The 72,089-nt window shown below is 39.0% G+C and overlaps 1 protein-coding gene across 1 annotated transcript; it reads left to right on the top strand.

Annotated features, from left to right (window-relative positions):
- Nucleotides 1-27,661: 27,661 nt before the first annotated feature.
- Rgs13 (regulator of G protein signaling 13) lies at nucleotides 27,662-52,333 on the top strand. Its single transcript, XM_075987430.1, has 6 exons — nucleotides 27,662-27,795; nucleotides 28,949-29,017; nucleotides 33,698-33,760; nucleotides 36,527-36,588; nucleotides 50,077-50,243; nucleotides 51,462-52,333. The coding sequence occupies exons 3-6, from the start codon at nucleotides 33,702-33,704 to the stop codon at nucleotides 51,642-51,644; spliced, it is 471 nt and encodes a 156-aa protein (XP_075843545.1). The 5' UTR covers nucleotides 27,662-27,795; nucleotides 28,949-29,017; nucleotides 33,698-33,701; the 3' UTR covers nucleotides 51,645-52,333.
- Nucleotides 52,334-72,089: the final 19,756 nt, after the last annotated feature.

The raw sequence follows: 72,089 nt of genomic DNA, 5'->3' as shown, positions 1-72,089 counted from the left end.
CCCCTCCTCCCACCCTTATCCCCCTCCTCCCACTCCTCTCCCCCTCCCTCTCCAGTCCAAAGAGCAGTCAGGGTTCCCTGCCCTGTGGTAAGTCCTAGGTCCTCCCCCCTCTGTCCATATCTAGGAAGGTGAACATCCAAACTGGCTAGGCTCCCACAAAGCCAGCACATTGCGTAGGATCAAAACCCCATGCCATTGTCCTTGGCGTCTCATCAGCCCTCATTGTTCGCCATGTTCAGAGAGTCCAGTTTTAACCCATGCTTTTTTAGTCACAGTCCACCTGGCCTTGGTGAGCTCCCAGTAGATCAGCTCCACTGTCTCAGTGGGTGGGTGCACCCCTCGTGGTCCCGACTTCTTTGCTCATCTTCTCCCTCCTTCTGCTCCTCATTGGGACCTTGGGAGCTCAGTCCAGTGCTCCAGTGTGGGTCTCTGTCTCTATCTCCATCCATCACCAGATGAAGGTTCTATGATGATATGCAAGATATTCATCAGTATTGCTCTAGGATAGGGTCATTTCAGGTTCCCTATCCTCAGCTGCCCAAGGAACTAACTGGGGACCTTGGCTTGGGCTCCTGGGAGCCACTCTAGGTTCAAGTCTCTTGCCAACCCTAATGTGGCTCCTTTAACTAAGAATTGTGCTTCCGTGCTCCCCTATCCAACCTTCCTTTATCCCAATCCTCCTTTTTTCCCTAGTTCCCCCCATCCTCCCCTTCTCCCTTTTCTCTCCCCGTCTCCCCTTACCCCCATCCCACCCCACCCCCAAGATCCCAATTTTCTCCCCGGCAATTTTGTCTACTTCCCATAGCCAAGAGGATAACTATATGTTTTTCCTTTGGTTCACCTTCTTACTTAGCTTCTTTAGGATCACCAATTGTAGACTCCATGTCCCTTATTTATGGCTAGAAACCAATTATGAGTGAGTACATCCCATATTCATCTTTTTGGCTCTGGGTTACCTCACTCAGAATAGTGTTTTCTATTTCCATCCATTTGTCTGCAAAATTAAAGAAGTCATTGTTTTTTACCGCAGCGTAGTACTCTAATGTGTAGATATTCCACACTTTCTTCATCCATTCTTCCATTGAGGGGCATCTAGGTTGTTTCCAGGTTCTGGCTATTACAAATAATACTGCTATGAACATGGGTGAACAAATGCTCTTGTCATATGATAGGGCATCTCTTGGGAATATTCCCAGGAGTGGTATTGCTGGGTCCAGGGGTAGGTTGATCCCGAATTTCCTGAGAAACCGAAACACTGATTTCCAAAGTGGTTGCACAAGATTGCATTCCCACCAGCAATGGATGAGGGTACCCCTTCCTCCACAATCAGTCGCCCTCTTATACACAAAGGATATGGAAGCAGAGAGGGAAATCAGAGAAGCTTCACCTTTCACGATAGCCACAAACAGCATAAAATATCTTGGGGTAACTCTAACCAAGGAAGTGAAAGATCTATTTGACAAGAACTTTAAGGCATTGAAGAAAGAAATTGAGGAGTATACCAGAAAATGGAAGGACCTCCCTTGCTCTTGGATTGGGAGGATCAACATAGTAAAAATGGCAATTCTAACCAAAGGCAATTTATAGATTCGATGCAATCCCCATCAAGGTCCCATCAAAATTCTTCACAGATCTTGAGAGGACAATAATCAACTTTATATGGAAAAACAAAAAACCCAGGATAGCCAAAACAATCCTATACAATAAAGGATTGTCTGGAGGCATTACCATCCCTGACTTCAAACTCTATTACAGAGCTACAGTGATGAAAACAGTGTGGTACTGGCATAAAAACAGAGAAGTCGACCAATGGAATCATATAGAAGACCCGAATTTTAACCCACAAACCTATGAACACCTCATTTTTGATAAAGGAGCCAAAAGTATACAATGGAAGAAAGAAAGCATCTTCAACAAATGGTGCTGGCATAACTGGATGTCAACCTGTAGAAGAATGAAAATAGACCCATATCTATCACCATGCACAAAACTCAAGTCCAAATGGATTAAAGACCTCACTATCAGTCAGAACACATTGAACCTAATAGAAGAGAAAGTGGGAAGTACCCTACAACAGATGGGCACAGGAGATCGCTTCCTATGTGTAACCCCAACAGCACAGACATTAAGGGCAACATTGAATAAATGGGACCTACTAAAACTGAGAAGCTTCTGTAAAGCAAAGGACACTGTCACCAAGACAAAAAGGCAACCTACTGACTGGGAGAAGATCTTCACCAACCCCACAACAGACAAAGGTCTGATCTCCAAAATATATAGAGAACTCAGGAAACTAGACTTTAAAATGCTAATTAACCCAATTAAAAAATGGGGCACTGAACTGAACAGAGAATTCTCAGCAAAGGAAGTTCAAATGGCCAAAAGACACTTAAGGTCATGCTCAACCTCCTTAGCGATCAGGGAAATGCAAATCAAAACAACTTTGAGATATCATCTTACACCTGTCAGATTGGCTAAAATAAAAAAACTGCTTCAAAATATTACCTGCCCCACCTGGGCCTTCTCAATCTCTCTCTCTCTCTCTCTCTCTCTCTCTCTCTCTCTCTCTCTCTCTCTCTCTCTCTCTCTCTCCTTTCTCCCTCTATTATTAGCATATCATAGCCTGAGAAGTTTTCATAAACACCTGCCCTGATGTGCCTGCCCCTCTACTCAAGTGCCCACTATTATCAGTCACACCAAGACTGAACATGTCTACCTGTTCCTAAGTGTTCGTGTCCGATATTTCTTTCCTCTCATGACTCTCAAGTTCAAGCTGGAGGAATGGCAGGTTTGGTTTCTCTGCTGACCTAATTGCTCCAGTATCCACATCACACATTCAGCCCTGCCTTTAGGCTCTGGGCAGCATGACACCTAAATCAGATCAGAGAGGAGATGTGCCTCTTTATTGGCTATTTACTCACAAGATGTTGCAAGTCTGCTCATGTATATGCTTTGACCTTGAAACTGAATAACTGTTTTCATAATCACGAGAACAGTATACTGATTTAATTTACAGTTTATTAACCCCATGTGCCCTACCAAATACTAGTTCTCTGTAAATGACATCACTAATTTCTTATCTTCCTGCATGTGTTTATTGTCTACTGCATGCAGTTCTGTTGGTAATCTCTCTCCAGTTTCACTTATACTGCTCAGAGACATTTTGCTCCCAACAGCCAAACATCCTGGTTTTACATACTGACCACATTCAGTTCTCTGATGACCAAAATTCTGTGTTCTAAAGGTTGCACCTTGAGGTCTGTAGCTTGCAGCATTCAGCAGCCAGAGTCCCAGCCCCTTGTCGTGGGTTCCATAATATGCACTCCCTTCTCTTCCTATGTCTCTTCCTATTCCCCATTTTCAGTTGCTACAGCTCTTTTATTCAAAGCCAACTCTAACTCACAAAGCTCAGTTGAAGTTCTAGTTCATCAAGAATATTCTAGTGTTCACCAGTGGGTCATCTTTTCTTGGCAGCAGCTGCATCTGTCCTATAACATCAATATGCACCATCATTGTGTCTTGCCCGTCTCTAAACAGTCTGACAACTGTTCTTACACAACAAATATTTGACTTTAGCACAAATTCATGAATTAATATTTCTAGCCAAATATAGGAAACTTAGAAATATTTTCATAAGACAAATTATAAATTTTAGACCACAAATTAATGTGAATATCTATAGAAAAAGGAAGGAGTACCAAAAAAATCAGGAAGGATCAAATGCACATACTTGATGCCAAAAATGCAGAAAAATCTTGGTCTCCAACTTGCAGTCATTTTTCAATAAAAATTCTGTTCTGCTTTTGGCATATTTAGAAAATGAGCATTAAACAAACTAAAGATAAATTATAAAGAATTGGGTGTATACTGTATAATGTTAACAGATTTGGGTGATTTCCAGTTACCTTCTTCCTCAAGAGATTATAATGCTTATGAATAAATGTTGCTATGGCTTTCTTATATATTATAAACAAGATAGTTTCACTATGACCAAACTTTTACAAATTATGTTAGCTAATATTTTATTCAATATGTAAACATTTACATTTTTATTTTAACAAATTAATAGAAAGTAATTATCAGAATAAATAATAAAATGGCCAAGTTGGATTTCCATGATATCAGTCTTATAACAATACAGTTCTATGAACTAATCAACTTCAATGAATTTTGAGATCTATCTCATTTCTATAAAATACAGACTACATACAAAGAAATAGACCTAGATGACGTTTTCTGGTTTTCTATTTTTATTCCAAAGCCTCATTCTAAGCATTTGTAACTAAAACAATAAATCAATCCTGAATTCCACCAACAGCTGTGACCTCTGATCAATAGTCTAACATCTTTAAGTTTATTTCATCATTTATAATATACCATCATCATAATAATAATAAATTTAAACTTTCTTTGATATATTATAAAAATGTATTAAGTAACACATCTTACAAATAATGAAATTGTTTATAAAATTTAGTCATTTACTTTATGAACAGCTATAACCGCCAAAGAATGAAATCATGCAAGACGACTTGATTCAACTTGAAGTGACCACTCTGTCACTAAGATCAGATGACTTCCTCTAGCCATGGTTACTCATGAATGGCTAAGCCTGTTGCTGTAAATAAATGGGCACTAGGACGTTTCTTTAAAAACACATGTGGCTCAACATTAGACTTCTTCCGCTTTGTGGTCTCACATGTCTGACCACAGTGACTATTTTTAATCAGTAATTGTGCTTTTTAGTGACATCCAACTCCACACATCAGAGTCACTGTCCCTGTGGTGATGTAGGGATGTGTGACACTCTTCACTGTCATATCCTTTTCCTTCTGTTGTTTTTCTCCCATTTATGTTTCCAAAATGCATTTCTACTATGGTGATTTGGAACACACAGAACAGTGAGGTGGGCATAGGCTTCTCACTCCTTAAATCTACAAAAATAAAAATGAGGTAGTCGGCTGTCTTGGCATACCTTATTTAGCTAGTAAACATGGGATGTTTCCAAAGAAAGCTTCTGCAGTGATGATAAATTAACATTGTTTTCAACTCTAATTGAATGAAAGTATTAATACTAAACATCAGTTTTCATAGCCTTCTAGAATTCTAACAGAGTTGTGTCTCTGACAACATTGTGCACTGGATGTGTGCTCTCTGTCATTCAGTTGCTTACACAACTGGTGGAGAAAAAAAGCTCAAATTCAGATGAATATGGGTTCAGCTAGAGTGGCTAAAACACTTTTTGAATATCATATAATATCCCCAACCTGAAGTGAGACAAATCTAAGTTCAAATCCCAATCACACAAGTTCAAAGCCCTATGACTCTGAACAGCTGAATTATTTATATTACTGGGACAGACAGACCTTAGTAAGACTAGAGAGAAAATGAGGAGGAGAAGGAATGAGCACATTATCAATTAACACTAAGTACTAAACTGAAAAGCAGCCCAAGTTAAGGTAGAGCCAGTTGAGAAAAGGACCCTCTGATGGCATAAGAAACATTATAGTATCTATGAGAGTGTTTCTCAACCTTCCTAATGCTGTGACCTTTTAATGCAGTTCCTTGGGTTATGGTGACTCTCAATCATAAAATTATTTTCACTGCTACTTCATTACTGTAATTTTGTTACTGTTATGCAAGTATCTGTGTTTTCAGAGAGTCTTAGGCTACCCATGTAAAAGGGTCATTAGACTCTCAAAAAGGTCACGACCAATGGGTTGAGAACCTCTGACCTATGATCTATACTTCATAAGACAGTTTCTTACCCTTTTCCAAATATAAAACAAATATATGTAAACAGTCTTCAGTAGAAACTATGCAGTTTCACAGCAAATATGTGATTTTGGTATGAATTATTTTTCAAAAAATGACTAGGAGATTACACAATGGGTAGAGACATTTGCTGCTAAGCCTATGCTGTGAGTTCAACAGAGAACCAGCTCCCTCATGATGCCCTCTGGCCTCATCACACAGACCTTGGTAGGTCTGTATGCATGCACACGTACACATCAAATAAAGAAATATAAATAAAACTTTCAAATTAAGAAAGTCGTTCGGGTTCTTTTTCTAAGCCTAGTTAACTGGAACCTGAAGGACTTTGTGTGCTCAGATAATGATACTTCAGGTAGAATGAAGAGCAAGAAAAATCTATGCACTCAAGTTGATAGCAGAAGATGAATATTAGAAAATCAGTAGCATTTGGGGAATCCAGATGCTGAAGATGTGGCAAGTGGAATACTAAGTTCCCTCCCCATATCACTTACTTTTCACAAGGAGACCAATTTGAACATCACTCGTGTAAGGAAAACCTTCATCTTTCTATGTATTTAAGTAACTAGTACTAGAGATTACATGATAAACAAATGGCAACGGTGAGATTTTATCTCAGGTCTGCCAGACCCTATGCTCTTAACCAAAATGCTATGGGAAACAGCTCAATTTCAAACAATAAGACAAAGTGTAAATAAACCAATGCAAAATGTGAAATAAGATTTTAAATTTAGACCTCAGACTTAGATGCTTTTCCAACAGATCTACTAGCAGAAACCTAACTACTGCCGAAGGCCCAGTACCCAGTACCCAGTACCCAGTACCCTACTCCTGTACATTCCTTCTGCTGTAAGTATTGTTGACCAGGTTGTGCTCTCTGGAAGATGTCAGAAATGATATGCAACCATATGATACAACACACACACAGGTGTATACACAAGCCTGAACACGCGAGCTCATGCAAAGACATGAATAAATACAAGTGCACGTGCCCCCACATAGCTATACATACATGTGCATGCATAACTGCATACCAATGTATACACACATTCACTCATGCACACACACATAGATACACACACACACACACGCACACTCTCGCCTCTACAGCTGACACAACACCTACCACTGTTTCTCTACACCCTTACTGGAACAAAGAGAAAATCAGTGTTAATCTAACAAGTGAGAAAGAGATATAACTCATATTTTATCACAGCATAGAGGTCAGGAAGTCAGAAGACTTCAATGTCACAGTAATGATAACACAAAGCAAAAATCTAAATGACCATAATTTTTGCATTAGAGGCTGGTGGTTAGTTTGCATCCCCTCTGGGAAACCTAGAGAGCTGGAAACCCCATGCCCAACCTTGTGGCAAAGCATCCACACAGTCGCCGTCACCTCTAGCCTTGGTACGGGGACCACAGTTGTAATGTTCACACCAGAGACTCTGACTGCCACCTGCTGTAACTAGAGCCCACAGAACCAGGTTTTTCCCCGGAAACAGGTGCTGCTGACACCCTGGTACCTCTCACTGGAAGAAATTCGTATCCCTCTTTTTCATGTGACTGACTCCTGACTGACTAGTGACTGTCAGGCTTTATGCATTCGCCCATATATTAGCAAAAGGGGAGTCTGGAACATACTTGATTTTTAACTTACGTATTGTGAGAAACTAAAAATGCCTTTAAACCAAGTAAGAGTTGAAGTCAATGATAGACCATTCTGAAAACTTTTAACATTCACAGTAAATGCTAGATTAAATGAATTTCCTTAACTGAAACCCCACTTCATGTAAGTTCAGGAGTGGATTGGCAAAAGACATGGAAAATGGTGGGAAGAGCCGAGCCAGTTAACATCTCTTTCAAGCACCAAAAATTGCAACTTCTACCTGACTGTTACTTTCTCTACTTTCAAACTGCACCCCTCCATCCATCCATGTGGATCTTGGTTCTTCCCAACCTAGCCTCTGTGAGTAAGCACCATGGCCAGTGAATTCTGCCGATAGGATGAGCATCTTCGTTATTTAACGTTGACCAGCTGCGCTGCTTCGCTCGCTAAAGTCACAGTACAGGATTATAGTCCCTACTTCATGAAGTATGACAATAGCTATGCAGTGTTAATTCCATACCATAGCTCTAGAAGGTCAGGAATAAAACCACTTTCTCACAAGAGTATACCGCCCATCAACTACAATGGCATGCAGCGACACCTAGTGGAGAACAGGCATATTTTGAACTCTCGAGTTGATGGAGGTAAGCTATTTTCAATTCTTCCCTTCCCCTATAAATAAATATTCACGGTGTTTCCTTTCGTAAATTCTGGAAGACTTCGAAAGGAAACAAAATGTATACAATTTCTCTATATATTAAAAAATACAAACTCTCAGAAGAATATTCTCCAAGAAAAGTTACCTTTGAAGATGTTTATGAAAATAACTTTTCAAATAGTACATTAGCTAGTAATCACGATTGTAAAGGAACGACATAGGACTGGAAATGCAGCTCAGTTGGTAGCATGGTTGCCCAAAATACATAAAACTCTGGATTCCATATGCCACATCACATGCCTATGAAGGTGGAGTGTCGTGGAATAATCTTTTTGTACCCTGTAAAGATGTGTCTCTCCCAAAGCACCTTCTGATTGGTTTAATAAAGAGCTGAACAGCCAGTAGTTAGGCAGAAGAGGATAGGCAGGACTTCTAGGCAGAGATAGGAATTCTGGGAAGAAAAGAGGAGGGATTCACCAGCCAGATACAGTACTCAAGAGAGGTTCTGAGCCACTCAGCAGAACGTAGATTAATATAAAAGGGTTAATATAAGTTTTAAAGGTTAGCTGGGAAAACACCTAAGCTAAGGCCAAGATTTTATAATTAATATGACGTCTCCATGTCACTCTCTGGGAGCTGATAGCCCAATGAAAGTCCGACTACAGTAGACTATGCCTGTAATTCTAATACTGGGAGGTGAAGCCTTCAGGATCAGAAGTTCAAGGCTGTCCTCAGGTACATTGCGATAATAAGTCTAGCCTGAGAGTACATGAGACACTGTCAAATTTTTTAAGAGGTAGAAAATTTTCAAATTCAAAATAAATTTGTGCACTGAAACACACAGGCCCTCCAAGAATATAAGAAATAGAAGAGAACCATTTGCCAAAATTACTGGAGTATAATCCACAGATTTGTGGTCTTGGCTGTGTTACTCATTGACTGTGACCTTAATCAAATTATGTGACTTCTATGGGACTTTGTTTTATATCTTGTAACATTAAAAGGTTTAGGTTTAGATGACCTTTGAAAGAGCACTCACAAAAGATGGCAGATTTCGGTACCAGCTCCTGAACACTGTGATGCTCAATCCTGAGGTCACCACTAAGGGTAAAATACAAGCCATATTTTCCCATACCAGACTTTCTTTCAATCATAAGTTTGTCCCTAACAGTAAACTCACTTGTAATTGTAATCTTAAATGTGTCATAATTTCCTTGATTGTCAGATAAAATGGTTGCATTAGCTTTCAACATTCTTTCTATTTGCTTCACTAGTTGGGCTGTTAGCTACCACTAATAATTACCGCACATGAGAGGCTGAGATAGAACAGTCACATGTTCAAAACTGTCCTTGAAAAGAACTGGAAACCTAGACCCCAAAAGACAAACATCATATCTTCTCTCATGTGTGGATGTTAGCTTTAAATTTAGGTATTTGTGGTTCAATATTAATAAACATATTGGTTGGGAAAATATTAAGGGACCATGAGGTGGGGGATATCTTGCAAAAAAGGGGAAATTAAAGCATAGTATTATTCAGGGGAAAAGGAGAATAATGGGACAAAAAGAACTAAATGGGGTCGGGAGTAGGAGAACGGGGGGGGCAAATATGAGGAGGGATAACTAACACTAGAGACATTTTGAAAAAGCCATGGTTAAACTACTAATGTGTAAGCTTCCTAAAAATATTTCATAAATGTATATATAATGAGAATTTAAATGGAGTTTCCCTATAAAGGGACCAAAATTCCCCCCAACTAGACACCACACGCTAGCAAACAATAAGCCCAGTATCAGAATGAGTTTACATCCTTTTGGGGGTTTTGGCCAGTGGGGCCACATCGACCGGTAAACATTATAGGCTAATGCCATTACTCTCAGTTACCTCCCAGAACTTGAGGGGAGACCCTGCTGCTGAAGACACCACATACTTGGATCACAAACTCAGCAAAATGTAAGTGGGCTCTAAGCAAAAAGCGTCCATAGTGCTGGAAGGTGACAGGAACACGATTGGAGGGACAAAAGTGATCGTTATTCTCACCCAGCTGGGAACCCAGCCAGCTGCAATAATCACTCATCTGGCAAGAGGTGCCCACTGGCACACTAGTGACATAAAGTCTACCATAGATGTAAGGAACAGCAATGCAAATAGGATATCCATGTCTTTCTAATTGGTTTAGCTCACTCCAGGAGATGGAGCCCATAGTGGGCACCATTAACACTAACTATGGCTGGCCATAAGCCCTAGAAGAGAACCTACAATTATTTATTATTCTGATAAAATAGGCATAGTATTAAAATGACCCCTAACAACTTATTTCTGCACCCACATATTAGTACACCTTTCAACTCTCATCAAAGTTGCTTCTCCTTTGAGGTGATGACAGTTAACACAGAGACCCATAAACTGGTTCATAGGAAGAGAATAAGAGACTTCTAGTGTTCAACCCAAAATGGGAAGCCTATATCATAGCCCTCTCCGCAAGATGCAAGAAAAGTCATGGAAAAAGTAGTGGGAAGATTGTAAAACCCAGAGGCGGTAAAGGTTGTCAAGGAAACAGAGTTCTCTGGACTCGTGGCACATGTGAACTCATAGCACTCTGACCATATGCAAAAACCGTTGCAGGTTTTAGCCACAGAAAACCCCAACACAAAGGCGAGGTGGGGAGTATGAAGTCCTCTAGCAGAGGAACACTTGGTTGGCATTTACTAGCTCCTGGGAGAGGGAAAATCAGATTTTTACAAGGGTGTGACCTCTGGCAGGCCAGTCAGACTCCAGGGCAGTCCCCACACCTAAGATTATTTGGGCAGTGTAAATTGAACGTGGTGAGGAAAGATAAAGAAAGAACACAAAGTTGATTGGGCAGGGAGATGGGAAGGGGTTGAGTGTGGCCAAGATACAACGATAAAATAAAAAGCATTTCTTTTTGTTTTTTGTTTTTTTAATGGAAGGCCTGGGGCAATAGCTCCAAGGTTAAGAGCACTGACTGCTCTTTCAGAAGACCCAGGTTCAAATCCCAGTACTTCCTTATGGCAGCTAACAGCAATAGTTAACTGCAGTTTCAAGAGATCTGGTGCCCTCTCCTGGCCTCTGTAGATACTGCATACATGTGATGAACAGACATACATTCAAGAAAACACACTCACATATACACAATAAATAAATTTTAAAAAGAAGGGAAAAGGAAAAAAGAAAACGAAAAAGGAAATAAAAACAGAGACGAGAAGGACATCCCATTTGCACTGTTTGTTCCTTTTATCTTTGGTAGACTTCATCTGTCATGTCATCTGGAAATAGATTTGTGAATTCTATTACAAGTGAAGATAAGGGGATACAGGGCAGAGGTTGGGAGAGATGAATATTTTCAACTTTCCTCAAATCCCACAATACTTAGAATCTATTCAATTTTTCTAGTTTCTAAAGTATGTAAACTACATTTTCATAGAAATATGACCATTTATTTCCTACATTCAAGATATTCTCCTGGGATTATATTTAACATTTATTGGACCTGTAGATCTATAGCCATTATTTTTCCTGCCCTTGATATTAAAAGACACCGATCATTTTTCTGTATAATCTTTCCAAACTACTTCTCTACTAGCATTACATAGAAACAAGTGAGTTTGTTCTTTTAATCCTGCTCACTTTTTAAAAAACTACAGATACTTTTTCTTTCTTCTGTTTTGTTTTTGGCTTTTTTTTTGTTTGTTTGTTTCTGTGATGCAGCATCTCATGCAGCCCCGGCTATCAGCTATGAGCCTCTGATGCTTCCACTTCGGTTTCCCAAGCATTTTGTTTACAGGTGCGCACCATCATACCTTGTTTATTTGGCGCTATGAATCCAACCCAGGGCTTTGTGTTCAGCCAAGCAAGCACATCACCAGCTCAGCTGTATCCCCAGCCTCCATCTCATTGTTTGGTTTTATTGTGCTTTTACATTCACTACCTATTTGCTTCTAATTTCTAATCTATGGGATCTTATGTGCCATTTTATAACTCATGGTGGTCATATTCCTCATCGTTTTAGAGCTTTTATTACTTTTTAAATATAAGTATTTAGTGTTATAACATTTCCTGAAAACTACATTAAGAGCAAAACTTTGTGGCATGTATTTATATTTCAAGCGCTGGGAAACTAAAGCTGGAAGGAGATGAACTTGAGGACACACAAGGCTACAGACTGAGTTCAAAACCAGTGTAGACATGTCAGGCCCTCACTAAAATGAGCCACTTTAACTCCATTCTAGAATTTTTATTCCTAAAAGTTTAATAACGTTATTTACCTTTTAAGTGTCCTTGAGTCATTTTATTTTATCTTCTAAATATATGAAGAAGTTTTAAGGCATCTTTTAAAGATAGAATTCTTTTGGAAGAATAAGCTATCATGAGATCCTCCCTCATATTTTCTTTTTTTTCTTTTTTTTTAAATTTATTTATTTATTTTTTCATTGAGAAAAGAAAGAAAAAAAAACAAGTTTCCACCTCCCCCCAGCGTCCCATTTCCCTCCCCCTCCCCCCACCCTTCTCCCCCTCCTCCCACCCTTCTCCCCCTCCTCCCACTCCTCTCCCCCTCCATCTCCAGTCCAAAGAGCAGTCAGGGTTCCCTGCCCTGTGGTAAGTCCTAGGTCCTACCCCCTCTGTCCATATCTAGGAAGGTCAACATCCAAACTGGCTAGGCTGCCACAAAGCCAGCACATTGCATAGGATCAAAACCTTGTACCATTGTCCTTGGCTTCTCATCAGCCCTCATTGTTCGCCATGTTCAGAGAGTCCAGTTTTAACCCATGCTTTTTCAGTCACAGTCCAGCTGGCCTTGGTGAGCTCCCAGTAGATCAGCTCCACTGTCTCAGTGGGTGGGTGCACCCCTCGTGGTCCCGACTTCTTTGCTCATTTCTCCCTCCTTCTGCTCCTCATTGGGACCTTGGGAGCTCAGTCCAGTGCTCCAGTGTGGGTCTCTGTCTCTATCTCCATCCATCACCAGATGAAGGTTCTATGATGATATGCAAGATATTCGTCAGTATTGCTATAGGATAGGGTCATTTCAGGTTCCCTATCCTCATCTGCCCAAGGAACTAACTGGGGACATCGCCTTGGGCTCCTGGGAGCCACTCTAGGTTCAAGTCTCTTGCCAACCCTAAGGTGGCTCCTTTAACTAAGAATTGTGCTTCTGTGCTCCCCTATCCAACCATACGAAATAATATCGTTCAATGTTTAGAATGAATCACTGCTCAGCTTGTATTTTTCTTTTGATTCAGTTCAGGACCCAAACTCATATGATGAGTTATATTTTTAGAAAGACAGTTGCTAAGAACTGAGTTCTGGGTTTTTCTAAGGAAAGATTATTCTTACCCTTTTATTGCAAAATTATCAGGTACTTATGAAGTACTTAAAGAAAGCTTTAAGTACCAGAGAAATAAAACCTGCTTCAGATCATTTGGATTCTGTTTAAGTAAATCAAGTGTGTGTGAGACGGGGTTATAGATTCAAATCAGACACTCAAACTGTGTTGTGTTTTATATAGTTATTTATAACTTTAATCTCCATTTGTGGTGATGTAGGCATGTTTGCAGATGAAATAAACTCCTGATATGTAAGATGATGATGGGGTTAACGTACAAAGTCAGAGAAAAATAGCAAGTGTTCTACTTGGGCAAGTTGGGGCTAAAGAATTCACGAAATGATATGATTTTGAGGTGACAAATATCAGATGATCTTTTTGGTTTTGTGCTAAATTTGATACTTAAAACTTCAAAAATGATAACTCTTTTATATAACAAACATAAATAAATGTTGGTAACAAACTCAGAAGCACAAAAGAATTTTTTTCTAACGTGAATATATTTTCTACATCATCCATAAATTTAGGCTGGGATTTATCACTATGACATAATTCAAACTATGTTACCTCAGAAAGACTAAGGCTTCTTGCTGGGAGGAAGGTTGTTGTGTTTGTTGATATTTTGTGAGAGAGAGAGAGAGACAGAGAGAGAGACAGAGAGAGACAGAGAAAGAGAGATAGAGAGGGAGAAACACCAATACAGACCCCTATTCCTGCTTTCCTCATCCCTCCATCCTTTCCAGGATTGGCCTGGGATAGGAAGGAAGGTCCTGCCTTACTCTGCAAGGGCCTATAAAGCCTCCAAAAAGAAGATTTCTGCTACTCTCACTGTATCCTTCTACTGTACTGGGAATCTTTAATTTGAGAAGAGACAGTAATTCTACATCCTCTTGAAATTCTTTTATGTCCTGAACTATTCATTCAAACTTCAAAAACTGATAGTTGTATTTTGTTCCTGCTAGTTTTGCTCTCTACGTGTTGTATTCTTGTCCCCTAAAACAGTGACTTCTACAGACTTGGAGGTCCAGTGATGGGAGTAGACAGTGTGCATGAGCAAGGTGAACACAATTTCATAGATATTGGGCAATTCACTTACTTGATCTGCAAAGAAACAAGTCTTCGAAACCAACTTCTTCAAACACAAGAAAGTATGCTAGCTTGAAGCCGATATAATACACTACCATTCTGTAGTTTATAAAAACAAAAGCAAACAAACAAAACCACTTATACCCAACCTAATGTAAATGCAGATACAAATGTGTCAGCTCATCTAACTCAACATCATCTGTGTTTAGTAGAAATTAAGGATCATTCTGAATCTCTGGTTCTCTGTAAGGAACAGCTGCAATTCTTTTCACATAATATGCTAAAAGAGCAAAGTTGCTAGCTCTTCACTTCCTAATAGCCATTTTGAAGGGTTGTGACAGCTCAAAAGGGAACCCTGAGAACTCTGGGATGCACAAATGTGGCTCTGGAGTCCGAAGCTCAAGCTGTGATGCACATGACCCACAATACAGCATTTTGCAATCTGTGTCGCCGCACCCCTGGCCTCAATGTCTTTTACATGTAAAATGATGAAAAGAAGTGCCTCCCTTGTAGATTTTATATGTGACAAATTAATATTTAAAAGTCTTGCCAATCATGCCCCGTATTTATTTATATTATTATTAGCGATTATAGGTTGAGCTTGCACCGCGTTATCTATTGAAGGCAAATTTATTAAGTCAGAAATTAGTCTTTGGGTGCCAGGGTTAATGACTGCAACTGAGAGTGTAGAATCTATGGAGCTGGTAGTGTTTATTGAAGTCAGATTCTGGCAGTTGTTATGCAGGTCCACATATTTGTCAAAATCACCGAATTCTACCATCAAAATGAGTGACTTTTACTACATGTAAATAACTTAAAGCTGTTGGAAATAGCATTGGCCATTGTTCATAAAACTATGCATTTATATTTTCAGTCATTCAATACCAGCATGATCTGTAATAAAGGTAAATAGAGAAACTTGGCATTGTGGGAAGAGTTATTGCCATAGTAACCAGTTAGCGTCTTTAACATCCCATTTCTTTGTATTAAGTAATTGTATCTTTACCATCGTGCCATCTAAGTGTTCAGTGTTTGCTCATGAGAGTTCTTTTATTGTGTTTTGTGATCTTCATCAAAGGAAAAAGTGAGTGACCCTCCACTGAGACCAGTTGCCTAATAATCAGACAGTGCTCACTGTGTTTAACATACAAGATATTGCAATCTGAGAGGGGATTATTTTCTATGACAAATCTCATATGGGAAATGAAGCAAATTTAACTAGAAAAAGATTTTCCGTGTCCTCATCAAATGTGCATTGCAAGAAGGAAAAACAAACTTCCTTTAGAGTGGTTTTAATTATTCACCATCTCTGACGTGATTTCTACATAATTCAACACAAATGCTGCAGAATTCTTCTTTGCCAATTCTGGTGAGCATAACAAAAGCCCTCTCAACCACTCAGGAAAGAACCCTTTCCCTTTCCAGATCCCTTTGGACTCCACACTCCAAGCTTTCTGACTGACGCTCCACAACACTGAGTCACCCATCCAGTGCTTACGTTGACTAAGCCAGTTTCCTAGGATTCTCTGAAAACCCATTTGCATTCTTTCTTGAAACAAACTTTTAAAAGACAACTAAAAGTGAGCCAAACTCCCAGTCTCATAAAGTGTAGGTCAAATCCATATAAAGTCTTTAAACCTCCCCTGGGAAGGATCGATGCTACTTTCCCAATATCATTTCACATAATTATTTCTCACTTTCTCTAGTTCCTTCTTCCTTAACCTGTCAGTATGCAAAATTCTTTTCTACCAGTGAGTCTCACCTGAGAGCAAGAAAATCTTCATGCACGTGAAGCTGTTAAATTCTGTCCAGTTTTTCAGGGTGCTCCAGGACTACCATTCCATGTAGAAGGAGCTGCGAGCAGCATTCCTGCCGCCAGCTCCCAGCCACCTGGCTAGCTTATGCCCTGAAATAACAACACACAAACTGTATTCATATAAACACTGCTTGGCCCATTAGCTCCAGGCTCCTACTGGCCAACTCTCACATCCTTATCGGCCCACCTCCATTAATAACGTGTGGAGCACCACGAGGTGGTGACCCTCCAGGAAGATTCTAGCATACGTCCATCTTGGGCTGGAGCTTCATCGCGTCTGCCCTGGAGAAGAGAGGCGTGGCGTCTGCCTCACTTCCTCTTCCTCCCAGCATTCTGTTCTGTCTACTCCACCCAACTAAGGACTGGCCTATCAAATGGGCCAAGGCAGTTTCTTTATTAACCATTGAAATTAACTCTTCCATCAATTCCACAGTATATTTCTGACGTATCACAAATCAAATACCATTTCTCACTTCTTTTAAACCCTCCAGTGATTGCAATACTTTAGCTGCATCTAGTATATCATTTGATACGTAGCAATATCTCATCCTCTTCATTTTTCATTCGACTGTTAGTTTGGCAGTAACAAGAATATCATAGTGTTTTATACTCTCATTCAACTCCCACCCTCTTCCCCACCCAACACCGTTCTTGGAATTATAACGTGCTCCGCAGCATCATTGAAATGAAATAGTAACAGTTGTGCCATCCTTGCCTGTAGTTCCAATTCTCCTGTACAGTCAGAGTTCACATGGTGAAATCAATGACCAGGTAGGCCTCATCTGACTCATTTGTGTAAACAATGGGAGGTACCTCTAGCCAATAGCAAGGGATTTTTGTGACAGTTTTGTAGGTGCTTCATCCCTTTGCTAATATTCCTTTGCTCATGGCATCCATACATGTCCCAAGATCTCCTTTTCTGAGTGTCCACCCAAATCTGAGTGATCCTTATGTCGCTCCACCTTCTGCCATAAAAGGCAGTGTGACATAGCAAATGGTATCTGCCTAAATTACAGTCACAACTCCCAAATTATGTTGTTCAGGAGGCAGACATAAGCACACTTATTTTATTTCCTGAGCTTTAGAGTCCTTATCACTAGCACAAAGATCAAAATAGTAACTTCAGACAATTATTGGGAGGAATATGATAGAAAAGTATGCTTAAAGTGCTTTTTACTATACCTGACAAATTAAAGATATTTAAAATGGAATTAAAGATAACAATTCAATAAAATAAATATTTCTCAGCTGACCAGTGGTATTATGAACCACTTCAAGGTTGTGAAATGGACTAAACAGACAAAGGACCTATTTTCAAAGAGCATAGAGCCTCATGGAAAGACACAAACCATTCAAAATGCAGACACAGTGTGATGAGCTCAGTAACGCTGAAGGAAGGACAGTGTGCTCTTAGGGCATAGATGGTGACATCTATGAGATCAGAAGAGTCAGCTTCCCAACATCTTCAATTCATAACCTAAAAGATAAAACTTAGTATCTACAAACCACAGGCAGTGCTAGAAGACAACTCCATTTGCTGTCCCAGGGCTGAGACACATAACAGTATCATCAACACACTGCAGTCATTATTAGCAAATGAGTCCATTTTTATCCTGGTGCTAAAAAGTCTAAGGCACCAGGGTGCTACATGACCACATTACAGATTGATCTATGCCTTCTGGATCACCCTACATTCTAGAATCCATAAGCATAACCTTGTAGATATATATATATATATATATATATATATATATATATATATATATATATGTACATATACATATGTATACACACATATATATGTAGTCAAATATACATACTAGTATCCATCTTTTAGATATGTAGAAGAGCCTCAGGACAAAAATATAATTAATACATGTGTCATGTATTTGCATATTTCCTATTTTGGGTAATAACAAAACTCAGTGAGAAGAGATGGGGACTGATTAGCTCCTTCTGCCAAGCAGATGCCCTCCCTGTGCTTCTAAAGCCTGTTGCCCTCATTTTCTGAAACACCGTGCTAATTTTAAAAAGTGAAATAATGAAAGACATTTGGGGTGGTGAATGGAAAAGTTTCAAAGCTAACAAGGCAATTTCTCGTTAGACCAGCCTTTAGGGAGTGAGGCGAAACCGGCACTCTGCTTTTTAAAGAGGAACCTGCATGCTGTAACCTTAGGAGGCCCAAACACCACGGGAAATAAAAACACGGTTTTGGGTAAATGGAGTCTAATGGCTTCAGATTAACATGGATGACATCAGTGACAGGCCTGGAATTCACTTGGAGGCGCCATGCTCTCTGCCCCTGTACAGGGTTGGCATGGAGCTGCAGAGGGAAGAGCTCAAGCAGAACAGTCCCCTCCTGAGAATGCCCTCTCCCTTCCTCTTCAACCCCTGGCTCCTCCTTGCACCCAACAGGAGTAATGATCCACAGCTCAACCTTTGTTCGCCTTTAGTGTGAACTGGACACGTCTTTGGTAAGAGCAACTTTGAAATGCTTTCTCTTTCCCTTAGGATTCTTCCCATTTCCAGTCAGCTCTGTAAGTTAACCTAAAATATTGTTCTGTGTTGTAATAAAAATGCTATTTGTGTATTCTCCACGTGTCCAATTTGTATGCTGCAATTGTGTTTATATTAAAATATCACCCATGTATCCACTCACATTTGGCTTCTTTGTTTCCTTCTGAACTGGTTAGATGGCTCTATCAGTAAGCTGCTTGCTGAAAAAGTGTGAGAACCTGAGTTTAGATCCCCACCACTGTGTAAAAAGCCAGGAATGATAAATAGTACATGCTTATAATCCCATCACTAGGGAGGTAGAGACAAGAGGATTCCTTGGGCTGGCAAGCGAGACAATCTAACTAAATCAGTAAGCATTCAGTGGACTACACACACACACACACACACACACACACACACGTACACACACATAAAAGACACTTTCCAACTAAAAAATGTGATTATTATGATAGAAATCTTCTAAGTCATGAACAGAGAATAAAATCAATATAAATTTGATAAATTGGTAAATTTCAATAACCTTCTTTCACTTCATTTTACTCTGCTTATCCACAGCTTTGGGGGATTTTCTGAGGTACCAACATAAGACAAGCTATGATTGGGTTCATGCTCAATTTTCAGACTAACTGTTCTAAAATAAATGTTCTTATGTTCTAGTTTTGCTCACCAGAAATAAAATGAACAATAATAATCCTAAACGCAGCGGGCTCTTTTCGGATTATCATAGTTCTCCAAAGTTTCTAGAAGGTTGAAGAAATTCTGAAGCCCCTCTAACTAATGGCCATGTGACTCTCTCAATTTCATCTTCTGCAAAAAGTGAAGCTGGTAAGATCGACTTCGTAATGTTATTGCAAGGATCAGGTCACGTTCTTGCCTCACTGTGTACATCTTAGATGCTAGGTAAAGTGTATTAGCATCATTGGCATTAGGATTAAGAAATATACCATGATACCCATGAGGTATTTGTAAGTGCATTATGCAGCCGAGGTTTTCATACACACCCATACTGAACGGAACTACTAGAAAATGAAACGCAAGAAAGCACCAGTGTAGAACCTCGCCACCAGACTTGTTTTGGCCATGAACCTTAAGCCCTGTTCCACTTCCTGTCTCTTTTCTGGTTTTCTCATTTACAGGTTTAAGGAGTCAACCTTAACAGATTATAATTACCAAGAGCTCACATCAAATCATTTTTTACGGATCCTCTAGATTAATCATGGCTCTCCAACAACATCTGAGACCTCTAATGCCTTACGTGTGACCCAACACTTAACTCTGTAAGGAAATAAGTAGATCATGTACAGATTGTTATAGACAATGGTGGTTACGGCACATGATGTCTCCCTAGGGAACTGCCAGCATGAGCACTTGAACTAACCTTCAAACCACATCCTCTTAGGCAGCTCTGTTCAACCACAAGTTCATTCACTTCTGCTGTGAAGACAGGACTACTGCGCAAGGAGATGAAGAACTTATCTCTTAGGGGCCCACAGCACATCACAGATGCTATCACAGGCTAACTGTTGGTCATTGAGGGCAGCTAGTACAAAATGTCTGACGAGTCATCTGCAACATGAACAATCAAATGACTCTCTGTCTTCAGGACCAGTGATTCGGGTCAAACTAGGTGGCTAGGTATTCATCAAGCCTCCTAGTTTAGACAATTGTCACTGTCCAAGTTGATGGCTGTTGTTATGGATTGTCCACCTGGTGGCTGATGCAGCTTACTCTGAGAGCCCATGTTTGGCTCGGTATCCTCCACTAGCTACCTGTTCTATCCTGGGAAATTCCACACAGCCCTCTGTCTATCTTTTTATCTTTCTCTGTTTATCTTTCCTCACACTGCAACACACAGTCAAATGGCCTCTTGACAGTTTTCACAACTAAATTATTAGGTGTATCATTTAAATGGTTTGTCCTTAAAGTCTATAATAAAGAATTTTCTACAACCCAAATTTAAGTAAACAATATGCTTTGCCTTCCAGGGACTACCTCCTGATCTTTCTCTTTCAGGAATACCAGCTAGATACTGTGTGAAGTCCAGTGCAAATGAGAATAAAAATTAGGAGAACTTTATTTAAAATTTATTGAGAATTTTAAGACACTGACAATAGGGCATTCATCCTCTGGACCATGTTATGCTGTAAGAAGTGCCAAGTGTTCGTGGACTCTAGTGAGCGCCTTATTCTTATGACACCTCTAGAGATGTCAGCTCTGGTGTCTCCTTCAACCATAAAGCACTTCCTCTCTTCCAAAATGAAAGTCAATAATGTCTTCACCAATATTCTTTGTTCTATTGTTTCGCATTGTAGTCTTCTGATAATTTACTGGTTTTCTGTATGAAATGCTCAAGGACAAAGCGATGAGCAAGATAATTCACTGGCCTGAATGAGTCTGCTGGGACCTGGGAAGCCTAACCCTTATATTCCCATTCTAGTATGGGTCCCAAAATCTCGGCTACCTTTTCACTGACTAGCCTATCACCAGTTAACCAGAGAATCCCTGTGTATAGGGGCAGTGTGGATCTCAGTTATCTGTTAAGTAATCTTGCAGGTAGTACTCCTAGAAATAAGGCTTGACCTTGGACAAAGATTCTTCAGCTAAGTGATTGATTTCATAGCACACAAATCTTCCAAGTTCTCAATAGCTAGAGCCAATAGCATGTCTGTAGGCTAGAACTTGCTCTGCCTTGACAGAGGCTACAGACTGAATCAATAAATGATCCTAAAAATAAAGCCACCACATGATCCTTTTGGGAAAGTGCTTGACTTAAAACAGACCCAAGTGGAATATTCCTTAATTACTGCTGTTTTGTAATACGTTTTGACCCCTTCTGTTCAGGCATGTTGTAGATCCCCAGGGTATTTCTAGGCATTGCATTTAGTAATTTAAGCCTGCTTCCAATCTGTAGATAGCATCACTTCTTCTACCAAACAACCTTGGCTCTTGGCAGAAAGGAAAAAGAAAAGAAAAAGAAATATACTAATTATAGTATTTGTTAAATTATCAGATGTCTAGTGTTTTGAAGTGCTAGAGTTACTTTTAAAAGACAGAGTGGTATTTATGTGACATTGAATTTAAATGTACTTTGCTTTATATAGTATTATTGAAATACCAGGCACAAGCTGGATCATAACTCTAAGCTGGAATTCATTAAGGGATTTTTATGAGACTCTCTCCTAAAAAATGAATCATATTTTGTTTATAGTAATCATTCCTGAATCTCTAATTTTTCTCTCAGGTAGTTTACTGTATTTCTGATATTAGGCAGCAGGTATTATGTTCCTTTTAAGAATAATGCTCCAAGCTTATCAGCTGAGTCAGAAAAGTTATATTCAACTCAACAGAATCAAGCTAATAACACAGGTGAAAAGACCATTGTCTTGGTGTAGAATTAAGCAACTTCAACCCACACAACTCAGTAAAAGTGAGTGGAATTAATGTAAACCTAGCATTGGTGTTGTGTCTTTCTGGTAAGGAAGGAAGGAAGAACATATGTGAAAATGGGCACAGATAGAGAAGGAAAGATGTATATTTTTGTTTGATTTTCAACCAAACATAAAACAAGCAAAATAAAAAATCTGATATAAAAAAGGTAGCCGAGCACCTCTGGGTTGGGAGGGAGGTGGTCTAACATGAGCTTCACTTACAGCACAAATGTTGTGAGCAGCAGGATAACACACACAGGCTGGTTTCTTTGTCCAACAACAAGGGGGCTTTGAAGTGGCTATCCAAACTGTCTTCAAACTCTAAATTTTAGGGATAGAAATTCTACTTGAAAATGCGGCTGGGAAAGCTGTTTCTAAAATATGTTCTCCTGTTTCCTAAACACATAAGCTACATTTAAGTAATAAAAAAAAATACTCCCGTTATTGTAATGGTCCACCTTTCTGAACCAGTCCCACAAGGAGTAATGAAAGCAAATGACTGTTAGAAATTTTCATTTCTATTTGCCTTCCGCCTACTCACTTGGAAAAATGGTGAACTGGGGTAGCTGTCTGCCTACCTGAGGGAAAAAGCTGGTTTCCCTGAACTTCCAAAGATGGAGTTTTTCAATGAAATTAGACCAATGTTATGTTTTGTTATAAATTATTTTCGGGCTGGGGGGAGACTTAATTGGGGGAGGGGGAGGGAAATGGGAGGCGGTGGCGGGGAAGAGACAGAAATCTTTAATAAATAAATAAATTAATAAAAAAAATTAAAAAAAAAGAAAAAATAAATAAATTATTTTCTGTAGGAATTTTTAAAGTATTTAGGAAAAATAGATGTTTTTACTTTTGAAATGAAAGACAGAGCCATCCTTTGTGTGTGTCTTGGTCCCCCTCTCTGTATATTCTCTCTTCTCTCTCAGCTTCCTCTGTAACAGGCACTCATCTTGGATCTCTCCTGGCTATGCTGTGCATGCAGATTGTCTTGGGGAGTCCCACAGTATCCTGGACCATGCCTCCTCAGAGGGCACTTATTCTTCATTTTCCTTTGGATATAATTTTATTTGGGCAAAAATGATCTTTCTTTCAAATAGAAATGTTTGAAGACTACATTGTATCCATTGTAAAAAAGAAGAAAAAACATTTACTTGATGGTTAGGTTTAGTTTTAGAGTTGCTAAGGCAAATCCCCAATTATTCAAACTGGAGGGAAAATCGTGTAGTTTTTTTAGTGAGAGAGTAATCCAAGTAACTTTTTGAAGCTTCAAAGATTACAATGGTTTTTGTTTCTTGTCTTCCCTAAGTAACAAAATTGTTTATTCAATCTTATTTTCATGGCATGTTTCTCTAGAGGTCCCCAGACAGAATTTCAGTGTGTTATTTTCAGATCCTAAAGACAAACACTAGCTTTGTGTTTCATCATATTTCCTTATTTGATAGTGGCCAGGACTCAGTCGTTTGAATTTACGTGCACTATGAAAATATGTATTTGTGTAAATTATACTTCCAAAGTTTAGTATTTCCAAATGTGCATTGTAAAGACTGAACTAATTATAGGGCATGAAACTGGGAGATTCCTTCTCCAGTGACATTCCCCAGAGAATTCCTCTTTGCTCTCTCTCTCTCCCTGAGTGACTGGACACCTTTCGGGAATTCCCAGAACGGGTGGGGCTCCACCACCGCTATGGCTACACTGGGGATAGACGTGCTTCAAGTTTGAGTCGGTGGGCTTCTAAATAGTGTCTTACCAAAACGGGGGGGCTTTTAGTATCCATGATAGGAGAAAGAAACAGGAAATGCTGCTTGAGTTTGTGCTGTTTTGTTCGCAATTTCCCATGAAAAAGGAAGAGGCATATGGACAGAATAAGGACATTGAATTGATTAGGTGATTTCAAAGCAGACAGGCCTAAGCTTTGTAGCTATACAACTCTGAACCCTTAAGGCATTCCTTAGTTGAAGAAGCAAAGAACCCTGCCTTCCATGTGTGCCCATAAGGAAGTGCTGAAGTTCCACTCTCCTTCATATTTCACTGCATTTAGTTTTATTTCAAGGTGAATATTTAACATTAGTCCATATGAAGTGAAATCTAGAGTTTAGAAGGTATGGCATATCTTAAAATGCCTGTAAATGCTATGGGGAAGAAGTAGGAGCTGGGGGATGGCTCAGTAGATAAAACACTTGCTCAGCAAGCATAAAGATGTGTGTTTGGGCCCCCATGTAAACGTCAGGGCGCATGGCAACCTACCTGTAATCCTAGCATGCTAAAAGCAAAGACAGAGAATCTCCAAAGCAAGCAAGCTACCGAAAGTAGCTGAATATTGAGTTCTAGTTTCACGTGAGATCTGTGCCTAGTATGTTAGGTGAAGAGTGATGGAGAAAAAACAGTGTCAACCTCCAACATACGTGTACAATGTAGTAGGAGGAGCAGCGGGACCCATAGTAGGAGGGCACTGGCCACATCCCACCACCTGCTCTGCTTAACCCCCGAAATAACCACACAGAAATTGTATTAATTAAATTACTGCCTAACCCATTAGTTCTAGCCTCTTATTGGCTAACTCTCACATCTTGATTAACCCATTTCTATTAATGCTCAGGCTTCTTATTCACTTTTATAACATATATTAACCCATTATTCTCATATATGTTAGCCACATGGCTTGGTACCTTTTCAAAAGGGCAGGTCACATCCTGCTTCTTTGGTGATCTGGGCAGGACAGAAACCCCAACAAGCAGGCCCTCATGTTACAGTACAATGCACTGCACACACATATACATTCATGTGCCCACATATATATGAGCACACAAGCATATATGCATACCACACCACACACACACACACACAAATAATAAACATCTTCCATTAAATACATAGTGAAGCTTTAAAAATGGAAATACCCCCCAAAAATATAAGAATCATGGAATGACGTGATAACAGTTAAAATTAAGGGCACCTTTAATACAAGTCATTGGAGTAAATGCAGACGAAACTGACTGCTAGCTTGCATTGCAATTTATGTGCATTTTATCAACAGTGTTGAATAGACCCAACAATCTAAGTATTGTTGCCACTATGTTTGGTGTTTATACACGTTAGAAGCCAAAGTAAGTTACACTATGTCTATTCATCAACAAGCCAGAGGGTGAAAAACTAGAAACGGGTCTGTGCTCTCTTGGGTCCAGACATTGGGTGGCAATTGTTTGGACCACTTTCTGGACATCTGAGCAATGTGTCTACATAGACAAGCAGTAGTTGTTCTGAAAGATAAGACACTGGGAAGAAATTCAGCACCAAGAGCCAATACTAACAGAAGGCTAAAAGGCAAGGGCTGAGAGTTCAGAAAGGCAGCAGATGCTAATCTCCTCCAAAGGTCAGCAGCTGCTGCCTGCTGGGTATATTGCACTCAGACTTCTCCAGTATCTAAGAGTTTATCCTGCTTACAGAGTAAGTTGAAAAGTACTGAGGCAGGAGAATGGGACCAAGAGTAAGGTCAGAAGGCCTTCCACAGGGCCTTATGAAATAAGCATATTAAAAAACAAGTTGGCAAAGAGGAAGACTGGAAAACCCCTCTGCCAAGGTTGAACAAATTCAGCTATTAACACAGTCACAGAGCATTCTTGAGTGTCTCGGGGGATCCCACGGCTCTGTATAATAAATACTAAAGCCCCCCCTGGGTAGATATTTAAGATGCCAACATGATATGGGAGGCATAAAGTTGTACGTAGACCTACATGTAACAAAGCGTCCATGGAAAACCCCATACAATGCAAATGAACAAAAAGCCTGAGTATGAGACATAAAAGCCATACCTTTTACATAGGTCTGTGGAACTGCTCAATTTGTAATGTACCTGAGCCACTCTGCTCAAGGCTGGAAGTGCACAAACCCTTAAAACACTGTCTGCTTCTAAGGCAACTGTGTGTCTCTGCTCATGTGCCCAAGCACAAAGGAAGTTGGAATCCCTTTAGAGATGCCTGATAGTAGCTGACATCTGTGCTCTATGTGCATGCCATGAAAACCCATACAGTATCGCTAAGATGCATTGAAACAGGCTTATTTCCCAATAAGTCACAGATAATGAAATAGTCGCAATTCTCATTTTCAGGGAGTTGTTAAAATTGGCAAAGCTTGGTATTTACAGTTTCTCGAAGGCCATTATTCTGTTCTTACAAAATTTATTTTAGATTCTAACTATATAAAATTATCAAATAGCCCCACAAAAAATATTAAGCAATACCTAATTTTGCATGTTTTAATTGGTATTGTTTTGGACTTGACTGAAAGAAAAATAAAGGGCTGATGACGTGGGACTGGAAAACCTAACATGGAGTATTTCCTTATAGGAAAATGATTCTCCCTCTCTGGTCAGCCATAGATTGCTTATAGTTCTTCATCAGTCACTGTGTTAACAATAGATATGAAATGGAAATAATCCAAATGTCTTTGGATTGATGGATGTGAACATGTATACGCAGTGCAATTCTGGTCAGCTGTAAAGAAAAATGAACTAATGAGGTTTGCAGGTAAATGAACAGAACTGTGTGGGGTAACCCAGACCCAGAAAGACAAACACCGCATGCCCTCTCTTATTTGTGGACATCTCTCCAAATCTTTAGCCCTGAGGATAAAATTTGGAGCAACCACAGAGGCTGGGAAAGTCAAAGGGAAGAGTGGAAGTAGCAAGAAGGAGCCATAAACAGGGGTGGGGATGGGGGTGCAGGTTCCTAAATATTTTAGGAAGTATTCTCTCGGTGACATTCTGCTCCTTTTTACTATTTTATTACACACACACACACACACACACACACACACACACACACACAGAGTATTAGACATAAGACAAGGGAGTAAACATCTCCCCATAGTTTGCATTTAGTAGAGCAGATCATCTGAAGCACTCTGTTCAGTCCAAAGTCTAGCAGGTGCTTCAACAGACTGAATGATGACAAGCAGTCAAAATAAAGACACAAAGGACCAGTACAGTAAGAGCTACAAGGGTTAGCCAGAAAAGAGAGCCCATAGCTTGTTACAGGTTCTTAGTCAGTTGCCTACTGTGATCAATTGTCAGTAGCTCCCATCACTTGATACTAGGTATTTGCAGTGGTAGTCTGCTTATTTGTACTCAGGTCTGTCATTTTTATTTTCCCAAAGGGGATTTTCCTTTATGCTGCACATTGTCAAAAACTTGAAAAGAAATAATTGTTCAGAAGAGAAGTTTTGACTACAACAGTTGAAAACTCTAAGGAGCTGCTGCTTCCAGCCATCTGGACTCGGCTGACGTTCTGATAAGTTTAGATAAAAACCTCTTTTATCAGCAAGGCATTGCAATCCCACAGCACTACTTTCCATATTCAAAAACCCTCTCTTTGCATAGATATGTGTTTGTAAAACTAGAATTTCCTAGCACAGAGGCTGGAGTGCCGGAGAAGGTAATTAGACAGACAGTAGAGTCTTTTTCTGCCAGGAAAAATAAGAGTACTTGGTGTCTCACGCAATTTCAGAACCTGATTTCAAAAGGAACATAACACGGAGAAAATAAAATGTTAGACTGCTCTACAGGATATATGTGTAAGTATGAGATTCAGTGTAAAAAAAGAAAAAAATAGTGAATAGAAGAATGCTACCTTGATATAAATGCCTGGTGGGTACCAACCTCAGTAGCAAGGTGGTAAGGGTGCATGGAAGGTATTATTTTTAAGAAATAGACAAACAAAAATGGCTTAGGTTTTATGGCTTTAAAATTAAATAGGGAAAAAGAGGATCTATTGCAGTTTTAAATTGTCTTTTTTTAATGTTGTTTTCATGCGGATGTTGAATGATAGAGATACAAAAATCAGAAAATTTGGAATAAAAAAAACCCTTGATTACTAAATGACTATTTCTACAGTTTATTAGCTCAGCTAATTGTCATGTCTGTTTATTGTAAGGTCTATCTGAAGCACTGTTAACCTCGGTTCTAGAATTTCTTTATTCCTCAGACTACACCTAAGTACAACTTCACAAAATTACTTTTTACTAAAAAGCAGGATTTTTTTTGCTGCATTGCAAAAAGGAGCTATAAAAATGTAAAGTGGTCCAGGTTTTTCAAAACTATATCCAACCTGCGAAAAGAAAAGAGAATAGGACGGGTTTTTAGTTTGTATTTGAACAGAAAAACTTTCTTGATTATCTGTCAGAATTATCAAATTTTAAATATGTAAAAAAGAGTTAATTTTTAAACATATTCATTTTTATTTTACTCTAAGATTTAATTTACAGGTGGGGGATATGGGGATCTATTTATGCCATACTATGTACACAACTCGTACTATTGCCAGGGTATTTATGCTTAGGCTATCGATTAGCTATGCTCTTCTTCTAAAAAAGAAATAGTTATCAGGAGAAATATACTCCTTATGGACTTGTTTTTTAAAAAGTACACATTAGTTTTATTATCAAAGTAGAGGAAAAAGATAAGCAAAGTTATACATAGTTGAAGTAATCATAAGATGATCAGATAAAAATCAATGGAAAGATATATTAAGTGCATTTTATGTAGTTTTATACTAATCTATGAAATGACCACATTCTAGCGATGCACAAATGGGCTCTGCTAAGACCCATAAAGCAGAAGTTATTGGATAAAAACAAAGGCCAGGTACTTATATAAATCCTTGCAAAATATGTATTTTTGCACTAATCTTTCTGCGTCCTCTTGTTTTTATCATTCCTTTATTTTTAGGTTAATGGACTGTTTCTACATGACTACACCAGCATGAGAAAAACAGGATTACCACTGATTTGAAGCTTGGTGAGTTTATCCACAGCACAAATCAGTCCCACATCATGTCAACTTAGATCATTCTAAACCATGAACTCTCTTTTTTACCAAAATAAATTGACATTCTGGGAGCATTTGAGTTTAATTTTTATTTTATTTTCTGCTTGTGCTATAATTTTAAAAGTACATTTTACTAAAGATATGCTTAGCTGCATTTATCCAACAAAACATATTTAAGTTTACTAATTAATTAAATTCTTATTGCACGTCTTTTAAAAATTATAATTTACCATTTTTAGTATAACTACATGTGTTTAAAATTTCTCAATTGTAAATTTGAGAGCATTTGACCCTGCATATTTTGGTGGAGATTAAAGATGAAAATGTATGAGTTAGTCACAAAATATTGTAGGATGTAAAATTGCAGTTATTTCTTTTCATTTTCAATTAGAAGTATTTAAGAAATACTTATTTTAGAAATTTTTCATCCCCAGACTGTGAATTATATGTTCTTTATTTGGTCAAATGAAATTCCAAAATCTGTGTTTATTCTTTTCATTTAGAGGTTTGCAATTTTAACTTCACCCTTCATCTGCTTCCTATCTTCCAAGACTACTTCGAAATATTTTGCTATTTTTTTTCTTTCTTCTTTTAATCTTCTTTTTCCTTCATGTTTGAGTCTTGTGTGTTCTTTACCTCTCATTTTTCAAGTGTTTTGGTTGGAAGAGAGAATAAATTCAACTGGTCAATCTGACCTTTTTTATAATTAAATATTTGTAAGTTACTTCTTTGCTTCAATCTAGAGAACATTGCAGGATATTAAACTGTTGTCCTTCAACCCAGCAAAGTTGTGGGACACGGTGACCATGAATCCATAAAGGCACAAGGGCATGTAGGTGGGCATTCAGTTCTGGAAACCTTAATGAGCAAGAGAGAGCTGATGGTCACAGGCAAACATGGGGAGCAGACCTACGGTCCTGAAACAACATCTATCAAGTCCCAGATGTGGGGGTGCTAGAAAGCCAGAAGCCATCATAGAACACAAACAATTTTTTCTATGTTCTATGTATTTTGTATGTAACACATCTAGTGCATAACTAGTTAACTAAATATTTTCTGATATTGAATCACTGGTAATTTTATGACATTGTATTCTATTTGTATTCTGTAACCTAATAAACTGAGTGTGACTTGGAACCCTAAACAGTATAAAAACAACTGCTTATACGTGTTTATCGAATAGCATTTGAAATGCCATAGAAAGTAGGTAAGTTAGAACTTAAAGTCACATGTATATGTACTTAATATTTATAGTTTTATTTCAGTCCCTTCTGATGCTTCCACTGATGGATAGCTTGTAGCATAGACCCTTGTTCTGCATCAGTCATCTAACTGAGCACACAGATGTTGTTGAACTTGACAGAGCTTTGCTGGTATTAGAAAAATCAGGACCACACTTGGGGCAAAAAGCATCTTGGGGTCATGCAGCCTGACAAGGGTGCCCACGTGGATCTCAGCTTCCTGTTTCCCTTTGAACCAAGCATCTTGATGGCAGAGACAACCCACACAATCATTTCCAAGAGGACAAACTAGGGGAACTGTCCTCTCTCCTTTAGTACTCAAACTTCTGGTCATGCAAATCCTATCTTGTGGCTTCTAACCTTTGGTATGACAAATAGTCCTGGAGGATTCTAAATATCTGTTGCTGAATCAGATAACTCAATCTTTAACCGAATTACTAAAAACAATAACCAAAAATGAGATAGCAATTTTAAAAGAAATGAAAAGAAAGAGGATTTACAGAGAGTTAATTCACATGTAGAAGAATGAGCAACATTAATTAGGAAAAGTGGTCATCTGAGTTGAAATTTAAAAAGAAAGGAGGAATATACTCTGGTAGAACATATACTTCGTTCCTGCAGAGGGTCTTGGGAAATACATACTTCCTGAATGTCAGTACAAGAAACTGAAGGTCAGATAAACTGGAACAGAAACTCTTTGCATGCATCTATTTTTCTAATCTTCATTGTTCCGTTTCAGAGAAGAGGAAATAGATAATCTGAGAGGTAAATTAACATGCCCAAGGTCACATAGCTAATAAAAGCCTCAGCTAAAGTGTGTGTTGTTCTAGTTTCTGAACTGAACTATCTGAATATACTAAGTGCTCTCGGGTGCTCCGGGAAACCCCTGAGCACTAACTCATCACAGGGAGTCTTCAGTGCACATCTGAATGCTGCATACTGATTTTGTGGTTTCTGTCTGACCCCATTGTAGCTATTAAGCTATATGTATATACTTTATAAAAGACATAGAATTACATAGATGGTAAAAATTCAAAAATACGTACACATGGCTTTAGCGGATGAAGTGGAAAAGACAATGAAACAAAATCCATTGTTCAAGAAGAAATACTGAGTCCTTGTAGGAGACAAGGAGGAGCAGTTACATTGACAGTGAGGATGTTCAAGAAGCAAGGGCATTGAGTATGGAAATTTAACTTCACTAATACAATTCAAGGCATGATCACTATAAATAAACCAGCCAATGCCATAGTTCTCTTAGTCTCAATTATTTAATTATTAATCATCTGTAATTAAGTTTATTTTTCCACAAAACACTTCTCTTTTCACCACTGTGATATTTTAAAACTTTAGTAAATTACTATTATCAACAATTTAGAATGCAATGATTCTTTCCTGAATTTATGGTCATCTGGAATCTCGCTGCACACACACACATAGCTCTATAACTAACTTTCCTTTCTCCTTACGTTGCTACATTTACAACCAAAAGAGGCTTAGTTAGCCAGTAACTTCCCTCCTTCCCACTTGTTCCCTCATGTCCGTCCATTTAGCTGTACAATGCTTATTCTATCACTTTTTCCACTTCTCTCAAGTCCTCTACCTCTATCCATGGATATCTTTTACCAAATTCACGCTGTCACACTAAAAGACTCATTGGCACACGCTACAGACACGCCAGTTAGAGTAGGTAAGTGGCAGAGTCCAGCCTGTGTGTCTCTACTGTATCAGTCCTCAGCAGCTTTCACAGGACACAGGGGTGGGGGGACCAGCACTCCATTTTATTACTTTCTCCACCTTGCTGCTGCCTGCTCTGCTCCACTGCACTCATCCCTGGTGCTATTGTTAAGGGGCCTGACAACATCTTTAAATCCTTTGCTCTCTTATTCTCTTTCTTTAACACCAAAATGATTACTCTTTTTTTTTTACACTTCCAAATCTTTATTGCTTAAAATAAATTGTACAAGTCTTTTACGGTACAATATTTTGTTTTTTTAAACAGTCTCTAAATGTTAGTGTACAGTGGATATCTCTTTCTGGAACTCAACTATGAATTATGAGTTCACCAAAAATAAATAGGCTCTTTGGAGCTTATGAAACAGCATTATTCTGCTTTCTGTCTAGTGGACACCTTTTTCACAGTCTCACTAAGATGTCTTTGTACTTGTCCTTCATCTTAGGCTGTCTTTTCAGTTCACAATCTTTCCCAAGAAAACTCATTATATTTTTTACTTTTCTTAAGTCTTTATGAAAATACCCAACTGTACTTCCAAGTCAAATCTCTCACGTAAACTTTTTCCATCCTTTCTCTCTAAAGATATATCCAAAGATGATTATTGGGTTGCTCTTAACTCTGTAGACTTTTCTCCCAAGATCTCTCCCTTTTTCATCCTAGACATCCCAATTCTTCACTTTTCTTCAACTAACCATTCCTTCCTAACCTTTGCCTAAGCAATCCCCCCTTCATTTGACACTTCAGCATCTTCCATTGACTCCCACTCAGATGGTGCATTACTGGGATGGCTTGACTAATCATTCTCAAGTCTAACTCAGTTCTCCTCCTGCAGGTACACACAGACCCTCTAATAAAACCCAACAGCATGTTTTCTCGTGGCTTATCAATAAGAATAGGAAGAGAAGACCAGGGTCTCTGGAGATCACCCACTGGCACTGAGCTTCGCAGGGGACAAGAAATCAGAAGACACTTTGAATGAGTCGATAAAGTCATAAAAGCTTCACATAACTACCTATGTATAGATACCAAACTAGTTCCAGACTTTATATAAAACATGCATCCAATTATCTCAGGCATGTTTTTAGTTGTTTTCTCAAAATCCCAAGTTAAAAACCAACCATGACATGTGCTGCTATATATACACTCAGACTAGATTGAGTCAACTCTCAGAATTTCAGTTACAAAGTCCAAAATGCCCAAGTTTATGCAAAAACTACTCTTCTCGGAACTCATTCTTAAAGAGTTTTTATTTGGTGTTTATGCTATTTTATTTGACTAATTACAAAGAGGCAATTTTTCCTTCATATTTTTAGGGAGTATTCTAAATATAAAAATTGCCCAAAAAGGAAGCCTTAGAAGTTGACGAATTCATTGTCAGTGGGTTCTAATTAAAATCATCTTTCAGAACTCTGTATTTTTAAAAACCTATTATTAATGAACTGGTGGGTAAGAGGAATTCCAAAGTCACTGAGAAATCTAATCACCTATATTCTTATGAAATATATATGAGGTGAGTCATTTTATCCCTTCTTCCTCCATGACCCACAGTGACTTCTATTAGCTTTAAGACTTCCCCCTTTTGAACTATATAATTTTACATATTCTTTGAAAGTTGACTCATCAGAAAGTCATTTTACATGACTAAGCACTATACCTGTATGCTTTTCTTTTTAGAAAAATGAGCGGGCATATCTGCTGGATCTGTAAGCTATGCAGAGCTAAGAGGCTCCCTTCAGAGTAAGTAGCTTTTAAATATTATTGCCATTTTAAAGAATTTTTAGTCACATGATAAATACATACATAGATATTTTAAGTACGTTTTAAATATATTTTGCTGAGAAAGTAAAATTTACATTTACAGAGGAGAAACTCCAGCAGAGGAGCAGTTACATATGACACAAAACTCATTTCCATTATTTGAAGTGTAGATCTAAGAACTCGGCAACTTAGACATTTTAGAAAGTGATGGTTACAAACGTTCTTTTAAAAAGTAATTTGGTACTGTTTATATTAAAGGGATTTTTTTTAATCCAATATATTTTACAACTAAAACCTTCTTAAAAAGTGCCAGACACCTCCGTTTTTTTCCTGAGGCTTACAGGAGTTGAAGCCTACCAAGCTCTCGATCTTTTATGATTGCAGGGAAATTTGTCACTGCCTTGTTTTTTTACAGGGTCTGTCATTACAGACTAGGCTACCCCAAGCTTGTGATCTTACTGCCTAAGCCTCCCGAGCACTCAGATCAGTTATATTATAAAGCCCCAGCCTTTTTTCTGAGATCTACAAATAGATTAAAATGGAAGGAAGACTGAAAAATTAACAAAACAATTGGGTTTATCACAAAAAAAAAGTTACAGTTTCAAGACTTCTGTCAGATTAACCACACATGCCTAACCTAGGTTAAGGGAAGACCTCAATTCTGAACACATACATGTAGGTCAGGGCTCTTGATCAGTCTGACCTTCCACAGACATAGGAAAGCTACTGCTTGATGAAGAGAGGTAGCTGTAGTGATGGATGCTAATACCCAACACTCAGCATTCCAGTGAGCAGTTGAAGTTTGTGAACTATGCAGGTGCACCCATGGAAAAAGATATAAAAGTCTCACTAGGGCAAGCTCTCTTCTACTGGCGATCCCTATGGCCTAACACAATCAGAACTTGGGTTTCCTGTAGTCTGCCTTGAAGATCCCCCATGGAAAGGAGAAGTTCAGCAAAAGAGAGGTCATTTGATAGGAGCTTTACATTCATAATGACCTCATCAGATATAGAGATAATAATAAAACTAAGGTGTGGAGATGTCCTAAGTCCAGCATCAAGGAAGGGATCCCTCAACGCTCAGACTCTAAGTAAGCATCAGCGTCATGGGTTTCAAAATGTCTTCATATCTGATTGCTTTTTGCTGCCTACCTGCCCAGAGAAAAAGGAAGTGACACGAAACTGGAAAACCCAGGTCAGGAGACTCAGGCTGATCTGGGGCAGAGGTACTTAAAAATAATCTTTACATAATTCTGAGGATACCGTCTTCCTAATCACGGGCCAACATAAACCCTGTGTGAGAGAGAAAGGAAGCCAAAAATAAAGCGGAAGTTCAAATAACCCAGTTTCTCCAACCACTGTCTGTATCTGTAAGTCTCGTAAATCTTGCAGGCAAAGGCATTCTCTTGGCAATGAGTTCCCAACACAGCCATGTTGTCTCCCCTCCCTGGAGATTTCAGTCTGTCCTCCACAATGGGAATCAGTGAGACAAAAAAAAAAAAAAAAAAAAAAAAACATGTGAGAAACCTGCCTCACCCTTCCCATTTCAATAGATTAAATAATATTATTTTAGCTCATCCTTTTTGAAGTTCCAGTGAGAGAAAAGAACAGTGAGTCAGAAATAGTTTTCATGGAAACGTTTATGAGAGCACCGGACAGAGTGCACCTCGAAGCTGATGTGAAAGTCTAGACGGAGACCATCCGCTGTTACAGGACTAATATTGTTCTATGCTATGTATTATTTAACTTTTCAACTCTTTTGTTATGTTCATAACCAGTTAATGTTGCTGGTCAATCCTGAAGAATTAACACTCAGGCTGACTCTCTAAGAACAACAAGGAGCAGGTCTCACTTGCATCTTCAGGTTTTTTTAGAGTATACCAGTGCTAAAGGCAGGAAGACCACACGTGAAGCAAAGCTGGGTGGCAATGAACATATTAGTGACAGGAAAATAAAGTTATTTGTGTGTGAGAAAGTAGAACCACTTACCAGTCCCCTCATGAAGATCATCAACAGAAACAGAAATTGAGCCTTCAAGCCAGCACCTTTCACAGATGTCTTCTAAGTGTGACTTTATTTACTCTGATCAAGTCGAATGTAACTTGATATATTCTACGTTCATTAATTCCAATGCCTTCAAAGTTCAATATATAAATACACGCAGATCAAATAAGAAAGTGCAAATGTAATAGGCTATTGCATGTGCATCAGCTTTGAAGATAAGCCCAGCATTAATTAGGGAAGGGGGTGCACCTGTGACAGTGGCAGAAGGACATGAGACAGTCCTATAGAGGCAATTGGTGAGTCTGTGCCTGGAACTTTCAAAGTGTGTGTCAAGTATATATCAAGCGTAGACAACAATGAGGACACTAAGAGAGACTTACATAAGTCTAATCTACATGGGAAGTAGAAAAAGACAAGATCTCCCGAGTAAATTGGCAGCTTGGGGACCTTGGGGGAGGGTTGAAAAGGAGAGGGGAGAGGCAGGGAGGGGAGCAGAGAAAAATGTAGAGCTCAATAAAAATCAATAAAAAAAGAAAAAGTATATATCAAGTGTATATCAAGTATACACCAGTTATATTTTAGAGTTTAAAAACTCAGTGAAGACTATCACATAAAGGGTCAAAGGACAATAAATAGTGTAATTATATTTTTCCATTATTCTCAAGAGAGCATAGATTTATTTAGCTCAGCAAAACATTGATAATAATTTAGCCTAATCAGTGCTTTTTGTTTCTTTTCAAAGTCTTACTTTGGAAGAAGTTTTAGGATGGGCCCAATCTCTGGAAAGCCTGATGGCTACAAAATGTGAGTATGACGTGCATGTCACCTTTGGATAAGTGGGCTGCTTCATGTTTATGAGGAGGGGGTGGGGTGCTGCAGGACAGGTGTAAGCAGCGCTGCTTGCTACTTCCTAAACGGCAACTGACACGGTTCAAAAAAGAAAAACCTGAAAATAGCTTCTCATGACAACCGCTGTTATTTTCTTCAGTGTTAATTAAAACAAGATTAGTCACCGTGGGTATTTATTCTTCGCAAGTGTATGTATGAAGCCCATTGGGAATATGTTGAAATAGTAACACATTCTGAAATATACTGCCTTCCCATAGCTTGCTAAAGTTAGTGCTTGGAAATTATTTTAAAAGTTGCTGTTCTAAGTACTTTCAAAAGGAAGAAACAATTTGAGCCTCAGTGTTCTAAAATTCTTTGGAGCTCTTCAGTCTCTGATTTCAGGGGCTCCATGTGCACAAGCACGAAAAAATGATACAAATGAAAGGTCAGATAGATGGAGGTAGATAAAAACATAAGTTTAGAAGCTCAATATGGTTAATATGAAGAATGATGGGTACTCAGGAGAACTGTCTATTGTGCTTGGAACAGAAAATGGTAGGTGATAGAAAATTTTAAAAACCAAAAGACAAGTTAAAAACAAAAAAATTCTACTGAACTTAGTGAACTTTCTAATAGTGCTAAAACCATCAAATAATTGTTATTTTTATCTGTGGACTTAGCCCTTTATTTGGGACTTCCCTTTGTGAGAGTCTTTGTTCGGATGTCGTGACTACGAACAGTAGGTAACCATGCCACTCCAATGTTTTAATTAGTAGGTGTGTAGCGTTATTCTAGACTGAATACATCCCATCACTCATGGGGTTCTCAGGGGGACTCTACCTGCCCACACTGCCTCAAGAACATTCTTTAGTACCACCACCGTTATTTCTTAATCACAGGGCAATGGTGGGAGGTGTGAACTCTTAGCTTTTTCTACCAGGATTCCTTAGTCCCTCAAGACTACTTTCCTAGTATTGTACATCCCCAGACCTGAGTACCATCTAAGCATCCATTTTTAATCATAAGCCATCCCACTGAAAATACACACAGCATAATTTCTTTCTTTCATTTGTTTGCAAGAAGATTTGAACTATATCTTTTACATATCAAGTATTATTCATAGTTCCCTGATGTAACTTTCTAGTAAGACCATGAATTAAATATTATATCTTGGGGCTAAATTTTAGGGCATTTAAATAGATGAAGAAGAGAAACTTGCCTGTTAAGTCGGCTGCATTGATTCTTCTCCAAACAGTTTTAATATCAGCCCTAACCCGTGTTCACAATATTACCAGGTTAATCTTACTTTCAGAATTACAAAAAAAAATACCTTAAGCCAGCCCAAAAAGAAAAAAAGAATTACAGACATCTCATCTATAAAATAAGAGTGATAACCATCTCTCTGTTCAACACTATTGTACTAGTTGAACACAAAAGATATAGTTCAGTGAACTAGACAGCCTGAGCACAAAGTAGTTGTACACATCTCTGAGTACAATAATTTTTTTCTCTCCTTCCAGCCAAAATACCAAACTCTTAGTGTTCAGGATCCAAGATCCCCTAACCTAACCAGTTTTCTAAAATTTATGCCTAGTTGTGTCCTTTATAAAACAGACCTTCCACCAGTGTGGGAGCTGCTCCAGCCCTTACTTGTACATCAGTGATTCTCCTGCTATAAGCTTTTGCTCCGTGTTCTTTTTTCTTACCCAATCTAACACACTCTCAAAATTAAAACTCTCATTTCACCTTTCCTATGAAATGATTTAGAAATATTTTCCTGTTCTATTTTGTTAGTACATTATTTATTCTGCTCTAATTGCAACTAGCTTTGGTAATGAGTTTCTTTCCAAAGTAGTTTGCTAAATACATTGTAAAAAATTTTTTTAAGAAAAATTATTACTCATTCAGATTACATCCCACTGAGAGACTCAAAGTGTCATTTGTACCTAGCAGGCATGTACTACAGTTTAATGACAGATAAATATTAGTAGGAAAAGATCAACACACCAAGCTATATTATATAAATTTATAGGTCAGGGCTGAAGACTTGACAAAATGAATAGAGTAAATGATTTGACATGAATATCAAATGGGCATTTGCTTATGTGGACTCAGCAATTTAGAGACACGATGTCATAAGGATAAGCAAAGTCTACAGAAAAGGTAAGGACAAGAAGGTCTCTCTCACATTGCTCCTAAGAAATCCAATGGAACCATGAAATCAAATTAGCATGAAGTTCATTTAAAAATTCTACTATCGAATAAAGTGATAAAAAATATAAATCATCCTACAGATAGGACCAGCCAGCTAAAAATACCAAGAAAGCAAAGACCATATGTTCTAGAGAATAAAAGTGTGTTTACACTAACAAATGACATTAGTAAAATGTATCTGGTAAGCTATACCCAAAATGCTATTGTTACAGAGATCTAAATACAGCTCTGATCTAAGAATATATAGATCATAAACCTATATGGGGATGAAATGCATTAATCTGAGCCTCAAGAGAAGATGAGGAAATATTTGTTGGAAGACTTTTAAGTAACAGCTATATTCAACATAATGCCATTAAATTTCAGTAGTTTATAAAAAGTGGGAATTGGAAAGGATCACATTTATACAATCAGTTCTAGGAGAGACGATTTAATAGCAGCCTTCCTGGTATTCGGGCTCTTCATGTAGTCTTTCTGTGTCACAGATGCGGGAGCTGAGATGTAAATGCATCAGTTGAGGCTGTGCTGAGTACAACCTATTAATAGCTGTGTCCAGTTGGATTTCCTGCCATTAGCTGTAAAGAGAGGGTTCTTTGATGAGGGGTGTGAGTGACATTTATCTATGTACACAAGGATATTTGGAATGTTATCCTTAGAATGGTAAGGAATTGTGCTGGCCTAGCAAAGTGGTAGCAGTAGTTTCTTTTTTAAGGGCCATGGCCTCCCTATCCTAGGACACTGGTTAGGTTTCATGATTTTCCTCCTGTTGAGTGGGACTTAAGTCCAATAAGACTGCCTTTAGTTGCCACCAACATTTAAATCCCATTTACTGTACCTTAATGTATTTTCTGCCCAAACCAGAAAATTTCAATATCAATGGACATGTTAACATAGAAGGAAGAAAATGTTCTGGGGTCCCATCCATACACGAAGAATCACTAATACCTAATGGAAGAAGGAGAAATAGTCTCTACCTGGGATGAACCCCTCATTGGTTTGCCAATGAAAAGTAATAAGCCTTAAAATCATATACACACAAACAACAAATATTGACTCAGCATATATGTGTGTGTGTGTGTCTATGCGCACACGTGCATATATATGCATTTAATAATACAAAGAAAAAGAGGGTAATGTGGCAGAAAGATTAGATGAGCTGGGAGAGGCTACATGTAAAGGGAAGGTGAAAAGTGATACAGTTCTATTTCAATTAAAAATATTTTTGCAAAAAGAACAAGAAAAAGAAGGAGAGAAGAAGGAGAAGAAGAGGAAGAAGAAGACGACCTAGTTGAGAAGAGTACTATAACAAAGTAGATGCTGATTCAAATTCTAGATGTTATCCAGTAATTTACTGCTAGCAAACAAGTTTTCAGAACATTGATGATACTTTCTAAAACTGATGTGTATACATTCACATCCTGAATGCGTACTAAACCTGTTTTAGTTATCAGGTAGCACACTTGGGGAAAATCCCATCAGCCTGTCATACAAACAAAAATGCACAGAAAATTTTTTTTCAAAATCTGAAAATCCTTTCCAAGAAACAAGAAGGATCACCATTTATGGTAGATTCGGAAAGACAGAAAATAGCTATCAAACTAACTTGCATAAGCACCAGGAATAAAATTCCAACGGCAACAAAAATACTTATTAAAAATCAGATATTTTGACAAAAAATCCTAAGGTAGTAGTTTAAATATAGGAAATTACTTAAAAGTAAGCGGGTATTGATAGCCGATGTCTTTTAACTGAAGAAATGCAGTGCATTGATTCCTTGGTGTTTGATGTAAAAGTCAGTGTCATTTAAAATTATCCATGGTGAGTGGAGCAAGAAAAATCCTCTACAAATGTTAAAGTCTACAGGTGACTGAAAATTCCTCATCTTTTCAAACATATAAATTTTTAAAAAATATTTTTTTCAGAAGTAACAAGAATATAAGGAAAAAACTTCATCTATCCAAAAAAATACCTGAGACTTATGTAAGATTTTTCCTCAAATAATAAGAACCCAGCCTTCGTCACTGAATCCAAAATTGCTATCACAGAATCAGGCTTTACCAGCATGAAAATGGGGAAAGTAGTTGTGTGGGTGTTTCTGGTAACTAAACACTAAATGTGATTAGTAATTTAGTGATAGATTCATTTTTTGTTATTTTTATTTTTTGATATTATTATATAGTTATATCATTTATCCCTTTCCTTTACTTTCTCCAAACCATATACCTTCCCCCTTTATTTCTTTCAAATTCATGGTATCTTTTTTCATTAATTGCAGTTAAACACTCACTACACACACACACACACACACACACACACACACACACATATATTCCTAAATGCATAAGTGCAGACACTTCCATTTGTACAATGCTAATTGTGTGCATGTTCTCAGGGCTGACCATTTGGTATCTGGTGAACCAATGTGTTATTCTGCTATTCCCTGGGAAGGCTGTCTCTCCAGCTTTCAGGGCTCTGTGTTGTCTGCAGTTCTTTGCCTAGAGTTGAGGCCTCATGGGTTTCCCCCACTCGGTTTAGCAAGTCTGTTGTGCCCTTGCTCAGCTCACTTGTAATGAGCCGTGCTGGTGAAACTTTATGGGCGATGCTTCTGAAATTCCTCGGAGACGCAAACTCACTGAAAACTCAGTGTTCCTCCAGCTCTTCCAATCTTCCTGCCACTTCTTCTGAAATGGTACATGGCACTCAGGTGGGGGATTATAGATGTGTCTACCGGGACTGGGTTGCAGAAGTCTGCATTTTGAACAGTTGTGGTTTTCTGTAGTGGTATCCGTCTGCTGCAAAGAAAGTTTCCTTCCTTAGTGAGAGCTGAGGACTAAATTTACCTGTGGGTGTGAGCACAAATATTTAGAATGTAGGTAGAATTATGCTGGTTTAATAAGTACCAGCTGTAGTATCTCCTCCAAGATCCTTGACTTCATTAGTCCTAGATAACTGGCTAGGTTTCCAGTACCAGGCAAGAACTCCCTCTTGTTGTGAGGTTCATAAACCCAACGAGAAAGCTGTTGATTATTGCCAGTGTATGTGTCTCACTGCTGCCCCCTTAGAATTATCATGCTGCACTAATGATAGTTGTGGTTTGTAAGGTTTATAGCAGGGTAGGACTGCCAGTGGCTTCTCTCCTTTGGAAGTTTGTATGGTGACTTCCGGTACCATGAAAGCCAGCCCTCAGGGAGGTTCTGAGTAGTGTAGCATCTTCAACAATCCGAGCCTACCTTCCACCTCTGGGAGCAAACTATTGTCAAAAGATAACAATGGAAGTTATTCCCTGATATTGTTGCTTATACGAATAAAAAGATCACTTGGATGATTCAAACAATCCTCCCATATATCTGGGGGGCAGCATGAGGGTGGTAATGAGATAAAGGGGGGTATACATGTGCTTGGTCCATGTACTCCACTTAAACAGAGGAGACAGAGAACAACCTAATGGATAGATGATTCCACAGGTGGTAAGTGCTTTGAAAAAAATAAAATCAAGTGACATGGAAAAAAAGGTGCAAGACTGCAATAATTCAGCTGAGAGTTGCTGACTGCAAACAAAACTGTCAGGAGGAGCAGAAATGCCAGAACCTCTGACAGAGAATAAAACTGTCAGAAGGAAAAGGATCTGAACACAGAGATGAGTCAGAAGAAGCAGACATCTGGGCTGATGTATTTGGATATGAAGCCAAGTTGCAGGGAAACATATCTGAAAGATGCAACAATGTGAGATTAGTGTCTGCAAATAACTGAAGAGAAGTTTAATATGCCTACTGCATAAGGCCTCATAAGGCCATGTGAATGACCTTATTTACCCTGAACACTAACCAAAAATACATTTTAAAAAGATCTTCCCAGCTCTTGTCTGAAAAAGAAAGAAAAAAGAAAGGAAGAAAGGAAGAAAGAAAGAAAGAAAGAAAGAAAGAAAGAAAGAAAGAAAGAAAGAAAGAAAGAAAGGGAAACTAGTTAGAAGCATATTTTAATAAACAAGGTAAGATCAGAACACAAGAGAGAAGACAACCTTGAAAATAATTAGCATCTAGATGCTAGGAACAGCTATGGGTCAAGAGATTACTGGAAGAGTTAAGATAAAGAAGAAAGGGGGAGAGATGGTGCTTGGGTACAGGGAGATATTCCAGAGTTCAGGAGCAAGAGGCAGTAAAGGCAAAGGACATCTGGTGAACTAATGCAACAGTTCTTTCAGGAAAAGTTATATGAACTGTGAAGACTGGAGAGAGATCAGGTCAGAGAGGGCCCATAGGTGTAATAACATAGAAGCCCTTGATAGCTCAACAAAAGCATTTACAGTGGCATGTGAGAGCAAGGTAAGATATGTAATGCTCTGCGTGTGTATGTGTGTGTGTGAAAATAAGAAGATTAAAGAATAGAAATTGAGAAATGGCTGCCTAGAAGTCTTTGTGCTTCACTCTGTAACAAAATATGTTGTAGCCAAACTGTCAAAATTAGAAGGAAAATAGAATTCCATAAATTAGAAGAGGCTAGCTCTGAAGTTCAGTGATAAAGTGCTGGCATATACATAAGGCCGTGCATTGAGTTCCCATCACTACTTTTGTGTATGTGTGTGTTTATGTGTGTATGTGTGCAACTGTGTGTATATATGTGTGCATGTGTATATGTATATATGTATGTGTGCGTGAGTGCCTATGTGTGTATATGTGTGTGTATGTGTGCATGCATATGTGTGCATGTGTGTATTATATAAGTGTGTGTACATGCGTGTGTGCATGTGTGTACATATATGTGTGTGTATGTATGTATTATATATGTGTGTACGTGTCTGTGCATATGTGTGGCTTTTGTACAAGCAAGTAAATAAATGAATAGCTCATTCATAAAAGTAGCAAGTCACTTAGCAAAGAATTCACATGAGACTAGCAGCAGATTTATCAATAGTTATCTTACAGACCAGGAGGGATGGCATAACCTACTCCAAACTGTGAAAGAAAAGTTTCAGCCAAGAATTCTATACCCAGCAAAGCTGTGCTTCAAGATGAAAGAGAAGTAAAAACTTTCCTAGATAAAACAAAAACTCAAGAAATTCGCCACATTCAATTGGCTCTGAGAGAAATGTCCAAGGGAACAGTTTCTAAAAGCAGAAGGGTGACTGCCACTATTAAAATGCACAAAACTCCAAAAAATGAGTGAAAATGTAAAGGTGAAAGAGGAATCTAACTCTATCAACACAAAGACACCAAGCCCAAAGTGAACAAAAAAGGAAGAAACAAAAAGGATGTATAAAACCAGGGGGGGAAAGATGACAAAACTGTCTTTAATCCATTATTGATAATATTAAATATAAATATACTAAATCCCCCAACTAAAGAATATAGGCTAAGAGTATAGGTTTGTTTTAAACACACACACACACACACACACACACACACACACAGTTAACCCAATACCCAATGCCAATACTATGTCATTTTTTATTACTATAGCTCTGTAATAGAGCTCGACATCAGGACTGGTGATACTTCAGGAAGCTCCTTTATTGTACACAATTGTTTTATCTATACTAGTTTCTTGTTTTTCCATATAAACATGAGTGTTGTTCTTTCAAGGTCTGTAAATAACTTCTAATGTAACATACTAGGATAGCAATATTTCAAGACAAGTAATTGAATGCTTCAAAATAGGTAAGAGAAACGATTTTGAATATACCCAAATGATATGTATCTGAAGTGATAAATATGTCTATTATTCTAATTAATCATTACATAAACTACACATAGACTGATATATCACACATGTACAACATACTAAGTACTGTCACTATGTGTCAGTTAAAAATAAAAATAGACTTTAAAGAAAAACGGAAAGGAGGGTTTATATAAATAGTTCAGTCAGCAAAATGCTCAACTTGCAAGTATGAGGGCCTGAGTTACTGAACTTACATTTTCAGAAAAGGAAAACACCTGGGCATAGTTGTGTAACTGTGATCCCAGTACAGAGAAGGTAGATACAGGTAGACTGCTATATCCTGTGGGCCACCCAGCCGAACCTACTTAGTCAGCTCCAGACCAGTGAAAAGCACACATGTTAACACACACACACATCTTATGTATGTATACACATATATATGTATATATATAGAGAGAGGATAACAAAGATGGGAAGGGGACGTGGTCAGTGGCAGGAAAGAGTGTGGGGTCAATACTTGTTTTGGTCACATTTGGGAAACATAGCAACATGCGCATCTGAGGATGACAGCTAACACTGAGGAGGTCATGGCAGACAGGAGAGGGGATAATGTAAAAGCAACAGAGAAATGTAAAGCTCTAAAAAATGAAAAAACATAAAAGAACCTAGGAAAAGCTTAGCTGGTAGAAAAGGAATCAAAGCAACTCTTCTAGAAAATTCTAGGGCTATGATATCAGGGAAATAGCAGTTGACAACTGCACATTGTTGAGCGGTCATTTAAAATTTACAGCAATATTTTAACTCAGAAGACACAGCTGTAGGTTTTCCTGTATCCTGCTTAGCCGCCCCAGCACAGACATTCTGGATAGGCAGGGGTTCTAAATAAGAGCTGGCATTAATCCTTTACTTTGAATCAAAATTATACTTAAATGTACTTTATATTCCCCTTGTAAATTATCATAATTACAGGTGGACAATCTTAAAAATACTGGATTTAACCGTGGAGGACTGGCAAGCCGACTAAAGCAATGAAATCTCCCCATACTGATAAAGCATCAGGCCGGGGGAGCATCTTTATTGATGCAGTGGCACAGAGCTGACACAGGAGTTACTGATGGATGCTGTTACTCCCTCCTGTGCATTGGCTCAGCTCCCTTCTCTGTGAGAGGTTTCCTGCCTCCCACTAAGGATTGGCACCTTCCTACACTATCATTTTTCCCAATCTCTGCTAACCGCTGCTGTTGCCATGGTTACTCCATCACACCTTACATTACTGTGCAACTTCGCCTGAGCCCTTTCCATTTAGCAATTTTTGTCTTCTCCGGTTTTTCAGGCACTGTTTTTAACCTGGCAGGGTGAAAAAAGAAATGTCCTTTTTTAGACATGGCTGTTCAGCTAGCACTCCCCCCCCCCCACTGTCAGAAAATGAAAGGTCATAGTACACTGTAATAATCCTCCAGTCTCAAGTACCACCTGCATGGGGAATGATTAGAGCCTACTGCACTTTGTAAGACTTATAAGAGAATCCTTTAAAATTTAAAAGCATGAAGGATACAGAAGCCGAGGTTATAAAACATTTATCCATCAGTAGCTGCTATTTACCAGCGTGTAGGAACTGTATATTCAGTAGTTAATAACCTGCAGTCCTGATTCTTATAGCTTCTCAGTAGAATGGGAGGACAATGGGAAGAAATCAACAAATATAATGGAACACAATGTATTTATTGGAGTTGCACGTTCTTTCTATACTAGGTCGGTTTATCAACTAACAGTGCATATTTAGGCAACCAGGAGAGTTCAGGGAACTTTTTTCAGATGTTATGATCTATAAGCCAAGTCTCAAGTCGAGGAATAAAGCACAATGTAGGAGATAAACTATATAAATAAATGACATACCACATAACAATAAAGTGTGTTTAGAGAAGAGTGTCTGAGCAGGACTCAGGAATTACATTTAGGAGAGAATAAACATGGGCATGAGCGTAGAGTACCCTGTCCAGTGAGTCTGGAAATCACACTGAAAAGCTGTGGCCTTGTTCATTTGAGCCATGGGAAGGTGTTGATAGGGTACAATAATGTGACCAGACATTTTAAATGGCTTTTTCTTCTCATGAGATTCCTAACAATACTGAAAGGAGCATCTGGTAGACTGACTGAAGCTTTGTCATATAAGATGGTTACAGATGTACCTCAAAATAATCTGAAAATAACAGAAGATAATGCAACAGTATAACAGTGTCATTAGCACATAAAGAGAATAGAAAAGTCGGGAAAACTCTAACTACAAAACACAAATATTAATAAAACAGAATATTTACTATAAACACTTACAGAAATTCTAGTAGAAGTTTAAACTTCTGTATGCCCAGTGGTGCAGATTGAAAGTACATGAATTTAAAATTAGTTCACATGTATTTCAATACGTACTAATGGCCACAGCTCACCTGCAAGTCAGTAAATGGTTGACTAGCCTTGTGCAGAAAGCACGATTCTGGGAAAGATAGGGTCCTCTTCTGACTCAGTTAAAAGATATCCCACATGTTCCTTCCCCATCAAGATAACTGTCACATGTCACTTTGTGTATCAGAGACATACTCATCCCACTGACGGCTTGTTCAAGAGTAATACAGAGATTTCGCCTAGTAGTTCGGTTGTGCTGTGAGTCAAAACAGCTATAAACTCAGCAATTCGATTTTGTCTTTAACATTTACTAAGGTTCCAGAATTGCTTTTACACACATATTCGTTCAGCTGTTTGCTTAAAGAGCTAGTTTTCTCAGACGAAAACTCACCTGGTGTACACAAATGTCTGCAAAATAAACCAGTGTGTAATCCTAGTCATTCTGCACACTAGAGTCATGTCTGAAATATTATACAGGTTCCAGTAGTCTGGGTCAGCTTTTAAAAATTATGATGTAATAATAAGTACCATAAAAATCCCAGTTGGCTATAATAAAGAAGGTTCTCTTGTTGTTCTCGATATATAACAACTGAGGTCAATTTTAACTCTGTTCCACACGGTAGTTCTGGCATTAGGCTAAAACATCATATTTCTTATAGATTTATCCCCCTTATGACAAGGAAAGAAAAGAGTCGCACAAGGTCAAGAACCTTCCACTTTGCTTCCACCTTAAAATGCACTTGTACATGACTCTCACTTTTCGGCACAAATTCAGGGGCCAGTGCAGAGGTAAGGGGAGCATGGAAATGTGACCCTCTTAGAGGACCAGGGAATAACTGATAATAATAGTAGGTAGTACTGCATCAAATACCCAGGCAGTATGTTTCATCTATTACATATAGAAGACTGTAATTTAGGAAATGAAAATTAATTCAGAAGAAGTTTCATTAGCAAAGGATATGGATACATTGGGAGTTGTACAACTGTTAGTTGAACCAAAAAAAAAAGATTTTTATTCATCTCTCACACTGGAGGCTAGAGAAGGCAGGGGTAGGTACAGGGGGTTTCCAGAATAAGAATTTATATAATAAATACAAATTCATATGTAATATACAACCTAATATTGGTTTCCAGACTGTATTCCCACCCCCGTCCCGCCCACCCATCCACCTAACCATCCAGCTGGTCAAGAATCATCTCATTCAGTGACCTGTGGACTTTCTATCTTCTGATTTATAGCTTATTTCATTATTTCAAAACCCTTGTCCTCTATTGCTGGCTAAGTCTTCTGTTACAATTCAAGTACCAACTATATAAATTCCTTCATTTTTAATAAGACTTTTTTTCAGTGCATTCTGGAAATCTGGTGTTTTCACTGTCTTGTTAAAGCAACGGTGTCATTTTGTTTTGCTTGCAACTTTGCCCACAGCTTTGGCTATGTCTCTAGCAGGAGAGCTAATAACCACAGCTGTGTTCTCTGCAATACTTATAGCAAGACAAGGACTATCACACCGACATGCCAGAAGGAAAACGAACTTCTTCTTTGAAATATAATTGATAATGCATTTCCCACTGGATAGTAACAGCTAACTGATGCCGCTTCCTAGGCTGTTTTTCTATATATGCTCTGCCCTCATCTGACCTGTACTCCCAGGCGAGGTGAAGTTTCTTTCAGACCTCTCCCATCCATTGCACTGCAGGCCGCACCTGCCCATCGCACTCTGAGCCATACTCATGTCTGTGTATCCCTGCACGCCAGATTCTTGCAGATGACCAGTGTTCCCCAACCCTGATGCTTTTGTATATGGTAGTTACCTCTATCTCTGCTATTTTCCTTGAGGATAGACTGTTGTCTTTCTTCCTGTATCACTGCTAATATAATCAGTGAAAATCGAGAGCTCATGTAGCCTGACTTTCTAGTGCTAACAAATTGGTCTAAAGTCTCTTATGAAGTTGCAGGAAAATATGACTTTACATCACTTCTATTCCATCTGATTATTACTCTTTCTCATGAGAGTTAATGATACCAATCAAAATTTTTGTTAACTAAATTCCATATTTTAGGAGTTAGTAGGCACTGGTGACCCAACTGATGGTAACAGTTTCATGGACAGATACTGACCTTAAAACTGGTCAACTTGCAAGCATTAAATGAGGCACTGAGTGTCTGTAAAGGAAAAAAATAACACTGTCAGTCTATAGGTAGTTTTGTATTCAGTCTGACTAAACTCAGTTTTAATAACATCCATGGAAAGTTACTTTGTCATTTTATCTTTTAGCAATTAAATTTCTCACATACGCCAAAAGACTTCACAGTCACCCAAAGGAGTTTAGTGGCCATCCCAAAGTATTCATCTTAAACCTTGAGACCACTCGGCCCTCCCTGGGATGATGAGGAACAAGTTACACCCTTAGAATGTGTCTAATCTATGAGCACAAGCTTCCAAAAAATGGGGCCTGAATAAAAGTCCTCCCACTCTGCTCACCCCAGAGACTGTTCAAGACCAAAGCTGAAGATAATCATCTAAGCAGCAAGTGTCATTGGCTGGTTATGTTCGACACAACACACTGCCCTGTGTTAGGTTCTCAGAAGGTGTCCAACATCCCTCTGGATTCCATTCCTTACTTGGTCCTTATTTCTGGGTTGAACCATAAACCATGAATATGATGTTCAATTCTTCATCTTCCTGTTCTTCAGCTGATTGGACACAGAGAAACACTCCAGACAACTCTGCCTCATCAAAGTATCACTCATACGTAACCTAGATAGTTTCCTCCCAACTCTAACTTGCCAGATCTATAACCTAGTTCTTACCTATCAGTTTGTTGTGAGGTCTTAATATATTCTGTAACTTTAGAGGGAGAGTTCTGCCTGCCTATGGAGCTTAAGTCCCTTGTATGGGTTCTCATGACATCTCCTGGCCTTTCTGTCATAGGCACATCTAAACTGACAAATATTTTCCACTGAGTGACTCAGAACAAAGGAATAACCACCAACCAGTGTCATCATTAAACATGCTTCAGCTGTAGAGGGACCTGGGTGCGTGGCTGATGCAGTCTCAGAAGATACCCACCTGCTTGCTCTGTATCTTTGGAGCTCTTCTCGGGTTTCTGTATGAAACTGTATGAATAACTGCTTAAATGTTTGATAACTGTTAACTCTTGAAAATAATCACATTCTTCTACTTTTAGATGGTCCAGTAGTATACGCAGCATATTTAAAATTGGAGCACAGTGACGAGAACATTAAATTCTGGATGGCATGTGAAACCTACAAAAAGATTGCCTCACGGAGGGGCAGGATTTCCAGGGCAAAGAAGCTTTACAGCATCTACATCCAACCACAGTCCCCTAGAGAGGTAACAGTCACGGGGCATGGCAATCGGGATATCCTTAGAAAACACTAATAACTCAAGCATCACTACCTGCCAGATATAGTCTATCCCAATATCCCCTAAATAATGTATAAACTAAGAATTACCAATCTGCTGGGTGATGATGATCCACTACTTTAATCTCAGCACTCAGGTGGCAGAAGTAGGCAGTTCTCTGTGAGTTCAAAGCCAGCCTGGTTTACAGAGGGAGTTCCAAGATAGCTGGGGCTACATAGAAAAACCTGTCTTGAAAAGACAACAACAACAACAAAATTATTAATTTTATTTTTCAGTCATAAAACCTAATTGTTAGCTAATTTAATAAACCTAATGAATTGCCCTGAGTGGTACAATCATTAAGTAGTAGCATTAGGATTCAATAGTGAGCTGTTTGTCTCACTAACTTATCTAAATTCCCATCAAAATTAAAAAGAACCAAGGGGTCCCTGGAAGAGTTCTCTGGCAGCAAAGTCATGAAATGCCGAGAATGGGCATGAGCAGCTCCCCGGTGGTGTTGGTCCAGCATGCACCTGAGTAAACCCAAACTCAGCTGCCATCCACGTTATCAAGTTATCGTCACTGCTGTCACGCTGCCTAACACCGAGACTCCTGACAGAGAGACAACCAAAGACTACAATTCATGTTCAAGGCCAGGGTGGAGGCTACCACAGGGGATTTCTGTCACTCAACATAACCCTATATTATTCAATTATTCCCACCAACCCTCCTGGAAACTTTTAGTCTTTTGAGATAACCACATCCCCCATCTATTTCTGCATTTCTCCTCACTTGCTTCTCGTTTTAGGACTTGTGTGGCTAGCACGGCGTTTGTGACTATTAAGGACAGTAAGGTTGAAAGCAGCCACTCTCTTCCTTTTTTTCTTTAAAAAGAGCCCTCCAGTTCATAAGCTTCCACGTTTGCAGACTACCACCAAGAAAGCATGGGCATGTCCCAGATACGCAGAGGTTGCTGGCGGTCCTTGGCAATGGACTCCCCGCTTTCTTCTATTGCTCTGGAACACTTACAGCAGGTTTTTACTTTTAAAAAGAGCAAAAACACCATGTCCTAAAACTCCTTTGAGATAGCTATGAAAACTGCACCCAAAACTGTGCTGTTACTCTAAAAAAGAGGAGACTAAATTAAAGCATCCCGTTGCAGGCATTCACGTTTGATTGTGCTTAACCTACAATTTCGTTTTACAGATTAACATCGACAGTTCAACAAGAGATGCTATCATCAAAAGCATTCAAGAACCCACTCAGACGTGCTTTGAAGAGGCTCAAAAGATTGTGTATATGCATATGGAAATGGATTCTTATCCCAGATTCTTAAAGTCTGAAATGTACCAAAACCTTCTAAAAACAGTTCAGTCCCAAAACTCTTGATTACTACCCAAAAATTTAAACTGAAGAAGACACATTGCAAGTGTTAAATTTAGAAAAAAAATGTACAAAATGAGAATGAAAGCAGAAATGAAACAGAAACCAAGCCATAAATTGATTTCTAGTTCCCAAAGGAAATGCATTCCAAACATACACAGTTTATAGCCTACTTACAGAGAGGAATTAACAGAGAAGGAAAAAGAAGTTAGCTCTCATCATACAAACACTTTAACATTTTTCTATACTAGGCAACTAATGATCATTTTTTCATTAAAGAAATTTGGCAATCAGCACAGATAACTTGTTTTTAAACCATTGTTCTGTGAATCATATCTCTATATACTCTACAGATAAGCTTAGAATATCTTGAATTAGTATATAAACTAGTCATGGTATAATCAATTATATTTTAGCTTGAGAAGCACTGAAAAATATGTTGAGACAATTTAGCTATAAAATTTTCCCGGTAGGATGTCCATAATTGACCTCCTATGTCATCTGTACCTTCTACATGCTAAATCATTGTGATGAGTCTAAGCACTTACTATGTGTGAATGATTTTTCCTTTATACTTCTTATGTGCTTTGCTATTAGGATATAAAATTTTGTCTTTTACTCTGGGATTAATTTCCTTGCAATATGAATTTATTATAATGTTGGAAGGCAATAAATTTAAAATTAAAAGGTTATGTGCATACATATGTACTTACAGTGCAAATCTCAGAGGGCCTAAAGTTTGCAAAAGTAAGAAAATAGAACAAAGTGCAGTTTAACTTATGTGTTTGGTGTCACCTTGCTATTGTTCTAAGATGTTAACAGAGTTTAGACTCAATCCTCAGACTTGGTGTTCCTGGGGTTCAACAAAACATACACAGATACAAAATTTGAACTGTTACCTTTTATACCTAAAAAACAAAAAATCAAGTCTTGTGTTGCTGATGGACAGAAAACATTGAAACTGACCCTCACCCTATCACAGAATCATGTTTCAATAGTCATGTTTTGTCCTGGTTTGACAGAACATCTTTAAACAGATTTTATCCCTCAGATAAAACAAAGCGTCCGCTCTTCCCAGTGACTCCCTTGTTCTCACACTGCCATGGTCCTTGCTCCTTGGGCTTATGTATCTTATTTTACTAAAAATAAAAATTGCCAGCCTCCTTGGTTCACAAGGTTCTAGGCATTTTAACTACTGCTTTCCGTGTTTAAAGGGGCAGCGTGAGTAACTGCACAGCCAACCACAGTGTATTCAGTTGCTGAAAAAATAGTTAGTCACTAAACCACCTGCCTCCAGCTTTAGAGAAGCTAACAACACAGTAAGTGACTAAGTGAAGAACCACGGGCAATAGAGTGGGGAAATGATACTTTGATGTCACACAAAGCCATTGAGAAAATACTAAATTTATTATATGAAACTTAAGTTTCATTTTGGATTTCCAAAGCTATTACATGAATTTATTCAGACGTGGGCATACTATAGAAAATTAGAAGAAAAAAGTCACAATCTCTCTGCTTTTCCATTTCCTTGTCTTTTGCATTTATTTTACACTTTATTTATTGTGTGCAGGCCATATACGCACGCAAGGACACATGCGCAGAGGCCAGAGGACAGCTAGTAGAAGGGATTCAGTTCTACCTTGTGGGTCTCAGAATCAGTATCGGGTCATTGGGCTTAATGACATGAACCTTTATCCATTAAGCCATCACATGGGACCAAGTTTTTCTTCTTATGCCATTTCTTTACTTTCTTAGTCTTCCTAAATCACCCACCCTGGCCTTCAACTCACTCTGTAACCAAGGAAATCCTTGGACTTGTAATCCTCCTGCCTCAGTCTTCAAATTAGTTTGAGTCATAGGTCTGTACCACCAAGGCTAGTCCTTCAGTACTTGTAAATTAATATTTTTCCACATTTCGGATGATGCTGGCCATAAGTTTTAGTACACATAGTCTTTTTGTGTTTAAGTACATTCTCTCTAGTCCTGTTTTCTCTAAGGCTTTGTCGTGAAGGCATGTTAGATTTACCTGCTCAGCCATGTTTATCTGTGCTCTGTTTACAACCTAAACGTCCTCCAACAGGTGGAGGAGTAGTGAAAATATGCTGCATGTGCACAATGGAATTCTATCCTGCTGTGGCAAAAATGAAAGCGTGAAATTTGTAGGTCAATGGCGAAACAAGAAAATGTTACACTGAGTGTAGTAACTCACACCCAGAAAGACAAATCCCTCTTATTTGTGGGCCCTAGCTCTGAATCTTTAGATGTGAGTGTATAACCTGGAGTGACCAAAGAAACCAGGGAAATAAAAAGGGACCATAGATGCAGAGATGAGAGGGAACTCTAGAGAGATCTAGAAAGAAGGTATAATAGGACACAAGTACTGTGAAGAAGGATGAGAAAGATGGGAGGCAGAAGGGAAAGTGGGGGGGGTGGGGAGAGAGAAAGAGAGAGAGAGAGAGAGAGAGAGAGAGAGAGAGAGAGAGAAGTAGGGAGGAGAGATGATAAAGAACAGCAAGGATAACTGAAAAAACACAGGGAAACCTATTGTCTTATGTTTACTTACACACACATATATAATAATATATAAGTATGCATGTATACATACATAAATAATTTAAATGAAGTTATGTCACTTAGGATGAGAATGTTCTTCCGAAGAACTATAAGTTGTCTACCTAAAACCCCAGTGCCAGACATGGCAAATCTCCTTTGAGTGATTAGTCTTGAGTATCCAAAAGAGTCCCGAAACAGTATAGACTATTGCCATTGCCCCCTGTTGTTTTACAGCACTTGAAGTTAAGATCTTATCACTAAAGAAACCAAATGCTTCAGACACAGACTTGGAGGAACGAAGCTGTGAGAAGTAGCTCTCATAGCATGTAAATTTGCAATACAAACTGTTAAGGGAGAAAAGAAATGAGCAGTCCTACAAACCTCAGCAATGACCAGCATGGTAAGAGACACTCAAGAGGGCGGGCACTTATATCTTGGTAATAAGCAGGAGTCATCTAATTAGAAGAGCTTCCTAAATAGGAAGAAACTCATGCCTGGTACTTTAAACCTAGCCAAGTCTCTATGGCTGGTGAGTTCATGGACCCTAGAACATACTACTGCCACATTCCTAAACCAGTGTAATTCCCAACTGCACTCTCAATACCTATTCCCAAATCTACAGGTGTGTGTAGCTCTCATTCCTTTCCATGCAGCTTCTTTTTGCAGCAGATAGAGACTGTCACAGAAATCCACAACTCTTCAAAACACAGAGAACCACTGGTTTTGAGGTATTCCTCCCCAAATGATACATCTACACTACACCACCACACCTAAGCCCCAGAGAACATTGCAAAAGAGGGGCAGTAATACTATAAGAACCAGAAGAGCAGGACATTTGCCACAAGATAGTGCCTTCCATATGTGACGTGAAATCTTCACAGCATGGCCACCTAAACAAGACCTATAAAGGGACAACACCAGTTGATATTCCAACATGTATGGTAACCCCATCCCTAAGTGAAGAGTTGCAGGCAATTAGAAGCTGCTAAGAGATGAGGGATCAGTTCTTTGAGGGGACTAGGGACTAGTCTCTTGATCGGTTATCCAATCCCAAACTGTCAACCTGAAGCTTATATACATCTGAAGAACACTAAATGAATACAACTGGTTGTACTCATGTGTGTGTGTGTGTGTGTGTGTGTGTGTGAATACATAAATGTGACAATACTTATTTGAATGAAGGAATGGAACAACTGAATCAATATCTATTTATTAACCTGATGCCCTTTAACCTTTATCTTCACTATAGTTCAATTTCCTCATCTACAAAATAAAGTGATAACAATCTCGTGATTAAATAAATCAAATGATAGACATGTTTTATTATATCCTATTGCAAATTTGCTCATCATTTTCTTATATATTACTATCTTGGACTCATTTTAAGGAGTAATTTATCCAATATTAAAGTTCTCATGAGGAAGTAGATGATTAACTATTTACTTTGCATTTAACAATGATTCATAGAAACCTTTTGAAAAATTTAGAATAGAAACTGGTGGCACATGCCTTTAATCCCAGCACTTGGGAGGCAGAGGCAGGTGAGTCTCTGTGAGCCAAGAGCTAGTTCCAGGACAGATACCAAAGCAACACCAAGAAATCCTGTCTCAAGAAAAAAAAAGAAAAGAAAAAGAAACCCTGTCTAGAGAAACTTAAGAAAAGAAGATAGAAACCACAAATTTGAATTCTACCTTCACTTTTCAAAAGCGCTATCTTTCCAATAATTCTTTATAGAAGTATGTGCTTCATTTTGCTCATAATTAAAATAGTTCAGATCACCTTAATATTAATTATTTCTCTAGAAACTTATTAGAGAAATATTCTGTTTTGTTAAATACAATTCAAAAATTGGTATTCGTAAAATGACTTACACAGATAAGTTAATATTAGTACATGTTACATGCTATTTGCTTTATCCTTAGTACTTAGAGATTTATCTACTTAAAAATTAATTTCTGAGATTAGAATCTGAATATATTTATTATTTTTAATTTATATATATTTTTTTTTCAAATGTTAAGAATGTGTACAATAAGATGTTGTTGTCTCTCAGAACTGGAAATGATTCAGTTGGTAAAGTGCCTGTCACACACACCTGAAGATCCAAGTTCAGGTCTCCAGTGACCAAATAGAAGCTGGGCACAGCAGTGTACTGTACTGTACGCCAATGTCTGGGGTTGAGGGAAGACAGGTGGATCTCTGAGTGTTATAAGCCAGACAATCTAGCTAAATGGGTGAGTTCCAGGTCCAATGAGAGACCCTGCCTCAAAAAATAAGAAGACAGAGACCATAGAGATGCTCAGCAGTTAAAATCACTTTCTGTTCTTGAAGAGTGACTGGATTCGGTTCTCACCAGCCACATGGTGGCTCATAACCTTCTATAGCTCTAGTTGCAGTGAATCTGATGCCCTCTTCTGACTTCTGAAGCCACTGGTTGTGCACATGGTACACCAATGCATGGAGGCAAAACATTCACACATATTAAAAAGCATATAAAAATTTTAAATCATAAGGAGTAGAGTGATCAAGAAAGACACATAACACCTCTGGCTGCTACATGCACACGTATACTTGCACACCTGCATACATGTGTGCGTTGTATGTGTGTATATGCATGTGGACAAATAAAAACACCCCCGTACACAAACACAAAATAATTTATTACTTCTAAATAATACAATCTTTTCAGTAAGAAAATAGTGATAAAGAAATGTCTCCGAATCCAAGCATCTTGGAACATTTTTCTAATTATAATTCATCAGGCATGCAACAATTTTATCATCTACAAGGAACTTTCTACCATTTTTAGACCAATGACTATAGAAAAAGACATATGCAAGGCTTTCTTCAAAGGCATGAAAGATTGTAATTTAGAGAAAATAGTAAGTCCCACAGCCTAAAAATATCTTTCACATATCTGGGACCTGAAATTTCCACCACTCATCATAGATGAAAAACAGCATCTAATCTCACAGTAGGAGCAAGAGGAATGAATCACTAATGCTAACACATTAGCTGTTGCCTCACAGAAAACAAAACTTTGAAAAATAAAATGCAGAAATATAGTATAATATAGGAAAATAGCTAGGCTCAGGGAACAAAGACATTAGTTAGGGACACTGTGGGCTTGAAAACAAGTGAGGGGGTGGAAACAAAGTACTTTAGTTATAAAAGCTGCCCAGTGTTGTTAATAGAAAATTTAAATGAAGAAATAAACTTCATGAGAATTACATATCTTAGGAGAAAAAAATAAAATGTCCCAATATAAAGAAAAAGGTAAATATGAAATTATTGCATAAATGACATTTATAGAGACACTGTTTAAAGAAAAACTGGCTTTAAAAGAACCAAGAAACCATACAGATAGCCATTAATGAAAGTACATTTTCTGCTCTGGAGGACATGCGCAATGATAGCTAAAGGGAATAGCAGTGACAGTCAAGCAAACATGGGCAAAGGCTCTCATGGAAACCCAGCAGAAGCACCTTCCTCTACACAGTGGAATCTGTAAAGAACAGGAGATGTGCTGTTGGTGAGGGCTTTGAAGAATAATTAGGAGATCTCTTGGGAAAGAGGGGGAGGCTGTGGGCACTGGCACAAGAGCAGGAGACAGGAGCACATACGACTCTTGCGAAGATGTAGAAGGTGGTGGAAGTTCTGCTATGAGATTGCTCCACGTCCACGGCCTCGCTCCAAAACCAAGCAGCTATGCACAATTCAGAAAACTGCTTAATCTCATGGAATTTCATTTTATTTTCATCTATGAAATAATACAATTAATTTACTGATATAGGTTTCTATATTCGGAAAGAGCACAAAAAGCAGCCATCTCAGTCACCTAAAAAGATCAAATGAAAGGAAATCTGGTGAGGACTTGCAAAGAAGGAAAAAAAGAACTAAGTTTAAGAGAGAAATTGTGAACAGATCAGATTTTTAACAGGAGGGAGATATCACAGATGATCCGGTTCCAAAAGCAACCAGCTTGATAAACTCAAGTATCATATATGAGAAAATGAGCTGAGCAGGATTTGGAGAACATGCTACGACAATGATAACGATAATCTGTTAGGTTTTAAGGAGTAGTATGCAGGGTTTTGATTCATTCATTCAGTAAATAGTTGAACACCTATGTGTGCCGGTATGATGATCAGATGTAGAAATGAACCTATTACCAACAGACCAATCAGAAAAAAGTCTTCATGAAATTTACAATGTCTGTAGTCAATAAAAGAAATATGGCAATAAAAAATCATTTAAGATTACAATAAGTTCTATAAAGTAAAAACGAAGTAGAGAGAATAAGAGAATAATGCCCTGGAGAGAGCAGCTGCTCTCATCTTTTTATAATTCACACACACACTTCACTTCCTGACTTTACTAACCAAAGGCGAGGAATCCAAGGCTTTAAGAAATTAATTAACATGTATATGTGTGCACGCATGTGCTCGTTGTATTGAGCACAAGCTCTACTCTCTCTGCATATTTTAAGTATATTTTTAAAAACTCAGTATTATTAGCTATAACCAAAATATTGTACAGCGAATCTACTGATTTTATGGAACATAAAATTAACGGCCATTGATTAGCAGCTTTACAGGCCCCTAATCTTACATCACAAACAAAAATCTACTCGAAATGGATAAAAATAATACAAACATAGAAACTGAAATTGTACCCTCTCCCCACCCCACCCCCCAAAAAATCCAAGGGAAAGATACATGAAACCAGCTTTAACAATGGTCTTCATTGTACCACACCAAAAACATGAGCAACAAAGATAAAAGGAGACAAGGGAGCCCACATCACACCTAACACCTCTGTACAGCAAAGAAGATAATAACAGGGAAAGTCACCCTGGACAAGGGAAGAAAGTACTTGCAAACCATCTGGTAAGAAGTTAGTAGCCAAAAAGACAAGATCTCCTGAGTAAATTCCGAGCATAGAGCCCTTGGGGGATGGTTGAAGGGGAAGGGAGAGGCAGGAAAGGGAGCAGAGAAAAATGTAGAGCTCAATAAAAATCAATTTTTAAAAAAGCTAGTATCCAAATATATAACTCCTACAACCGGGAGGGGGTCCCAATAAATAAATTTAACATTGATTAAGGATTCTAATAAACAGCTTTTCTTTGGTGCAACTTCACTAGAACCAATAATATTTCCTGATTACAGTGTCCTATCCACTATAAGTACAGCATCCCACAAGCAAGTAAAATGCAGAGAAAGTGTACAATGACTCTCTTTGTATAAATCTATAAATTTGTTTTTAACACTTTATGGACAGAATGCCTTCAATGATCTCATTTTACTTAAGCCTCAAACCAAGCCCATTATAAATGCATTTTCATCCCTGACATACGTAGGAGAGTGATGAAGCCCAAGAGGCAGGACACGTGGTGCTCTGTGGGCCAGCGGTTAAGCGCTAAGATGTAAGCACATGAAGACCTAGCGGCACTGTGATCATGGAACCCGTTTTGCAGAATGCTGTGTGAATGAAGTGAGTTGATGGGTGTATGTAGTAATAGGAGCGGTGGGGCTGCATCCCCAGCACCCCGGCTGCCTGGCCAGCTTATGCCCCGAAATAACAACACACAAACTGTATTCATTTAAACACTGCTTGGCCCATATCTAGCCTCTTCTCAGCTAACTCTCACACCTGGACTAGCCCATTTCTAATCATGTGTGTAGCCCACGAGGTGGCTTACCAGGGAGATTCTAGCCTACGTCCATCCTGGGTCGGAGCTTCAGAGAGCAGAGCTATGCGTCTGTCCAGGAGAGGGGAGCATGACGTCTCTGAGCTCACTTCCTCTTCCTCCCAGCATTCTATTCTGTTTATTCCTCCCACCTATGTTTTAACCTATGAGAGCCAAGCAGTTTCTTTATTACTTAACCAATGAAATCAACAGATTGATATATGACACTCCCACATCAGGTGTACAACCTGTATATAACAGGTAAGTTGAGATATAATCATATTAACCACTAATAAACATCATTATCTGTCTCATAAGCAATGCAAGATGAAAAGAGAGCAGGAATGAAGAGAGCTAGGTGCTAGACATAGGGAGTTAGGCACACAGTATGTAGTAGAGAATTATAATCCTAAAAAGACACTTACTAAAATAGAACATGTGGATTGAGAGAGAAATAGATAATGAAAACCAAAATGGGTTTCAGTGTTTGTTACAAAAGAAAGATATTTTTAAATGAAATATGTAAAGAGAAACAGGAGGGATAGAGGGTTGAGAACAGTATCCTCAGATGTCAAATTATGCACAGAGCCAGTGTGTCTCAAGTTATTAAGCTCAAATTTATTTGTTGCTTCATTAGAATTTCATTAACAGTCAAGACATGGGAGTATTTAGCTAGCTGTAGATGCTGTGCAGGAGGCAAATAAAATTAGGTCCAAATCTTTAAGATGCTAGAAGAAGGAAGAAACGATAAATGAATAAATTGTCATGGTGCAAAAATGTCATAGTAGTCAATGAGCAATGCTTACAATGATCAACATTCATCATTTGAGAATGTCTAGACCCAGCGAGGAAAAGAAATCTGGAGACGAGAAGAAGTTCGGCAGCTCTATGAACATCAAACATGAAATGCGCCCATTAAAGCCAACAATGTGCAGAAAGAAGACAGGACATCTCGACTTCCGGACAAGATTATGGCGCAACCTCCTGTTCCTAACAATGTATTTGCTGTTACTGCACACTCTGACCTGTTCCTCTGGAAACACTTGTCCCTGAATCCTTTCTCGCAGGACTCTGCTAGTGAGCAGGATAAGAAACAGCTAAGGTAAATACAGTCTGTCCTGGACTGGCAGCACCTGCCCTTTCAGTGATTGATATGCAAAGTCCATCTCGAGCAACTCAATCTAAAATTGGAGTGTGTGTGCGAGGAGTTTTCATGCCTCATTTTGGCAGTTTGTATCGAGAGCTGCCACGATAAATTTTATTATTAGCTGAAAGGCTTGGTAAAATGTGCCATGGGAGCTTAATTTTTGAGAAAAGAATGAGAAAAAAATAAGATTCTGAAATCTCATTTCCAGGAAAAGCTGAGCCGCTGCTAGATGCCAGGCACCACAGATGGTCATCTCGCTCCTCCTACCTCCTGCCTCCTAATAAATGTACAACAATGTTATTATTAGCTGCACTTTAACCTTGAGAAGAGATTAAAACTTATCCAAACTCATTTGAGTAAATGAAATGCCAAGTCAAGAAAGTCTCTGGACTGTTTAACTCCAAACTCACGCTTTCTGATAAATCAAAAGCGGGATTGCACAGTGACGGCCCAAAGCACAACCTTCCTCTGCTGAGTCACTGCATGCAGAACAGCCGCTAACACCGACCTTGGCTTCACTCGGCATCTTAAACATAGACTCACTAGAAAATTCTGTGGGGGGAAAAATGGTGTTGAAGCATGAACTCTAATTGGTCTTAATAAATAAAACCTGGAGTCAGATATTAGGGGCTGGAAGCTGAGAGATAAGAGAAGCAGAACAAATCCTACGACTGAAGGGGCGATCCTGATAGACTGCACCCTCAAGCTGCACTGCGGCTCAGACTGCAATGAGCTCCTGCCTTCTGTCTTAGATTACTCCCTTCTCCCAGCCACATCATCCTGTCTCCACCTCTCCAGGGCTAGGATTACAGGCATGGGATCCCAAGCGCTGGGATCACCTTTGTGTGAGCTCTGTTTCTCTTTTAGACAGATTCAATCTTGTGTGTAACTCAGAGTGGCCTTGAACTAACAGAGATTCCTCTGCCTCTGTCTCCCTGCGATAAAAGGGGTGTGCAACCACTCCCTGGCCTCTAGTTGCTTATTTCTGCATTCTGATCTTCAGGTAAGCTTTATTTGTTAAAACACAAACAAAATATCACAAGGTGTCGTCTAAGAAAAAATCATAAATGCCTAATTTTAAAAGTCTAAGAGATATTTTTTTAAAGATCAATGTCACCCAAAACTAGGAAAATCCTTCCGCTGACACAGACCTGAATAACCATGCAGGTTAAACATATTCAGAAATCAAAACACTTGCAGCAAACTGCCCTAAGCCAGAATAGTTTCTCTGCCCAGGAAGCGCAGTATTTGGTGTGTTCCTGTCACCCACCCTGGGAACCTCAGCAGGGTTAGCAATGGGTGCCCATTTCTCGGGGGTGAGATGCAGCATGCCTGAAGCCGCTCTTCAAAAGTGACGAAGCCAAGGCTAGCTTCCATTTCTGCATTCCTGTTTCATCTCACCATCACCCCAAGTCTTGATTCTCTTAAATTTCTCTCCGTGGTTTTTATACCCAGAACTAAATATGTTCATTTTCTACACTCTGTGTCTGCTTCCTTTCCATATTACTTATTATAAGGACTGCCAGGCCTAGTGGCACATGCCTTTAATTGCAACACTCAGGAGACAGAGGCAAGTGGATTTCTGTGGGTTCAGGCCACCCTGGTTTACACAGTGAGGTCTAGGTCAGCCAGAGTTATATAGTGAGATCGTGTCATGAAAAAAAAAGTAACACAAACAAACAAAGAATAGATAGTATTGTTGGTTATTTGTTAAAAGGATTGTGTGGCTATTTGTCTGTATTTTCCACTACTCTGTGGTCTTTGTATGACAAGAAACAGTACAGAAAAAAAGTTTTAGGAAGTACATCCTTTATCAGCAACAAATGCCTGTCTGAATAACTCTGTGACCCAGGAACAAAGAAACATCCCTCTGGCGTGGATTCTATAACATAAAACAGAGATGATGGTAAAATTAGCTCATGGGTTTAATGAAGAAATAAAAATTTAATGGAAAAACTACATCACCCTAGTAAAACATAAAATACATCAGAGCACTAAATAAATATTCATGATTTCACAAATATTAGACAATGATTTAAAAATATCAAGCTGGCGGTAATCATGAGGAACTCTGAGGCCGTCAGAAAGTTTAAGCTTGTATGTAAGAGTTGCTGTCAACTAAATCACTATGATGGACTAAAGTGGTTTCTTTCTCCAGCAAACTCCTAATAGAATACAAATTTGGCAAAAAGTCATCGGCATGATTCAGAAATAATGAAAATGAGAACAGGAGATTATAAGGCACTTTGAGTGCTGTACTATTTGTTCTTGGTTTACTGTTCCAGACAGGCAAAAAAGAAAAAAGCTTGCCAGTAAAGAACATGAAATGTCCAAGGAACGGTAAGTAATGAGGGTTCTAAGAAAACTCTTCAAAATTCACATCCAAAAATAAAATTTATCTTCTCTAAAACCTGTTTTACCCTATTTTACCTGATTGTGGAAAGTATCACTTTAAGAGCCAAATATAAATTCTTTTTAAAATCTACTCTTTTGCATCTCGTAACCATTAATCAATCCGTCTTGTTATCTCTGCCCTTGAAATATACCCTGAAGATTCCCATCTCTACCATCATCATTGCTTTTCCTACATCCAAGCCACTGCCTCACTTTGCCTGGATTATTGCAACAAACTCCTAGCTGGTCTTTCATCTTCTGCCTCCAATTGCACTTCTGTGCCCAACACCACACACACACCGAGACACACACACAGAGGCACACACACACACACACCTGTGTTCATTTGAAAATGTGTCACACTCTTCAAAGTTCTCAGGTAACTTCTATCCTACGTACAGAAAAATATCCAAAAACTTTCCATGTTCTACAAGGTGCCCAGTATCCCAGCAACAACCAAATCTCTTGTTCTCCTACCATCTACTATCCTCAAACCACCATACCCAGTGAGCCACCCTCTCCCACATCTGCAAACTTGGGGGGGGGTGGCATCTTGTTCTATTCTTGCTCTCCTCCTTCCTCCCGCAAGGTACACACACTCTTCATCCCTGTGCCTGTTCCCTACTCAAACGCCCCAGTCGTTCTTTGATGACCCTATGTAAGCTAGCATTGCTGCTGCCAGTTCCTTCCAGCCTCTGATTGAATTCTGCACAATTGTCACAAAGTTTATGCCTGCTTTCTGCCAATCCCTATTATATACAGGTTCCACTCTACCCCAAAGAGAAAGAACTTGGTTAAGCGTCCAAATGACCAAGTCTAGATTTTTAAAATTATCTTAGTTTGCAATAGCTCATATTATATGAAAAGAATATAAGGCTTGCACTTTTCCATTTACTGTTTTACCACTGAAGTTTACAATGTAGATACAGATAGATGACAAAATCTGCTAAAATGAAACAAATCAGCAAATTTCATCCAGGTTTTGGGAGACAGAAGAGTCTGAAATTTCAGCCAAGGGCAAGAACACTCAAAATCTCTTTATTTCACAAAAATTCCTACTGCCGTGCACTTTATTTTTACTCTTTGTTAATAATGCTGGCGAATCACCCTCCATATCTATGACTTTGTATCATTTGACCTGTAATTATTGCCTTGCCTACTATTCCATATTTTACTCTCAATCTATAGCTTTGAATTTTTGTCCACTATTCTATATGTAGTAAGCAAAATACATGAAATAAAAGAAAGAAAATGTTTCGCAATTAGCACATGTAGAATCTACTATATCTTTTAAGTTTACCATATTTGGGGAAGTTAATATCTATGAGCCTCCATTTTCTTACAGACTGAAAAATAAGAGATTTCAAAAGACTGAAAAACACAATAGAAGAAAGCTGACTGCACAGAGCCGAGATCTGCAGGCGTACTTACTAAGAAAAGTCACGCCCCAAAGTTGCAATGAAGTATACATGTTATAGCTTCAACACTTAAAGGTTTTAGTTGCCAGCTTTTGAGGGGTAGCTGAATAAGTAGGACCCTGATACCATTAACGAATTAATTCGTTATGAATTTATAGCTCAGTGGACTCTGAGGATGTGTAACACAGAGGGAGTATGTCACTGCAGGTATGGCTTTGAAGGCCATGTCTTGTTTCCTTAGGCCTTTCAAGCTATCTCTCTGCTTGCTTCCCACCATGAAATGAGCAACCATACTCCCCCAAGCACTCCCGCTCACAATGCTCTGCCTACCATAAGCCCACAACAATGGGAGAAAGAGTGTATAGATTCCAAATGTAGATATGAGGAGCCAAAATAAATCCTCCTTAATTGAAAGTATTTATTCTGTTATAGCAATAGAAAGGTGACCGGTATAGTACATTAAAAATCCAACAAACCAACCAGTCCACAACCGTTCTCTCTAAGTGTTTATAAACACACATTTTGTTTCTCCTGTGCTGTTCTGTTGTTTACAAATGCGAAAACACAGCTGCTGAGGGTGAGCTTTTTCAATACAATTCATACTGGAAAGCATGAAGCACAATTGCTATTCTGAAAATTGAGAGACACATTGGAGTATGGGTCTGTATTTTTATGAAGAAGAACTTCAGATGTCCATATATACTTGTAGAGTAATGAGGAGTAAGTGAATAACCTCAGAAGAGAGCTGGTGGTTGTTCTCATTACATTATGAACCAGCTCTTCTCTTCCACATCACACCTACATGATCTCAAGGTTTTTACAGGACCAATTACTAGGACAATTTCATTTTAGCAAATATGCTTATATAACGCTGTATCCTTTAGTATTTCATATTTCCTGGAAACCAATTATTTAGAAAGAAATGAACAGCCGTTATGTCCAGGCTAGTGCCTTTTGTCATCTAATGTTTTAAAGAATCTTTGAGTATTTTCTGATTACATCCAGATTAAATGCAAACAGTCATGTCACACAGCACACATTATCAAATCTGCCGTCAGCTAACAGAATGAATGGCAATGAGATATGTTAATTATTTACTCTCTAGTGGCTGTGACTGATTTTGAACAGTACATCTTGTAATGTTATGGAGTACAGTAAATATTAGGGCCTGTTATTTTTTTTTCCGGGCAAGGAAATTAGGCTCCCTAATAACACGCCTCATTTGTAACTTTCTACAATCTGTCAGTGTGCTGGTACATTCAAGTAATCTTTTTTTTTTTCCTAAGTGAATTTCACTTTAAGAGACTGGTGGCATCCTCAAGTCAGGTGAATCAGTGGAGTTTCCCAAACACTGACTTCCCCTGACAGCCCTAACTCACACACTTCATTTCATACAAAGCCAACCCCACAGAGGCACTGAAGACCATCCAATGTGTACATTACCTTCTTTCTGTTAGAATACATTTTAGGGCCATCAAGCTGGCTCAGCAGATAAAGGCAACACCAAGCTGACATCCGGAGTTCAATCCCTAGGACTCAAGTAGCAGAAGAAAGACCCAGCATACCTATAAACTGTCCTCTACCCACCCTACACACGCTATGGTGTGCACACACCTATAAACTGTGCTCTACCCACACACACACACAGGCTGTGCTGTCTGCATACCTATAAACTGTCCTATACCCCCACAAACGCACACGCTGTGCACACATCTATAAACTGTCCTCTGCCTCTATCCACCCTACACACGCTGTGCTGTGCACACACCTATAAACTGTCCTCTGCCTCTACCCACCCTACACACGCTGTGCTGTGCACACACCTATAAACTGTCCTCTAGCCACCCTACACACGCTGTGCTGTGCACACACCTATAAACTGTCCTCTACCCACCCTACACACGCTGTGCTGTGCACACACCTATAAACTGTCCTCTACCCACCCTACACACGCTGTGCTGTGCACACACCTATAAACTGTCCTCTACCCACCCTACACACGCTGTGCTGTGCACACACCTATAGACTGTCCTCTACCCACCCTACACACGCTGTGCTGTGCACACACCTATAAACTGTCCTCTACCCACCCTACACACGCTGTGCTGCGCACACACCTATAAACTGTCCTATACCCCTCACATACACATGCTGTGCTGTGCACACACCTATAAACTGTCCTATACCCCTCACATACACACGCTGTGCTGTGCACACACCTATAAACTGTCCTATACCCCTCACATACACATGCTGTGCTGTGCACACACCTATAGACTGTCCTATACCCCTCACATACACACGCTGTGCTGTGCACACACCTATAGACTGTCCTATACCCCTCACATACACACGCTGTGCTGTGCACACACCTATAGACTGTCCTATACCCCTCACATACACACGCTGTGCTGTGCACACACCTATAGACTGTCCTATACCCCTCATATACACACGCTGTGCTGTGCACACACCTATAGACTGTCCTATACCCCTCACATACACACGCTGTGCTGTGCACACACCTATAGACTGTCCTATACCCCTCACATACACACGCTGTGCTGTGCACACACGTACTAACTGTCCTCTGCCACCCTACACACGCTGTGCTGTGCACACACCTATAAACTGTCCTCTACCCACCCTACACACGCTGTGCTGTGCACACACCTATAAACTGTCCTCTACCCACCCTACACACGCTGTGCTGTGCACACACCTATAAACTGTCCTCTACCCACCCTACACACGCTGTGCTGTGCACACACCTATAAACTGTCCTCTACCCACCCTACACACGCTGTGCTGTGCACACACCTATAGACTGTCCTCTACCCACCCTACACACGCTGTGCTGTGCACACACCTATAAACTGTCCTCTACCCACCCTACACACGCTGTGCTGCGCACACACCTATAAACTGTCCTATACCCCTCACATACACATGCTGTGCTGTGCACACACCTATAAACTGTCCTATACCCCTCACATACACATGCTGTGCTGTGCACACACCTATAGACTGTCCTATACCCCTCACATACACACGCTGTGCTGTGCACACACCTATAGACTGTCCTATACCCCTCACATACACACGCTGTGCTGTGCACACACCTATAGACTGTCCTATACCCCTCACATACACACGCTGTGCTGTGCACACACCTATAGACTGTCCTATACCCCTCACATACACACGCTGTGCTGTGCACACACCTATAGACTGTCCTATACCCCTCACATACACATGCTGTGCTGTGCACACACCTATAGACTGTCCTATACCCCTCACATACACACGCTGTGCTGTGCACACACCTATAGACTGTCCTATACCCCTCACATACACACGCTGTGCTGTGCACACACCTATAGACTGTCCTATACCCCTCACATACACACGCTGTGCTGTGCACACACCTATAGACTGTCCTATACCCCTCACATACACACGCTGTGCTGTGCACACACCTATAGACTGTCCTATACCCCTCACATACACACGCTGTGCTGTGCACACACGTACTAACTGTCCTCTGCCACCCTACACACGCTGTGCTGTGCACACACCTATAAACTGTCCTCTGCCCACCCTACACACGCTGTGCTGTGCACACACCTATAAACTGTCCTCTACCCACCCTACACACGCTGTGCTGTGCACACACCTATAGACTGTCCTCTACCCACCCTACACACGCTGTGCTGTGCACACACCTATAGACTGTCCTCTACCCACCCTACACACGCTGTGCTGTGCACACACCTATAAACTGTCCTCTATCCACCCTACACACGCTGTGCTGTGCACACACCTATAAACTGTCCTCTATCCACCCTACACACGTTGTGCTGTGCGCACACCTTTATCACTCTCCCCCCCACACACACACACAATAAATAAGTGAATAAACACACGATAAAGTGATTTTAATTATATTTAAAGATTGGTTTTTAAATACAAGCTTATACATCTAAATAACCCACTAACTTGTGTGAACTTATAATTGGTTTAACAAATCCAGTGTTAAGTTTTAAGTCTTTGAATCCAAAGTAAGGAGCTTGAAATTTTCTGTCTTTTTGCAAAGCATATATATATATATATATATATATATATATATATATATATATATATATATATCATATTGTAATATATACATTATATATACACATATTATATGTATAATATATAATTACATTGCAGAAAGACAGAAAATTCTGACCAGAATTGCTTACTTTTATAAGTAAGCTTTTAGTGTGTCCAGCTATTAAAGGTAAATGTCAACACTTATTTCGCATATAGTCACTCAATAAAATGAATATCATCTCAGTCAAAAGTTTTCATGAAGTCAGATAGTTCTTGAAAATTAAGCAAGATTGGGCAGAATTAGTGACAGATTCAGTAAGATGAAGTATTGAAGCAACCATCGAGGAAGCTGTATTTAAAGGCATCTGGATCAGGAAGCAGTTTTTATAAGTGAGCAGAGTTTGGCTTTGATCTTAACTTCTCAGCAACATTCAACAAAGACATTGGAATTAGGCTCAGTCCTCCGTTCCTACAATGTGTCAGACTTTCACTGAGCACTAAAGACAGAAAGAAGTCCCCTGCTATCAGCGCAGTTGCATTGCAACAGGAGAGTCGGTGTACAGTACGGTGAAACCCAGATGACCACTTTAGAAGAAGGCAAGGTGGCTAAAGCAATTAATGGCTATGCCATTAAGACAGTAAGCAAGTCAATAGGAAGGACAATATGGCAACCATCTTTCTGTAGGATATCTACCAGAGTCTACAAGACACAGCAGGAATGGTTGTGATCATTTCAACTGGTGTCCAGTACTTGGGCCTCAGGACAAAGACCAGACAGAATCAGACAGTCTGACCCATTTGCCATGATGGCGCTGGAAGGACTGACACCCTGAACTTAAGAAACTTTTACGCTCCTTGAGGAGCTACAGCAGTCTTTCCCAAAGTTCTCAGGAAGGCTCTGACTCATCCTCTGAGGTTGAGTAGCGAATGTGAAATCAGGGAAGAAAAAAATGCAGCTAGACTATACACCTAAAAACCACAAGTTCCATATAATCTAAATTTCCTGGAATTATAGTCATCTGAAACCCATGCCTTTGTTTCCGCAAACACTGTATTTTAATACATCTAATTATCAGAGGCGTGTGTTTTAAAATCAAGCTGAAAATGATGTAATTGATGCAAACTTTTAAAGGAACTGACTCCCACACAGTTTCTGGAGAAAAAACAAAACTTGGCAGCTGCTATCTCGTTTTCCTGAAGAACTAAAAGTTAATACATCTTAAAAAAAAAATCCAAAAACAGAAATCCAGGAAAATACAGTTTAATTTAGTGAGATTGGACTTTTGGCTCATTGTCTTTTCTGGCTCAGCTTTGAAAAAATGCTGTGAAGAGCTTTTCATAAGCCAGCTCCTACTCCAAAGTCCAGCCCTGTATCATCTCAGATCTAGCAGGGCCACATGCACTGTTCTCCTATGAAACTGCCACTGTCTCTAACATGCACATTCTAGAAGTCACCATCACACCAATCTCAGTAAGCACACTTGGACTGTCACTTAAACTCCTGGTGATTAATTATTCAGCTTAACAGATGACGTGGTTAGTGTCCTAAAGCTAGAATATCTTCCAAAATCACCGAGCATGTTGGGCACACTGGATCCCTGTACCTCGTTTATAGACCACCTTCCACAAACCTATACCTGAACAGGTGCACATTGCAGGTGTTAAATTGACACACCCACTTTACTAATCCAAATGTAATTTATATTAACAACATGCTAAAGTCCTAGGACTGCCTTTGTTTCTTCCCGGAACATTCATGCACCAGTTCTAACATGCAAATTCTTGATTAGATTAATTAATTGACTTTGGGGTATAAATTGAAATTAGCAGGCACCTAATATCCCCAAATGTCTTAATGGCAAATTGTAGTATATAACATAAAGCTTTGCCAGTTCCTCAAGTATACGCATTCATCTAGACAAAGCAGAGTTCCTTAACCTTAGCTCCTAACTGGCAATTTGGACTGGATAACTCTGATGAGAGGAAGACCGACCATGACCTGTGCATCACAGGTGGCCATCTGTGATAGTTACTCTTCATTGTCAACACTGCTGGATGCGGATTCACTTAGAAGACACGCCTTCTGGGTGTGGGTTACCCCACTCCATGGGATCTTCATGTTCTCTCTTGTCAGATGCTACTAGCTCCAAGTCTTCAGACGTGAAGATACATCCTTAAATAACTTCAGAAATCAGGAAAGTAAGAATGACCATTCCTGGATGCCGGAGTGGGGAAGAAAGGGAGAGGGACATAAGATACAAGTTATCATATAGGAAAATTGGGAGCTTTAATTAGGAAGAGTAGAAGAAGATAAAAACAGAGAGAAGGAGGAGGGTAAAATAAAAGGAAGGATGTCTTAAAAAGTCATAAGGAATCATACCACTATCTACCAAAAATAATATAATATACACGTCTTGTATAAATATACATATATAGCTTAAGTAAAATTTTATCATCTGGGCTAACAGTGTTCTCCCCAAGAGATAAAGACCATCTATCAAAATCTCAACATCAGGAAGAAAAGCCATGGTTGTCCAAGAGACTCCCAAAACACCAGAGACTGTTGCTATTGCCCTTGTTCTGCAAGGTTGGAAGGTAAGTCGCTATTGCTGAAGTCACCATGCATTTCAGACAAAGGGCTCAGAGGTCCCTAAACTAGATTTGATGTGAAAAACCTTCCTCCATGAGGACTAGCTTTCATGGCACCAGAAGGCACCATGCAAACTTCCAAAGAAGAAAAGTAACCAACAGTCCTACCTAGCCATGACACTTTTGAACCACAACAAAAAGGAGCATGGCATGATAAACCTAAGAGTGGTATGCATTTCAACCAACATTCCCTAATTAGATTGAAGACCCCTCAGCAAGAGAGAAATCATACCTAACACTGGAAACCCAGACAGTCAGTCACTCGGGAATAATGTAGTCAGGGATCTTGGAGGAGAATCTGCAACTACCACTTTATTAAACCAGCATAATCCCTAACTATATTGTAAATATTTGTCCCTATACCCACAAAAAAAGTGTAGTCTTTACCTCTCATCATCTTTGCAGCAGACAGAGACCATTACAGAAAACCACAATCAATCAAAATGCACATTTGTGGATTCCAGTCCCATTGGATACATCTACGATACAATTTCTACGTCTAGGCT

Source organism: Microtus pennsylvanicus, chromosome 10, assembly GCF_037038515.1.
Source record: "Microtus pennsylvanicus isolate mMicPen1 chromosome 10, mMicPen1.hap1, whole genome shotgun sequence".
NCBI classification, from domain to species: domain Eukaryota; kingdom Metazoa; phylum Chordata; class Mammalia; order Rodentia; family Cricetidae; genus Microtus; species Microtus pennsylvanicus.
This window is presented reverse-complemented; position numbering and strand designations above follow the sequence as displayed.

Coding starts and splice junctions, on each gene's coding strand:
- Rgs13 (XM_075987430.1), top strand. CDS start 33,702: ATGAGCGGGCATATCTGCTGGATCTGTAAGCTATGCAGAGCTAAGAGG. Junction 33,761..36,526: donor GCTAAGAGGCTCCCTTCAGA/GTAAGTAGCTTT, acceptor TTCTTTTCAAAG/TCTTACTTTGGAAGAAGTTT. Junction 50,244..51,461: donor AACCACAGTCCCCTAGAGAG/GTAACAGTCACG, acceptor TTCGTTTTACAG/ATTAACATCGACAGTTCAAC.